The following is a 53219-nucleotide window of genomic DNA, read 5'->3' on the forward strand; positions in this document are numbered from 1 at the left end:
AAGTGTGAGGCGGGTTGTGGTTATCAAACACATGAAAGGGAAAATAAAAGCCCAAAAGTGATGACAAGCATTTTTACCAGAGCCTGATGGAACAAGAGAAGATACAGGCAATGTGATGTGCATTTGGAACAGCACTCCCAATTACACAGGCCACACTTGCTACCAGGGTCCTGCTTATGCCACTCGCTAGCTACAAATATAAAATACTCCATGGTATAAAAAGGCTTTGTGCCAATAAATTTATTTTGAGGCTCATAGAGCAGTTGTTCACCAATGCTCTCAGCAGCCACCAAGTCAACAGGTAAGTACTGAGTCAGCCATAAAAAAGGGAGCAGCTTAATCTCAGAACGTATCACAAGATAAAACTGGAGCAGCCAAACATTACTGTCAACAGAGAGGATTAGGAGAAGACTGACTGCTTACCACCAGCAGCATACTGCACTCTTGCAGGAGGAACCTGAGTCAGAGAATTGCTACCAACGGGCACCTGAGCTGCTCCTGGGAAACTGCAGTGTGCTGCCAGGAAAGATCAAAAAGGGCCCTGAAAACATCAGGTGAGATTATGCAAGGCCCATGTGGCCATAGGTCTACATTTGGACCCCATGTACTGAGTGCAAAAAAGAATCAGTAATCACCACAAACTCAGTTCGCCTGCAGACAGTGGAGTAGGAGGGTAGCACAACATCTGGGCACCAATTAAGTCCCATGTGTAGTTTTGAAACTAAAGATGATCCTCTAAAACACTAAGAAATATAAATAAAAGGGTCACCAAAAGAGAGCAGTGTGAAAACTGGGCTGTATGATAAAGGATGATTGGACGACTGAAAGGAAGGTTTAAAAAAAGGGAAGAAGAAGATATATAAAGAAGGGAACTTCATAACCATATGGGTACAGGAACTCAAGTATCATGAAAAGGATCATATATTAAAATCGGTTTGGAAAACAAAAAGTCTTTCTTTGCCCAAATAAACTTTGTGAGAAAACATACCCAAGGAGGAAGATTCGTGAGAAACAGCCAGAATAATGCAGGGCCAGTTCCTACAGTTGAGAATAAACGTACTCAGTGTTCCCAAAAGTGAGATGGCAATGATCTCAATGATAAGACACTACCAATGGTAACTGAGCTTTATACAGTTCTGGTCTTTCTGCTTTCATATTATACTATTAAACCCATTAAACTTGTGAACAAGATGATCATATACTGTTCTGGAAATCTCTCAACACTGACTTTATTAGGCAACTTTCAAATTATCACCATCTTTTATGCCATATTATCCACAAACCATGATTATGGTCATATCTAGCCCTTTTTGTAGGCTTTAATTAACAGTGGTGATCACTTGTGCCTTTTAATTAGGCACAAAAAAAAAAAAAGTGCAGGTTTCTGAGCCTTTGATATGACCATCTGAAGTAGGTTCCACAACTACACATGTCTTGGCAGAAGAGCCACATGCTCCAGATAAGATGGATATCCATCCTACAGCAACTTCTTAAGCTTTCCTCACATGGAAATTGTGCCATCACATGGGTGGCAGCTGGGGTAACCTGCACCAGGGAAAGTCACAAATGCTGCAGCAGGTATCATAGAAGAGAGAACCTGGAAGAGAGCAGCAATAGAACAGACCGACCTCACTTGGCTTTGCAGGTAAACTATCTTGGTTGGAAAAAAAAACTGATTTTAGTTCGGAAGATGGGCTGATGTGGACAAACTATTAATTCTGAACTATGAAACAGGATTCCCAAGAGCTGGTTTGGACAGATTGGGCTGCTTAAACACTGCAAGCAAAATTATTACTACAAGGACAGGACGGAAAGTCCAGCATGACCCATCAGGCCTAAGATACACAACAAAAATCAGGACTGTGGACAAGACCAACATTGGGTATCTACGGAACGGCACTGCAGCAGCACAGCCAGGCGCTGGGCACCAGAGGAGGATCCCCTTGCTGACTTTATACAGGCATATCATAGACATGTCGAATATCTCGAGTTGGAAGGGACCCACAAGAATCATTGAGTCCAACTCCCCACTCCACACAAGAGCACTCGGGATTCAAACTTGATGTCCAAGAGCGCTGTCCAAACGCTCCCTGAGCTCCGGCACTGGGGGTCGTGCCCCCTGCCCTGTGCATCCTGCTCCATGCCCACCGCCCTGTGGTGCAGACCCTGTCCCTAACCCCCAGCTGCCCCTCCCCTGACACAGCTCCATGCCGTTCCCTCGGGCCCTGTCGCTGTCACACAGAGCAGAGCTCAGCGCTGCCCCTCCGCTCCCTGTGAGAGCTGCAGCCGCCATCAGGCCTCCCCTCAGCTGCTCTGCTCTGGGCTGAGCACACCAGGGGCCTCAGCTGCTCCTGATGTGCTTTGCCCTCCAGATCCTTCACCATCTTTGTATAGTAGTCCTTCCAATCTGGTACATTCCAATTCTGTGATTCTACCACTGGATCTCTCCTTGGCTAGAGCTTTAGAAGAAAATTAAATATTTTCAGTAACAGCCAGGAGAGAAACCGCACAGAAACTTCACTCTACCTAAAAATCACCAAGGTTTTCATTGCAGTAACCGCAGCAATGGAGTACAAAGGTAGATCATTCCCACTGGTGCTGCCAGATTTAATTAATGTATAAACCGTTATTAGGCAAGAAAAGAAAAAGAACCAGTTTCAACAAAGGTTCCCAGCACCTCCTAGCTGAATGACAATCTTGTTCCTTCAGTCATGTCAGATCGCCAGCAAGGATTTTGCAGCCTCCTCACTGTCTTCTTGGACTGCACAAAATGCTCCCATTGTGTTACTGCAGTGCATTATCTGTGTAAAGCAGTCCAAGAACAGGCAACTGTGGCTTCATCCGGAAAGTATGTACTGTTGTGCTATTGGAAAAATAAGTGAGAGACCTGATGTTAAAACACATCAGAAATGCAAAGGAAGGTTTTCACAATGGTTTAAATTACAGAGATTTCTTAATGTCTTCTTCTGGAAAAAAATCTGTCCTCAGGCCAGCACAGAGTTGATGGACTCCTATGGAGGCTTTGGCCAGTGCACAGTACCCATCACCTAGGTTTAAGCTAAACACAATGAACATCCCATCTGGGGCAAATTTACAGCTTTATTTTCATAGAACCTTAAAAAAAAATGTATTATTAAAAAAACTGTATTATTTCAGGAAGTGAAAATGCTGAGAGATGTGCAAACCCATGGAGAATTTCTCTGCGTATAACGTAAGGAAATAAGTCATGCAGTTTTCCTGCAAATGATAAAACCCCAAGTGGTCTGATATATGGCTAAACAGACCTCTGAATTTTGTGGAAACAACGCCCTCAGCAAAACTCTCCTCTAGATACGCTCTGTTGCTGTGTTCTGAGAATGGCAGATGCTTTTCCTCACAGCCCCTAGGACATCAATCCAGGGTTTGATGAGCAAATCCCTGCTGGTGGGGTCACAGCCAGCCAAGGCTTCTCTTGCTGGAAGCTCCTCAGAGTGACAGAATATCCCAAGGCTTCTGCCTTTCTGTTCACTTTGATTTGCAGTAATCCATACCCATGTGCGCTCACAAGAAGCCAATGGCACAAAGCAGAGGACCCCACTGGCAGCACAACCGTGTGCAGGATCTATGGAAGGGCAGCAGGTGAGCTCATGGCCCAAGCAGGCACAGCCACTTACCCTCTGTTAAAAAGGACCACATCAATTTGTGAAAGTTCTCCTCAGGACTGGTAGGCTATCGAAAACAAAAGACCATTTTGTCTTCCTACTGTCACTCTACTCGCTGTGCTGAAGCCTTCCAGGCTCCTACACACACTCCTGTTCTCCGTGCCTCTGTTCCTACTAGCTCACCACAGCTGCTAGCTGCACACTGTTCCTAACAGCGTCAAATCAAAGGCTTTGATATGACCACATTGCTCTCTGCTTCCAGTAAGAAGCAGTGAGATTGTAAAATACATAGAACAAGGAAATGAATAAATAACAAAGAATACAGTGCAATAAAGAAATGGTTTAAAAAAGACGTATAGGTGTAATGATTAAAAATAATACAGGGCTTTAAAATAGGTGGTCATGTTAAAAACAAGTCACGTGATGAATTCTTCCAAAATGCCTCATATTTTACTATAGAACAATTGCTTGAACCAGCTTCTTCAGCTGGTAATCAAACAGAATACATATTTGGCAATGGCTGGAGCAGCTCTGCAGCTTTCTGGGATGGGTAGTGTTACAAGTCCTCGTAACATACCAGGTGCAATCTAGCACAGGAAGTCTATTGCATTTGAGGAAAAAATAATAATGGGATAAAGGAGTAACAGGAATTTGAAAGCAATTAAACCAATTAATTTAACGGAATCGGGATTCATATCTAACAAGCAATTTGCTGACAAGTTGCTCCCCAGAAGGGATTCTTCAGCACCCTATTAGCAGACCAATTGCACGGGCCTATCAGCAGTTCCCTGCAAATTATCAGCTAAATACCTTGGATGTAGTTAGTGATGGATTGTTGTAGGAAACTAAGAGGAAAAAGAGAAAAAATGAAAAGGGAGAGAGGATAGAGAAGACAAGAATGAAGAGCAAAAATCAAGGGAGAAGAAAAAGTCCTTCTTGCAGGACTAAGACATAGGGGTCTGTATCCTGAAAAGCCAATTCAGACCCTGAGAGCAAATCCTTTAAGAACTCCCGTGACATCCTCCTGCCTCTGGAAAGAGGTGGAATCTGCCCTGGGCAGCCCCAGGCAGGGGGAGCACTGCCAAACACTAACACAGCATTTATCCTTCACGGGGCACAGTGACCCTGAGATTTCTGGTGGGTCCAAATTTTCAACAAGCAGTTCCCTACACACGAAAAGTTGCACCAATTTAATGCCATCTTGTTTAGCTTGCAAGGAAAACTCATGAAAAAAATCAATTCAAACTGTCCTAAATTCATTTACAATCTAGGATATAAAATCCTCAGTGTGATAATTTGAACTAATTCATACATACTCTTTGGAATTAACTGACTTAAGCCACAGCAACATTTCTGATACAACATAGGCCAAAATCAAAGGAAACTCGAACTGGGATAGCTGAGGCTGGAAGGGAGCTCAGGAGCCCTCTGGTCTGATCTCCAGCAGATAGAGAGGGATTAATTGAGCATAGGGTACAAATTCTTGGAAGAGGAAAGCCAACTCAACCTCTAGCAAGCTTGACATCCTAATGCTTTCCAGTTATTGCATTTATCAACTAATAATTTTGTGTGCTTCAAATCCCAAGCAAATGTCAGCTAGAACACATTTCTCTCCAAGGCCTGACCCATAGCTGTAACCCCACGTGGGAAGCAGTGCTCCAAGGTGAGCTCTGCCTTGCACCTGACCCAAAGAGGGGCTCCCCCTGCACACCACTGGTCTGGCACTGACCTGTGCCTTTCCAAGGCTTCGTCCCAGACAGAAAACCATTCCTTGAAACAAGGGAGTCTGCAGCGAGCAGTCACCCACACAAAACTGTAGGAGGGTACACATTATTTCTCTCCCATTTACTCCCACAGCTTATTTTACCAGGGCAGTGGTTTCAGAATGCGTAGATGTATTCTACCACTAGAGTACCACAAAGGATTGCAGAGTTTAGTACCTTGCTCATTAAAATCTTTTATTCATAAGCAAATAATAAAAATGGAAGCAAATCTTTCAAGTCACAATCAGGTTTTAAAATATCTCAGAATCAACACAAGCAATGTGAGCTAATTAGTTATGACAATGCCATGTGCTCATAACGAAACAAGCTCGATCTTGAGAGTAACTAGAACCTACTATAGCCCAAAATACAAAAAAAGTACATAATATGAGGAAATCACTCCCATAATTAATTCACTATTGCTTAAAAGGGCACCAACTGTGTTGACCTCCCCAACTTTAGATGGTTACTGAGGACTGCACCAGTCACTGTGGCGATAAAAAGCAATAGAAGAAACTTGACAATTTTAATTCTATTTTGGAATAAAATAGAGTTCACAAATCCTCCTCTCTCTCCACAAATTATAAATTAATGTAGCACAATCTCTACATCATGCCCTCCATTCCACACTTCACAGACTGATGTGCCCTTGGCTCACCACACGCATAATGGAACACAACTTATCTCAGGTCTTGTTTGTTGTGATTTACAGTAAGTGATGGTGTGATCCTGCAGACATTTCTGCTGTTCAGCACCGTAACTAATTGAGCTGCAGTAACATGTTTTTGTGTCTGTGCATTCTGTAAAGAACAAGACATGAAATGTCTCTGAGATGAGCATTAGCAAAATGAGCGCTGAACGTTTCAGAATGTGTGCTGTATCAGAAGTCACATGACCAGCTGGCACAAACTCACAAATGCTGAACTCAAACAGTGTGGGTGCAATGTGCTGTTACAGGTTATTCTTATTATCCGCATAATAATTATGCCTCAAGGTGCCAGCAAAGTTCAAAATCCAACTGTATTACATGGTATGTACGTTTGTAAGACTACTTTGATGTGGGCTGAAGCACACCACTGCAGCTGCTGCAGACACTTCCAGGCGTACACCCCACTCTTACACAGACACTGTGCCTTCTACTGTAAGGAGGACAGCAGTAAGGCTTAAGTGCTGCATTTAAGTCACTGCACCTTCCCCTCTGCAGCACAGCAAAGTATCAGATACCTGGGGTCCACAGCAGAGTCCTAAGTAAACAATCATTGCTGTTCTGATAATGTACAAGGAACACAGAGGTGAATTCCCTTCCCAAAGAGAATTACACTGTCTCCCAAAATAGCTTTAATTACATTACTTTATTTCTCATAGGCAAGTCTTAGAATAGAGCATGCCTATTCAGCAATGCCTACTGACAGCACCAACCACCTGACTCAAATTCAGGCAAAGCCATGGGGTATCAAGTGCATTGTCTGAAGAACTAAGTATCTGGTCAGTCTTACTGAACCAGGGGGAGGGGATGAGGAGAGATCTATTTACTCACATTCAGTTCACCACGTTAGTACAGAAGTGCCAAAGCGGGGAAAGGAGGAGTAATCACAGAATGGCTTAGGTTGGAAGGGACTTGAAAGATCACTGAGTTCCAACCCCCTGCTACAGGCAGGGCTACCACCCACCAGATCAGGCTGCACAGGGTCCCGTCCAACCTGGTCTTGAATGCTTCCAGAGATAATAATTCTTCCCCCTGCATTGTGGAATGGTTACGTTACAGAGCTAATCTGAAGTGACCCTTAGTGCTGCTGAGGTCTCAGGTCACTGGCCAAAAGAACTACTATCTGCTTAGCACAACCTCCTATCTGCAGTCAGTGCTTTACAAATTAACCTCACTGCCACTGATTGGCAATGAGGGCTCGTTTTCTCCAGTGACAAACAACTGATGTTTGCCAATTTCAGATGCCTGCATAAGCAAATATTGTTCAAGTGCTGAATTTCAAAGCAAGCTGAAAAATGCATTACTTAAAATATGATTGCGTTCCAGCATTGCACAGTATTAATATTGCTAAAGCTACTTAATGCTTCCACATCCAATGCATATATATAATAATCTGATACAGTTTTAACTGAACTTCCAGTAACTGTTTCCAGTTATTCATTAATTATGTCATGACAAATTTGGACCAAACATTTCATTGGTCTTTACACTTGTGCATATCACTGCTTGAACATTTGGTCTTCTCAGCACAACCAAAAATTTCCAGGTTTTATGAAGAACTGCTCTTTGTTTGGTCTGTCCTCTTAGATGAGGAACTCCTCAGTTAGATTTCATTTGTTTTTTCAGTTTGGCAAGAAGAGTGAGACATTCATCTCTCCATTCCCTTCTGGCATCCAGGTGTTTTGGAACAGCTGGAACTTTTCTAGACATCGCCTGAAATAGAAAATTTAAGAGATAATTAGAACTTGCTTTGTGAATAATAAGCAGTTTTCCTGCTTTTTGGAATCATCAGATCAAGTAACCTTCAACACAAGGTGCAATTTAATCTATCACAAGCCATAGGTTGCTGATTCTTCATGTCTGACTGGAAACTAGCCAACAGGTATGAGAAAAGTGCTCCCACTTGGAGAAGGTTGATCTGAATGTTGCAGTGAAGGTGCCTACAGAAACATCACTCCATCAGCTTCTTTTCTCAGTTTACCCCACGCAGTCACTGTCTCATCTTTTTGACAACAATCTTTTATTAACTAGGAAGGAGGCCACCTGGCCTTTTATGTGGCTAAATACCTGCTCTAAGCCAAATTCATTACGTGTGTTTAACGCTGTGGCTTCTCTTCTAGCTCCTAATAAATGTAACAAGGACTATCACATTTGTGGCAAACATTCATTTTAGAAGTGCCAGTAGCAATTTAAGTGGCAGGGAAAGAGTTGTAACAAACCTAGAATTGTGATTTTTGCTGTTAATTGGAAATGGAGGGAGAGAAATTAGAGCACTATTTCAGGATCCAAACATAAAAGCCTGAAAAAACCAATGGGTAAAAATGTTTGTAGCTAGATGGGTAAAAAAAAACCCACCCTGTTTCTGAGTACATAAACAAAGCCACCAAGATATACCTGTTATATGCATCACTGAAAGAAGAACAACAGGCATTACATTGAGGCCAGCCAGAACATTAGTAACAGATTTTATTTCAAAGAAAAAAAAGCTGTTTCTGAGAATGGAGATTGAGAACATAAGGACATTTTGGCCGAAATAGCAACTAAGGTCTTACATGTAAAAGCCAAATATTGGGAAACGGAAGAAAACCTGGTGCTGTAACCAATGCCTGGCAAGCTGCTGTCAGTCCAGGAAAAAACAGTGGGAGCGTAAGATAAGAGATGCTTAATGTTTTACTGCTATGAGAAGATTCTTGCAAACCCATCTTTGGTTCTGATGACTTTACCTAATAGACACAGGAACAAATGCTGATAGACAAAAAGACAGACACTAATCTGGAATCTTGTATTCCATAAAGAAATCCAAACTGTTTCATTACAATCAAAAGCTTCTACCAGTGAGTAACTCTACAGTTGTTACTGATTGCTGTTACAAGTTTTCAACACTGTTTGAGCACAAAAAAAAATAAAGATAAGGGGAGAAAAAAAGCTTGGAGTTACACATGTAACAGCAGAGAACATAGACAGACACAATAAAAAACAGTGTGAGGGATTTAATGTCAGTAACTCACAGCTGTTTCACGTTGATTCCTGTGGGTAGTAATAATGTTACTCACCTGATCATATTCCTTTGATGTATTTCAAAGTGCTTTGAAAAGGGACTTAGATAGTCACACACTTTGTACTGATCTTTTTGCTCAAGGTGCACATTCAAACAGGAAACAGTACAGATACCTCTAACAGTAAACTGAAATTATACACATGTATAAGCTAACATCCTTTGTTGCGAATGTCACTGCACCTATTGGCTCTATATTTACCTGACTGATCTTCTGCTCAGTTTCACCTGAAAATTCTGGAACCGGTCCAAAGGTATTCAGAACGAGTTTCATACCTTCACGGTATCTTTCACAATAATTTGAAATACCTAAAAATGAGAGCGAAGGGTTACATTTGATCAGAACTTCCTACTCTAAGTTCAGTAACACGACCCATGCTTAAGCCTTAATTTAGAATCCAGCCAAGGTGCGCTCTGATCGGTAAGACACCTCATTACCACCAAGGGAAAACAGGTTCTGTCTGCTGCATTTTCATTAAGGTTCATGGAAAAATCATTTAGGACACATCTTCACTGCAAAGCCAATAAATGTTACACACCAGCAGGCAATGCTGGTGAGGGATGCAGTACCCAACCCCAGTTATACTTGTGCTTCATTCCCTTAGACCACAAAGCTTCCCCAGACAGTGTATGCAGGGAGTGCTCTAACCTCTCCTCTTCTCCTGCTTGGTTTGTGTTGTATCACTTGAAGCATCTCATGGGTTTTATTTATTGACCTTGTTACAAAGCTCCAGGGGAAAGAGTCAAAGGCAAGGAGATCACCAAATGGTGATCCTCTAGTGAAGGAACAAGGAGGAATAGACAGATTCTTGCAGATCAGTACTCTGTTGTGCAACTGTGGATAACCACAGGGATTTGGCCTTTATGATCACAGGACTACCTCTGAAGGTTGAGCAGTGCTGGGGAAAAAACAGGATTCACCTGACAGAGTAGAGCAAATATATTTTGCCATAAAGCTGGCTAATCTGGTGAGGAAAGCCTTATATTAGGAACACCTAACCTAAATACCTTCTCTTAATTTAAAGCTATTCCATTTGTCCTATCACCATCAGACTGTAAAAAAGTTGGTCCCCCTGCTATTCATAACCTCTCTTCAAGTACTGGACAGCTGCAATGAGGTCTGCCCAGAGCCTGCTTTTCTCCAGGCTGAACAAGCCCTGCTCTCTCAATCCATCTTCACAGAGAGGTGCTTCAGCTCTCTGAGCATATTCATGGCCCTCCTCCAGACCCAATCCAACAGCTCTGCATCCTTCTTGTGCTCAGGGCCCTCAGGCTTGGACATGGAGGGAGGCCCTATGGAGCCTCACATGGGCAAAGCAAATGGGGACAATCCCCTCCCACTCTCTGATGGCCACCTCTCTCCTCATGTAGCCCAGGATACTGTTGGCCTTCTGGGCTGCAAGCAAACTGCTGACTTATGCCCAGCTTTTCATCCACCAGGACCCCCTTGTCTTTCTCCACAGAGCTGCTCTCAAAAAGAGTTATTCTCCCAGTCTGTACATATATCTGTGATTGCTCTGACCAAAGTGCTGACCACTTTGCACTTGGCCTTGTTGAATTTCATTAGGTTCAGGAAGACCCAATTTTCAAGCTTTTCCAGGTCCCTCTGCATGGCGTCCCTTTCTTCTGTTGTATCAACTCCATTACTCAGCTCAGTGTAGTTTGCAAATCTCCAATTTAGAGATGAGGATGTGGTGTGGAACCACTAACCCAACAAATACACTAAACTTGAGAAGGGAAGCTCTGAATATCCTTTAGAACCTTGTGACAATCCTCCTTTTCAGAGAACCTCAGAGATGGAAGAATTTTTACCCTTCTCTCTCATTGTTAACTACCACAGCAAAGAGAAGGCTTCTGAAGACAAAGACAAGTAGTAATGGTTTACCAACTCTTTTATGAGTGTTCAGGAGTTGGTATACACTGAGAAGCATGAGCTTGAACTCACCATGGTCTTATCCAACCACAAAACACAAGAAAAAATAAGTGAGGTGCCCTGACTACTACATGAAAAAATGTATCCTAGGCCAAGTCATTGAATAGCCTCTTTCCTGAACAACTTGCAAACAGTTCCCTGGAATGCAATCCTGTGTGATATCAATACCATAGAAGTCATACCTGCCTAACCCTAAATGGTTGAGCTTGAAGGTGGATGAAGGAACAGAAACTTCCAATTACTGGCAACCATGAATCACAAACTATAATGCTAGTGCTCAGCATACCTCATAGCCTGAAATTGATGAAGTATGCACATTACAAAAGGCTTCTGAGGTCAGGAAGATTATGGATAACACTTGTTTCAGGACCAGTGGTGGAAGAACTTTCAAAAGACAGACAATTTCATTAGGAAATGGGCACTGACATTATGATGACCATCATATAAACAGCTGAAAGGACAGGCTGGGACAACACATCCGTTGCCTGGGAGTAACCTGGAAAGACCTGAGAGTACTGAACCCCTCTTCAAAGAATGGATTAGAAACATTCTCCAGTGTCAGAAGGAAACAGAAAAAGAGCAGCGCTGTTAAGTAGCTTGAACTCATGCCTTGTGCCAAGAGCATTCCAGTCAGCACTTCCTCAATCAGTTTCCTCATGTTATCCACCCAAGGAACACATTTGTTCCTAGAATATGCTCTGGCATGTTCTGGGTTTCTCTTATCAGAAAAAAAAATAAATAAAGAGGCTATCTAGTCATACAGGTGCATCAGTGCACTAGTTATCTGGAAACTTTGTATTTTGTTCAATTATCTTGATTGACACACAGCCAAAAACATTCAAGTTGTCTAGTGGGCTCCAAAATATCACTGACAGGAAGCGTCAAAAAGATTCGGAAGAGAAGTGTTAATTGCAGGACTGTTGTGATGCAATTCTCTCCCTTCCATTGAGAGAATAAGCAGAGATCATCCCCCTTCCTAAAAACTCTGCAAAGGACCACTGGTTCTTGGAATACTGGCTATATTGTGCCACTAGTATAAAGGGCTGCTCTGTTACCTCCTAACAACTGGGCTCACAGACTGGCACCTGCAGCCAACCTGGAATCACCTATAGGGACATTCTAGATGATGCTCATGCACCAACCACAAGAAGGTAGTATCTACATTCAACCTTGTTCATGTGAGCTTTGTCTTCTAATTTTGAAGAGTTTGAGCAAAACACTTGCCCCCACATCATACAATATCGTAGAAAATTCCCAGATACAGAAGTAGCAATGACTGAGGATGGAGGGCAGAACTATGTGGACAGCTTGCTAGCTCACTAATTGCCAGCTGGACAATCCCAAAAGCAGAAATGGTTATTCAGTCAAATACGTCAAATCAAGCAACTCCACACAAGCAATTACTAACTGAAGGAATGGTAAACAAAGCAGTGTCAATTACCACTTATTCTGGTGCTCTAACAGCTGACACAGGTACATGACATCTAGATCAGTGCTGAAAAGTTTGGGATTGGAAATTTTCCTCAAGCCAATAGGATCAAACCTCTTGACCACTTGGTAAGCCTGTGCAATAACACCATACATTCGAGAAGTTCTGATTCTTGTGTAGTCAGGAGAAGGTAGGTGAGAAGTCTCTGTGCCATGAATGTATTTCAGGAGCCTCAGTCTAAAGATATAACCTTAGTACCTTAGGTAGAGGAATGCTTGGACTTGGTTGTTTCATTTACCAAGTAGATGTGAACTCCTGAGCTAGAGATGGCTTTCAAAAGTTCAATCAGCCAGCTAGTCCTACAAATCGAGCTCCTACTGGCAACTCACAGCTTGAATGAATCACAACAGCTTCTGGGCAGGTGTTGCACCAAGGCAACAGAGACATGCCAAATGTAGGTTGGTTAATACAATTCACTCATTGCATGCAGTGTATGAATGAAAAGAAGCCTTATGCAAAGTCATCAAAAAAATTAAATGTATAAAACCCAAATGTTACAGATGTAGAAAAGAGCAGCAGTACTACAGTTCATCTCAACACTGTGGGCGAAGGTGACAACATCCAGGCATGTACACTGTATGCCAAGCAGTGGCTCTGTGCAAGCACCTTCCAGCCTTACTTAGGTGAAAAGGTGAAAGAAACATGTTGAAAGTTAGAATACATTCATGGCTTCAAGAGGCAAAAAAAAAAAAAAAATCAGTTCAAAATAGCTAACTTGGGAGAGCACTCCCAGCGTGAAATCTCAGTAGAAAAATGCAATCCTTGACTTGATACAAGTAAAGATCAGCCCTACACTACTAGCTAAGAACCACTCAAACAACGGACAATACCGCTGGAAAAATCACTTTGCTTTTCAACAGCAAACTCAAAAAGATAAATATTTGACTCCAGGCCTTCAGGCGTAGGGGTTTCTTCATTCAAAGGTCAGGGCTATAACAAAGGTGGATGTGAAAAGCACTTGACTGGAGCATAGAGACAAGAAGATGGAAAACAAGCATTACAGAATCCCTTTAATCCTTGCTGATACTCCCCAGGAAGCACCTTAAGCTTGATGAATTAGACTCAGTAGACAGTATGAGACCAAAACAGGGCAGTACCTGGGAGCTGGAAAAACAGGAAGAAGATGACACATGAAGCTAACAAAAACACCATCTTTCCATGCATCTAGTCCTGTGCCCCACTATCTCCAGCCAGGAAAAAATAAATAGATAGCACCTCCATCAAAAAGGGAAACAACTTACAGCATAGGAATAGCAATACTTTCCACTTGCCCACATGATTTGCCATTCCTCTGTCTAAGCCTCTGTCTTCCTTTCACACTCACCTCATCCATGAGGGAGAAAGTGGGATGGCAGAAAAGGCACACATTTTGCAGCAGACACCTGAGAACCATAATCACAGAAAAGAAATACCCCTGTGGAGGGCAGGAGTTCCCTGCATGTTCATCTCACTACGTGTGGGAACTATGGTGAAGAGCAGAAGAAGAGGAATGAGTAACGAAGTGTCCTAAGGGAGCAAAAGGCACGGATTAAAGAGCTGAAAAGGGGTACATCCCCGTCCCACCCCAACATTTTTTGACTGGAACAGCGTAGTTACAAGAACAGGTTATCACAAGCTAGAAGAGATCATTCATTCTCAGTTGCCCATATCTACCCTGCCCAAGAGGAAATGCAAGGCTCTTTGTATACAAAGGAAGAATAAGCTACACTGCTGCTTTGCAGGACCTCACCTGAAGGACTTCCACTGATGTGGTGCAAATATGGGTATTAGTGAAATGCCTCTAGTTGCATCATCAAGATGAACAGGGCACTCAAAAATGAAAGGGAACTCTCAACATTTAGTTTAGAAGAATGCTAAAACACACTTTGCTGCCTTTAGAAGTCCTCTTCAGAGGTGGAGTCCTAAACACCAAGTCAATGGAATAAATAGGAAAAAAAGAAGGTCATACATGATAATATAAAAGGTAGATTTATTCAGGCATTACTGTATGTAAATATCTTCCAGTACCAGCTTATTGTATGCTAAGTCTTCTTCATAAGAAAGAAAACAGAGACGAAGGCTGAAGGATACAAGCAAATGAAGTTGGTAAACCAGTCTGGCAAGGACATTACACATGGGGCAAAACGAGGAAGGCACTGAAATATCTGTGGGAGAAAAAAAGAGACAGGAGCATGAACTTGACTACTCTCAACCTGAACAACACAGTCAGAAGATGCATAATGACTCAAAAAGAGAAGGAAACATAGTCAAGTCACTGATGCAACAGCATCAACGATTTGAAAACACTGGGGTGGGGTGACTTTAGCAGGTAAAATTTCAGAAGTGGTTGCAGTTGGTAAGGCTGAAAATGATTACAGATAAGAACAGAAGAGGTGTATTTCAGGAATAACATGGAGGAGTTTGTCATGATGAGGGTGTGTCCAAGTAAGTTCTAATATCTCTGTTTTGCTAAAAGAGAGATTATGTTTCTAGTCAGTCCTCCTTTTCTTTGATTTGACTACCTTAACTTGGAGAATTTCACACCTCCTGTTTACTTGCTTGTAGCAAAAAAGCTCCTGAAATGGATTAAAGCTTGGTTTGTTCCAGAGGATATGACAATGAAAACAATCCATGCTTTAGAACTAGCCAGCACATATGTCTACAGTGATCATTAAGATAAACGTTTGACTATGTTTAGCAGAGTCAGGGGAGAAAAATTGCTTGCTTTGAATTATGACATATGATTCTCCCTCTTTTGATTTGATGCTTTATGCTTTTTGCACAAAAGACCTGCACTTTTAAGGATTGTGCACATCCATGCCTACTTCCATACTCTTCATTTTCTAGACAACTGCACAAATTTCACAGTGAGCGCTGGGGAGAATATGAACCTGGAATGGTGTTTTAATAAATGCAAGATAGAAAACAGCAACAAAGATCCTTCAGCTTCCCCCATCCAGATCTTGTGCTAGTATTAGCAGGTTTAGACCAAGATTAAATTGCAATTATAGCTCACTAAAAAGCAAACTAATGCAGTAACAAAAGTAACTGAATTTTGTGAAGATTGTGTGACAAATGCAGATGAATGTATATTTTAATTAGACTGGCACACATGCAGAAGGACATTGTGTCTGCTAACATAATCCCACAATAAGTAAACAAGTCGAGTGACACTACTCAATTCTGAGGCTGTTGCTTGTAAAGGAAGTTACCAGCATTTGTTGTGATACTGCCATCTGAAACCACAAGATGACAAACACAAAAGACAGTTCACTGAAAATTAACACTCAATTTACAGAAATAGACAATCAATATTACGATGTTAAGGCCTGTCCTCATCACTATTGCCATTCAGTTCTCCAGTTGCTGCTTCTGCTTCTTTTAGCAACTTGATATTGTCACTTTATTCCATGGGGTATTCCATGAAGACTGCTGGCTCACATCTATGTATTCAAAATTCCTATTACTCATGCAGGGACTAACTGGTAATCTAAGGTGGCCTAGATGATAGCTTTTGATAAGACTACTTATGAGTATGCAGGAAAGGACATTAACATGAAGGAAGCCCAGCATTAGCACACAGGTGGTTCACGGGAAGACTCTGATGCATGGCATCTCACATGAACATGACTTCAGAATAAATAAATCAATCCTTGGAATATTATAATTTATCTAAAACCAAACAAAAATATCACACAACACATAAGAAAGTCTTCCTCACTTTCCAGGATCTGGAAACAATGGGAAAGGACACTGATGTGCTGATGGACAGTCAGCTGATTATAGGCCAGTAGTGTGCTCAGGGGGGCAAGAAGACCAATGGTGTCCTGGCCTGTATTAGGAATGGCATGGTGAGCAGGACAAGGGAAGTCATCCTCCCCCTGCACTCAGCACTGGTAAGGCTCCACCTCAAGTACTATGTTCAGATTTGGGCACCTCAATACAGAAAGGACACTGAGGTAATGGAGCAGGTCCAAACAAGGACAACAAGGCTTGTGGAGGGCTTGGAGAATATGTCCTGTGAGGAACAACTGAAGGAACTGGGACTGCTTAGTCTGGGGAAGAGGACGCTGTGAACCTTACTTGTTCCCTTCAAATACCCGAAAGGTGACTGCAGTGAGAGCAGAGTTGGCCTTAGTTATCACAATTAATCAGAAAGGGTTGTCCTGGGCAACCGAGGTCCACTATTCTATACTGTGGAAGAAATACTGGACAAAGAAGTTGGCAATGGTACAGAACTATGACCATAAGCCACTGTATGTCCTGACATCAGCAATGTTGACAATTCTGAATGACTCTGATGAGAGCAACAGCTTGAGTCAAGCTGCCAGCACATAAACAGGAGCAGCTCTAGACTCAGAGACTATGCAGCTGCTAGACTGGGAATGAAGCAGTACTTTTCAGGATCAAAGTTACTGAGTATACACAAAAAAGTGCCTTGTCAGTAGCTGTACTAGTAATTTCAGAGTCATTTTTAATTGAAGGAATCACAGAATGGCTTGGGTTGCAAGAAACCTATCAAAGATCGAGTTCCGATCCCCTGCCACGGGCAAGGTTGCCACTCATTAGATCAGGCTGCCTAGAGTCCCATCCAACCTGGCTTTGATCACCTCCAGGGATGGGGCATCCACAGCTTCTCCAGGCAGCCTGTGGCAGTGCCTCACCAGCAACACAGTAAAAATTTTCCCCTACATCTAATCTTAATCTCCTCTCTTTAAGTTTTAAACCATTTCCCCTTGTCCTGTCACCAACAGACAGAGTAAAATGCCTGCCTCCTTCCTGATTAAAATCTACTTTTAAGTACCAGAAAGTTGCAATGAGGTCTTTGCAATGAGGTTTCCTCATAGCCTTTTTTTCTCCAGGCCAAACAAGCCCAGCTCCTTCACCCTGTCTTCATAGGAGAGGTACTCCAACCCTCTGAGCATCTTCATGGCCCTCCTCCAGATTGCAGTCCAATAGTGCCATGTTTTTCTAGTGCTTGGCATTCCCAGCCTGGACACAGTACTCCAGCTGGGGCCTCAGGAGGGCAGTGCAGAGGCAGCTCTCCCTGCTGCCACCCCTCTTTTGATGAAGCCCAGGGTGCTGTTAGCCTTTCAGACTGCAACAACACACTGCTGGTTCATGCTCAGCTTGTTGTCTACCAGGACCCACAGGTCCTCCTCCCCAGGGCTGCTCTGAAGGTGATATTCTCCCGGCCTATACACATATCTGGGGTCCCTGTGACTCAACAGCAACACCTTGCACTTGACTTGGTTGAACTTCATTATGTTCACGAGGATCCACTCCTCAAAAACTTTTCCAGCACAAGTATCAACTGTACCACTCAGCTTGGCATCATCAGCAAACTTACTGGGGTAACTCTCACTCCCACTGCCTATGTCATTGATAAAGAAATGGAAGAACAGCAGTCACAAGATGGACTCCCCGGGGGACACCATTCGTCACCAGCCTCTACTCAGACAGAAAGTCATTGACCACAACTCTCAGGTGGCAACCATCCAATCAATTATTTTATGCACCAAATAAAATATAAAATAAAATATGATAAAGGATTCCCAAGAATGATTCAACCTCTAAAACGGATTTAAAATTTTCTGGTATTTGCATTTTTTTTTCTTATGTTTTTATGTTTTAGTTGAGGCAGTTTAACAAGTCACTATGACAGAAACACCTGTCATAACATATTGCAGCAGTGCATAAAAGATCCAGCAGTGGAGCATGGTCCCTATGGTCATATCAGGGACCAGAGGGAAACAGGAAAAAGATAGAGCACAATGTAAAAGACAAAAAATATTTCAGTTGTGAAGTAAAGATCATTCATGCTTTATTAATTTGTATCACAAACCTGTAATTTTGATTACATTTTAACTAGTCCACTTTTTCTTTAGTCTGAATTCATATATACAATTCAAAAAACATACAAAATCAGTTTTTATTATGCAAGATAGACATTGGACTACTACTTCATTGCTTCAACTAAATCAGTTTTGCATTCAGTTTTCTGTGGACTGAAGTAGTTTCACTCCATACTAGCCTGCTTAAAGCAAGCCAGCTCCAGCTGTATTCACACTGGGACTTAACATAAAAATTCTGCAAAACTATGAAGTCATCTACAGAAAGCAAGTTTCACTCACACTGCCTTCCTAACTAATCCAGAGGTGCTCCCCCTACTCAGGGTCTATTGCTCCACAATCCTTCTGGAGAATACAAGCCTGGATGCTCATCTCCCTGGCCAAGAAATTAAGTTTTCCCTCCTGCACGACCACCTCTGACATGCTCCTTTCTATCATACAGCAGTCAGAAAGTTGCTATTTACACTGGACTACCAGATTAAATACTCTCTTTCCCTGATAAGACAGTTCTGAATTGTGTGTACAGCAATGTTGGCAAAGCACGGGGAGAAATCTTGGAAAAATAAAGAACATAGCTGGCGTTTCAATTAGATGTCAATTTTCATCCAATTGCTTACAAAAGAATAGCCAATACTCATTTCCTTCCTTCTGACCTTAAATTTTAGACAAGTGTTCCTCTTTTAAGAATTCATATTTGCAGCAAGCCTAACCCAGTTTGTTGTATGACTTTTCCAGGGTCTTGCACAATGTAAGCCTTTCCCCTGTTCATCTCATTTTAATCCACCTACCTTCTGCATTAAGATGCATGGTTTCCAGAGGTCCAATAAATGCGTATCGCATTCCCAGTCCATCAGTCATCACAATGTCTAGATCAGTGGGAGATATTACTCCTTCCTAAGTAGCAGGAGTAGAACAGGAAAACTTGTGAATGTTGAGCCTTAACACAAAACTGGCTACTTCTTGTATATAATTTAAAACTAATTTTTAAAGGAGTAATAAAAACTGAGGCTAGAAGTGTTTGCCAGAGATGTGCACCTGTTATACAAGTTGTCTTATAGTTCAAGATAAACATTAATTCACCTTTTAAAATACACTGTTAAGATCACGGTACTTCATAACCCAAATAGTTGTTTGGTTTTTTTTAAATGTATTGTAGACACTTTGTATTTATAAGATCAACTGCCTGTACATACCAGTTTGCCTAATACTACTTACAAAAGCTCATCCATTAAATACCTTTTTCTTAGATACTGAGAATCAGAGGGCAATATAGCACGTGACCATATGGAGTTTATACCAAAATCTAAGTACTCTATCTGCACTTTCATATACAGTAGTTTTGGCTAAATCTTGCTCCTCCCTTTGTGTTTTCCTACCTCAGGACTTTTGTACAGACCCAAAATTAGCTGAACGGGGCTGTAGCATCAGTACTACCCTGAGGCCTCCTGATAAAAGGCTGGGACCAAACACGCAAGTAAAGCAGCTGCCACTCCCTCCCAAAAAACTCACTGAACATTCAGCCTGCCCAGCCTTAACCTGCCCAGGTTCTTGGGTTCATTGTCAGACTCAAATCTTGGAGCTGGCAGGACAGGGACTATGTAAAATTTCTCCTTTTAAAAACGGAGCTCCATTGCTCCACCCACACCGTGTCATGGACAGGAAAGCCAACGCCACCATCAGGTTAGGGCAAGCAACATGACAGCTTATAAAAAACATGTTGCTGTTTCACTGCTTTGCAGCACTACTTAAGAATATCTATCGTATGAAGTTGACTCTCCACCTGCTGGAAAGATCTGAACAAACTAAGACCCATTCTAACTTCTTGAAACTAAGCTTTATCTGATGTAAGAACTCAGCCTCTCTATTCCCAAGTACACAGAAGCATTTCCTTCTGCTTGTTAAGGTGACAGATGTTGAACAGCTTCTGCTTTGTCTTTCTAACCTTCCTAGAGGTGTTTCCCCTGCTCAGGGCCTCTTGATCCCTTCAGAGCTGCAGAATACAAGTACACTAATCTGCTTGGCCAAGACAGGACGTTTTCTGTTAACTTCCCCACCTGCAGGACCACATCTGACATGCTCCTTTGCAACACACAGCGATCAGCTAGAGTCCTGACCTGCTGCAGACTCTGACATCTGAGATAGACATCTAGGCTCCTTGTGATCTCTAGGGAGAGAAATTAAATCATCATTCTAAAGCATGTATCTAAAATAGGTCAGATGAGTTGTGTTCCAGAAGCATCTAATTGTCCTCCCCCACTGAAAAATGAGTAAGGAGCTCGGAACTCAGTTAACATCGACACTGTAGAAATCATCTTAAGTGAGTTGAACTTCATCCACACAGTCTTCCTTTGTTTATCAACCACATCATTTACTGCTACTTTAAAAGAAAAGAACCAACTTAACTTCTGCAGCTGGTCAAAGAAATCAAGTTGTACCACCTCAAGTTGAAATACAGCCTTTTATAAAACTCAATCCCAAGTCTCAATCTGTAGTAGGCACTGCTTCTAACAAAACTAACCCTGGCTGAATCACTGTCACAGGTGACTTTTGAAATCTATCTTGAAAACAAAAAGGTAACATAATTATTACAATCAACCCACTATATTTGCAACATACAGCTCTGGTAACAATTTAATCAGGCACACAACAGCAGAGATAAGGAAGTATTATTTTCTCCAACTCAAAAATAAGACACAGGTATAGTAATGTAACCTCTTTAGATGAAAATAAGGTCTGTGTAAAGACAGGACTAAGTGCAAGCCTCAGCATTCAAATTATAGAACCAGTGTTCATTTCACAAACATAAAACTTTCACAGAACACATGGTATCCTTCTCCTGAAACACAACTTCTCTGAAGATAACAAAGGTAACAAAAGCAGTCTTCTGCTCAGAGTGCTTCATCCAAACCGTGAGTTATGCTGGTAAAGTTGTTCTTGACAAATGATTTTTTTCTTTGTCATGAATTCAGAGACAAGATAAACCATAAGTTCCAGACAAGCACTGAACCACAAAAGCAGTTAGTATAATGATTACAGGGTTTTTTGTTGTTGTTGTTGTTTGTTTTTGTTGTGTTTTGTGTGTGTGTGTGTGGTTTTGGTTTTTCTTTACGTTAACAGGGTCAAAACGAACAAAGTAAATTAGTTTTCAAATGAAAAAAATCTCTTTTTCTGATAACAGTCTTCAGCTTCAGTACCAACATCTGAAGACCAGGTGCCCAGCAATCCACAGGTGCCCACTGAGTGAGTGCTTGCCTCGTAGCCTTTTGCCTACAGCTACAGTTTTATGGCTACAGCTACTAAAAGGCAAAAATCAGCACTAACATAAGTGAGACAGAACCCTCCAGTTAAGGTCTCCCATTATTCTTACAAGTGAGGTCACTTCCCCCCCACCGCTCCCCACATAGATCCTCTTTAAGAAAAGTCTTTTACTTTTCTGTTCAGAAATGAAAAACACAAATGAGAAACAAGTTTGACTGTCTTTCCCTAGGGGATAACTACTCCCACTAATGTTCAAGAGATCACAAGTTGGTGGAATGATTCAGCAGGGTGGGTGCAAGGTCAGCAAGGTGTCTTCCACAAGAACTGGTGCTTATGCTAAGAAGTAAACAAGAAAGTCTTCCAACCCTGTTTCAGTAAATCTAGGTGTGAAACAATCCTCCTGAGGGGATTTTTCATTCTCTGAACCATTCTTGCAAGCCTTTTAAGCACTGCTCAAAGGGAGGAGGAAGTACACTAAAACTAAAACCTTGTTCACCAAAAGCTTTCACAGCTACAGAATTAAAGGACTTAATTTAAAACAAAATCATCAGCAATTCTAACCACAACACCAGTCAAATGCCAGGATCCAGACTATATCAGGATAACTTCAGGCTGCTTATGACACCACTTATATTCCACAATCCTTCATTTCTGGAGATTTTAATCTACTGTGATGCTACAGTATTATCCTGCAGTATTTTGCTAGTGCTCCTCACGAGGCAGGGACCCCGTTCTCCTTTCCAGGTGGTTCTGCAGTCTCCACCTCACCTTTGGGCCTTGACCAACCTGCTTGGTCTTAAACAACAACCTTAATATCTGTGAGTCACACGTGCATCTCAACTTCTGACACTGTCCTGGCGTGCAATCACGTAAAACATGACATGGACAAAAAATATTCTTTTTTTTTTTCTTCTGCTATTACCAATTCACCAAGTTCTCCAAGTAACTGCAGCATGTTTGTTGAGTTATCCTGGACTCTGCTGTCCACAGTTTTTGTCTCCAGATCTGTCATTTTATCCTCTGAATCTCTGAGATGCAGTCCTTGCTCTCTGCTTGCTACTAATACATTTGCTCTCTCTCAGAATCACCTGTTACACCCTTTTCTTCCCTATCATTTCAATCAAATCCCTTTGATCCACACCCTGATCAGATCTTTGTCCAGTCCTGTTGTTCTGAGCATATGACTTCTCTCCTAGATCCCTCTATCAGGTCTCTCCTTCTATTTCATCATGGATGAGGAATCTGCTGTCCTGCACATCACATCTCCTTACCTTGTTTGCCCTATGATCTTTCATGACACTCAACACACTGCACCCTGTAAGAACCCCCTATGATCAACACTATTTTTCTCCCAGGGCCTTGTAACTTCCTTTTATGATATCTCCTTTTTATGGAACATCATAACTACATCTTTAAACACCTACCTTACATATGATTTCTGTAAAGTTCTTCTGGGCAACATTAATGTAACTAATAATAAAAAAATTTAGAACTCTGAAATTTAGAACATTCAATTTTTGCCAGTATTTAAGGACTGCCAAGCTAGTCACCTGAGAAGGAAGTACTTAAATTAGGCACTGAAGCCAACACACATTCTTGCTGTGAAAATGAACAGAAATGGACACACAGCCAAACTGTGACTACCTATTTTCCAAAAGAGAAAAGCCTTACATAGCAGTACTGTTTTTTCTTATTGTCTATAGTCTCTGCTATTACAGCTTAAAACTTCCTCCATAAAGTTCTCAGACACAAGAGCTTAAACAGACAGACATGAAAACAGATGAACTGAAGTCTTCCTAATATCTGCATTTTCAGGGAATAAATGTGAAGCATGAGACAAGTAATCAATGCAAAGAGTTTCTGCCAAATACACTGGCACTATCTAAGTGTTTGTAACTTGGGAGTCAAAACAATGTTCAGTAAGACATCTTTTCACACAGAAGCCCAACAGAGATCCAAAATGAAACACCTCATTGCAGCATTCTTGCTTCAAAGGAGAACATTTGCTTGAATTCCCAACTTTTAGGCCTAAAAATGAATCTAAGGCTTTTGTTATTAAGTTCCTGTAAAGTTAAACTTACGTATCCTTAAAACCACTTTTCAAACTATCTACCTGGCCACAGTTCTCAGCATTCAATTGTATTCTTTTTATGCCTCCGAATCCATCTTCATTCTTTTACTCTCCTGCAATTGGTATCCAAACTTCCAGGTCTTCTAATTTCTCTCTGTTTTAGCTCAGTACTTCCCATTCCCACATTTGTCCACATCCTGCATTCTCAGCACTTGATTTGGGCCCAAGTTCAAAATCTCAGCCTGTACATGCTCTTGGGGATCTCAACACCTTTGGCAAAGACAAACTGTATCTTAATATCCAAGTTTTTCATTGCTAATTTAATAGAAATCACCAAGGTTGGAAAAGACATCTCAGATCATCCAGTCCAACTGTCCACCTATCACCAATATTTCTCATTAAACCACGTTCCTCAGTACAACATCTAAATGCTTCTTGAACACCTCCAGGGACAGTGACTTCACCAGCTCCATGAGCAGCCCACTCCAGCACTTGAACACTCTCTCAGAGAAGTATTTCCTGATGTCCAACCTGAATCTCCCTGGTACAACTTGAGGCCATTCCCTCTCATCCTATCACTAGTTACATGGGAGCAGTGGCCGACTCCCCACTCACCACAACCTCCCCTCTGGCAGTTGTAGAGAACGATAACATCACCCCTGAGCCTCCTCTTCTCCTGACTGAACAATCCCAGCTCTTTCAGCTGCTCCTCATACCATCTGCACTCCATACCAATTCACCAGCTTCATCACCCTTCTCTGGATGCACTCCAGAGCTTCAGTGCCTTGTAGTGAGAAACCTTGCCCTAACTTATTCTGTGCTCTCTGCTCCAGCATCCGTGACCTTGTGCAATTTGATCACCATGCAGAGGCTGAGACCGATCCCAACCTGCTGATAGGGCTCCCTCAGATCTTAGGCCTACATGGCAGAAGTTGGTGAGTTCAATGCACAATCCAGCAAGCAGTTGTATTTACTGCACGAATTCAGAGTAGGCAGTAAAGGCTTTAGAGCTGTACAGAAAGCAAGCACTGCAGCCCTGCATTCAAACGGGCCTCACCAAGCAACACAATTGTAGCTTTGTATTAGAGCCTTTCTCCTGTCGTGTGACTCCTGTCCCATGCCTTCCTCACACATCTCATCACAATACTGCTGAAGGACAGAAGGACTGGCTAGCTGTCAGTACCAAGCTACAGTTAAGAACTAAAACATACCCTGCAAGCTGTTCAGTACATTACTGATAAAGATTTCCAGATAAATGCTATTAGCACAGCTGTACTTGCATGTCTATCACCAGTACTCTTTTAGCAGGGTATAAATATGCTACCAGAAGTTTCAACTAGTTCCTAGATGAAGCAAGATCAGCTGACTAAAAAATAAAAAGGAGAAAAGGACTGTGTGAAAGCAAATCTGTGTGCACATGTGTTAAGACTGCTCCCCCTGCTATTGCTGCAAATATTTGAGTGAGGACCCAGATGAGATCTTTCAAGTTCATGTTTCCAAGTCCTCACAGACAGGTGTTGACATAAACAAGTTGATTTAAGATCACTTCAAGTAGCTTCAAAACACTTAAAGCCACTGCTGTGTTTCTCTCCTGGTTCATACACAGCATTTATTTCCAGACTTACATCCTTGTTATGTAACAGTAAATTGATACAGAACAGCACAAATATAACAGTTCTCCAACAACAATGTGTATTTTCCCCCAAATACTCACCATATGAAAAATAGATTCTAAGACTTCAAACAGAAATACAAACACTGATCAGTTTATGAAAAGTAACTGTAGGCACACAGATACTCAGACAATTCACAACTAGTAACAAAACAAGAATGCTTAAAGTTATTTTATGGTTCTGTTTCATTGTTCTTTTACAACAGTCAAAAGCAGCTTACAAGTAATTGCTTATGAAAGTATTAAAATCCCAAGGCTATCTCTCATAAGAATGTCTTTGTTCTGCACTCAAAACATCTCGGATTGCCAAACCTAATACACACGATTCACCTATCTAACCACAAAAGGATTAATAATAGGGTCATTTCCGACAAGCACTGTTTATTATAATTACTACTGATAAGATTTGTAAATTAACTTCCACCCACAGTTATTAAACTAGGAAAAACTTCTGCTACTATAAAGAATCAGTGTGGACTTCTACAAGCAAAAAATCAAAACACCGAGTAAAATTTTACTTTTAGGAGCATATCAAAGGTTGTAAAAGGCTGATGTTTTCATGATATTTTAACCTCCAACAATAAGGACTAAAAAGCAACTCAGAAGTCCAAACACAGAAGTGTATTTTTCTTCGCACCAAAAGCAGAAAAAAACAAAAGAACACAACTTAAAATGAAAATGACTAAGTTGGCAGCGGAACAGTAGGAACATGAACTGCTCCAGGCCTGCATCTCTCACCTATCTAGGGTGGCTCCCCTCCATCAAAGGGGCTCTTTAGCCTCAAGTCACACAGCTGAAACTATACACCTTTGGTATCTGTTTTCTCTCTAGACTTCCGTCATGAAAATGAAACTAAAACTGTTTCAGTTGTAATGGGTTATTTGCTTGAAACGCAATAAAATCAAACAAAAACAGAACAACTTGGAAACACTTAAGATGACTATCACTACCTGTCAGTGCTTGAAGTACTAATCCGTTACTATTAACAATACCACCCACACAAAATCATCCATACAGGTTTGTACCAAAGGCACAAGTTCATACTAAACGCCCACCTCAAGTCAGTACACCCTCTTTCCTGACAATAGCCCATGAAAGCGTGCTTACCTTTCTATAATCAAAGAGCAAATACAGTGACACTTTCAGCCATAAACTCTGAATGTTAATATTACCTCAGTTTTAAGATCTCAATCTTTCAAACAGCTTGAAAATAAGTAAACAGAAACACTTTAACAAAAAAGCCAGCCACGCTTATGCCAGTTCGATCTCTTCCCAACAGCATACCAGTGTCATAATTCAGCTACTTTTGATGAAAGATCAAACTCTGAAGCACAAAACATGCAATGTGGGAAAAGATGAAGTGACACAAATAGATGTTACTCAGCTAGAAGTCAGAACGAAAGGAGGAGAAATAGATTTTTACCTACCACTGAACCTAAGAGAGTGCAGTTCTTTAAAGACCAAAGAGAAAACCATGTAAAATATTTCATAATCCCTGTAAAATAAGCCAGCAACATTCAGAAAATAACAGGAAGTAATGAGACAACTGAGAAAAAATGAAAATCAGTATTTTGACTTTCAACTCTGTTCTTTTGATTGTCCCGAAAATCATTTTAAAAAGAAAGTAGGATGAAGGACAGATGTTAAGATCTTATGAAAAACAAAGTGATGTGCTTTGTTATTTATTACCAACATCATTTCTTACTGTTTTTAATTTATATGCTAATTTTCATTTTCATGTACATAAGGAACAGGTTGAAAAAAGACAAACTGATAGGAAATTTTAATTTACAACCCCACCTGTCTCTACAAAAATAAGTGTACGTAGAAATTGGAAAAAATATATACATACACCCACAAGTCTCCAGGCTTCACTTATCACTGCATACTGGAGTCGATTCAGAACAAACCCCTCAATTTCTCTGTTTAATCTGACTGGTGATTGTCCAATCATCCTCATCAGACCATACGTTCTCTCTGTAACAGAAGGACTTGTTTCTGGATGTGGAACAATTTCAACCAATGGGACAAAGTAAGGTGGATTTACCTAAAGAAGAAACACAAAAGAAGAACGTCAGCAATCAACAGACTAAGACAGCAAGTTAATATAAAGCATCTTTAAAGCTATCTCTTAATCTACATATTTTCCAATAAACAGGGCAAGTCTAACCTTTAGAAATGGAAAGAATTCACCAATTCAGTTAAAAATATAATAATAAAACTAAATTGATCTTCTATAAGTAAATCTAACAAAGTTTATGGAGCTACAGTAAGAATAAGAGCATCCAAACAGCACTAGAAGACTTTATATTGACTTGAACTGATAGATTTTTTCCCAGTATTTTTTTGTTGTTGTGAAGCAACCACCACCTGCCTTCCCAAAAGAAGCAGGGTGTTTCCCTTTAGATTCAAGAAACTTAAAACTATACCTATAAACCCGTGTGATTCCACACTTAAGCTGTAGGCAGCCCAACCTCATGAATATATGCCAACTACATTAATAGATATCACATAAAATTTACTTTCCAAAAAAAGCCACAGAATAGGTTACCTTCAAACACCACACCTGTTATTAAAAAAAAAAAAAGCAAAATACCAAGCACTATCCCTTCCATGACTCTTCCCAAATTTAATTTCTCATTAGGTCAAGACCTGCATGTAATATATTTCTGAAGTTATAAACAAAATTTCCAAATAATGCTCTAGGAAAACCTTTAAGTTCTTCAGATCTGTATTACAGGAGGTAGACAATGCTCCTTTCAGAGCCAGCAGTCCTTACACCGCCACCAGAAAGCCTTAAATACATTCATTTCCAAATAACAGACAGATGTAACTTCTGATTAAGAGACCACCAGAAGTAACATTCACTTTTGAAGGAGAGCAATTAAGCACTGATTATTTCACCATGCTCCTATATGGACCACTGCTCTCAACTGTGCTTATGTAAATACAAATACAGGACTTAATCACAGCATCATGTGAGCAGTCCTTCTTCTGGGTTTTTGGCTTTATTTTCTCTCCTCTTTTCAGTATTTACAAGTTTCCTTTATAGTCTGATTGATGCATGGCTGCTGTATGGTCACATCTGCCCTAACCAACATACATTCCTCATTCTCTTTAGCAATGCCACCACAAAGCTACGTGGTGTGACAGATGTCATTGCAGACAGAGGTGCCAATCAATTCAGTAAGGCCTGAAGCACTACAAGCACCAAGAAGCTCTCTGAAAGCTTTTCTAACCCTTAGGTAAATCACAGTGTCTTCATCAGAAGGAAGATGGGTTACTTGTTAAGCAAGACTGAGGCTAATACAATTCTCTTCCAAGATTACTTCTGACAGAGATCTCATTGAAATATTCTATTTCCTGGACTTGGCACAGTGAATGCATGGGCGTGTTAACAAGCATGCTGAGGAGACTGAGGAAGTCAATTCTTATAAGAGTAGATAGTAGATGTTGGTAAAAAACAGACGTGGTGAAACAGACGAAACTTATAGGGGAGGGAGAAAAAGGTTTCTAAAAATTCGGAGGGGATTCCAGAATTCAAAAATTCTAAAGGGAGCAGGAGAGTTTACCTTACTCAGCCTAACAAAATGAAAGCTAAGGAAGGATATGGCAAAGTAACACACAGTTAGACAAGAAAAGCGGCACAACTACACAGCCTATAGGAACAACAAATGAATTTTAACGGACTGTTAATAAGACCAAAATATAAGAGAAAAACAACTTCAGCTAGAAGCAATTGAGTAAAATAATAATAATAAAGAACGTAACAGGGAGAACTTAAGATATTAAGGCCAACTGATACAGTTTCCCTTACAGCAAGGAACTTGACTCAACAGCTCAGTCTCCTCCAGCTCCATGTTTCTAGTTAAGTGACCAAGCAGACTTACAAAGTACTCAAGAAATAAATGCTGTGAAAAGAATGAGAATGACTGCAGACCACAGCTGTGCCTGTAAGGACTGTGTACATTTCTACCATACAGCCCTAACTTTTTTTTTCTCCTAATTCTCAAGTCTATTATAAGCAAAGTGATGAGCTCCTCCTGCCCTCAGGGCCTTTCATTTCATTTCTCCTAACAATCTCACCTGTGCCAGAGCCTTTACAACTTAAGGTTTTTATTTTTTAGATATCAGATTCCCCACTGTTTGTTTTCACAGCATCTTTCTGAGCTGCTAACTTCCTTCAGTCATCATTCCCCACATCCTACTGTAGTGCCTCAGGATATCACCAAGGCCACAATTAAAACAAAACCACCAAAACCCAACTACAAAGCAAGTATTTTTCCTGATGTAGCAAACAGAGAAATGCCCCTGGAATTACATACTGGCTCCCAGCTCCCACTATATACTCTGCTTGGAGTGAAGCTGAGGCTACCAAGAAATTGGTCTCAGTCAGACTGGAAAGCCATTTCAGAACAATTAAGAATTTTAAGGCACTCCAAAATATTTGCTTTGGAAAATACATATACCCTTACAACAGCAATCTAAAAAAGTGTTCATGCAGAGACTAATGGCTTTGGCAGATCTGATCAAAGATGGTTTCAGAAGTAGTTCCTACGAAGAATGCAGCTCCAACTAATTAGACCATCCAAAAGAAACCAACCTGGGATGATAATTAAAAAAAAGAGTTAACTAAAAATGCAAGGTTGACAGACTAGACATCATAAGCCTAGGAAACAGTAATAAATAAACTCAGTTATCATTCTTCTATATAGTAGTCTAAAAGAAAAGATTTTGTTTTCTCCTACACTTCAGGAAGTTACAATTCTGGAAATATGAAGTGAGGAACTCCTGATTTTTTTCTATTTATTTATTTTTTTACATAGGCACACATCCAAACACTTGATCTTCAATGGGAAACATCACTTCCAATTACAAGAAAGGGAGGAAGGAGGACACGGTCAGTGAACCTTATCTCTGTGCCTAGGACAATCATGGAACAGATCCTCCTGGAAGATAAGTTAAGGCACATGATAGATGAGCAAGTGATCTGAGACAGCCAGCATGGCTTCACCACTGAAGATCATGCCTGACCAATCTGGTGGCCTTCTACAATGGAGCGAAGAAGGCATTGGTCAACAAAGAGAAGTCAACAGATGCCATCTACCTGGACTTCTGCAAGGCCTTTGATATGGTCCCCCATCACATTTTACCTCTAAACTGGAGAGACATAGGTTTGAAGGGTGGACTATTCAATGGATAAGGAATTGGTTGGATGGTCACAGCCAGAAAGTTGTTGTCAACAGTCCTATGTCCAGGTGGAGGCCAGTCATAAGAGGTGTTCACCAGGGATCTGTCTTGGAACCAATACTCTTCAACATCTTTACGAAAGACAAATTATGGGATCAAGTCCACCCCCAGCAAGTTTGCTGATGACACCAAGCTTAGTGTTACAGTTGACACGATAGAAGGAAGAGACACAATCCAGAGGATCCTTCATAAACTCTAGAAGTAGGCCCTGGTAAACCTAATGAGGTTCAACAAAGCAAAGTGCAAGGTCTTACACTTGGGTCAAGGTAATCCCATAAACATATACAATTTGCGAAAACAACTCCTTGAGAGTAGCCCTGCTGAGGAGGATTTAGAGGTTCTGGTTGATGAAAACGTAACATAAGCTAGCAGTGTGCACTAGCAGCCTGGAAGGCCAATGGTATCCTGGGTTCCATAAGAAAAGGAATGGCCAGTAGGGCAAAGAAGGTGACTGTCCCCTCTATTCTGCCCTCGTGAAGCTCCAGATGGCATATTGCATCCAAGTCTGGGGCCCCCCCAACACAGGAAGGATGTGGAGCTTTTGGAGAGGGTCCAGAGAAGGGCCAGGAGGATGATCCAAGGCCTACAGCACCTCTCCTATGAAGGCAGGCTGAAGGAACAGCCCTAGTTCAGCCTGGAAAAGAAAAGACTGTAGGGACACCTCACTGCAGCCTTCCAGTATTTAAAGGGAGTTTATAAACAAGAGGGAAATCAACTTTTTACATGGGTAGATAGTGACAGGTCAAGAGGGAATGGTTTTAAACTAAAGAAAGGGAAATTTAGATTAGGTGTCAGGGGAAAGTTCTTTAATGAGGAAGTGGTGAGGCGCTGGAATAGGTTGCCTGAAGAGGCTGTGGATTCCCTCTCCCTGGAAGTGTTTAAAGACAGGCTGGATGAGGCCTTAAGCAATCTGATCTAGTACTTGGTCTAGCAGCCTTGCCTGAGGCAGGAGGGTTAGAACTTGATGATCTTTGAGGTCCCTTCCAACCAAAGCCATTCTATGACCTTTGTCTTTTTTTTTTTCCCCAGTAAATTATACAGATAGAAACCAATCCTGCACAGAAAACCCAAGGCACAATGGCAGTGGTGGAGAGGTGTCAGAAAGGAACAGCCCAAATGTTTTGACACTGCAGCATTAGGCTGCAGGTTGCTCTAAAGATATCACAGTAAAGCAATGCTGTAAAAAGAGCACAGGGAATTTTATAGGTTGGTCAACAAAACACAGACTCCCTGTATCCTAAGAGCCCGTAGTTGGAATAATACAGCAATATCAGCTGTACGGAAGTTATCTTCAGCTAGCAGTACAAAACATGCACACATTCTCAATTTAGTACATGCTGTTGCTCACAGAATGATGAAACTAAAGCATTTCTGAAAATCTGGGTCCTGTACATTGACGATGGCATAAAAGCACTCAAAATATCCTTCAGTCTCTCTCAGTCTGCAGAAAATAACTTAAGATGCTATTATATTAAATACCTATAATACCACTATAAAAAACAATACACTCCATCATACTTACAGGATGTGACACAATGCACTGCTTAACATGTTTAAGGCCAGTGAACAATTTGCTGGGTAAGAGACAAGAGGTTGAGCTGCTCAAGATAACATAGTCATCAACAATAAGATCTAACTGACTGAAAATCTTCTTTTTCAGCTCCAGGTTCTCCGGAGTACATTCCTGAAATAAGAACACAAAAAACAGTATCAACAGACTCCCATTAATAGCACTCATCCATGCCTTTCAGGCTTCAGTAATTCAATCTCAAAATATAAGATCTCCATACAAACCATCAACTCAGCATGGGTACTCCAATAAGCCATGACACAAAAGTACCTTCCTACATACAAAGAAAGGGAAAGTCCAAGAGGGTATCTACAGCAGAAGAGAGATGACCACACACCATTGGAGACTGAACATAAAACAGATTGTTCTGGTTTGCATATAGCATAGACTTCTACCGATGCACAGATGTAACACAGAGAGGAATAAGAACATCAAATGAAGTAAATCAGTATTCTTTTTCAGACAAGATGAAAACTAACATATGTAGCTCAAAAGAAGACAAACCTACACTTTCCAGAACTACAGCCGAGAATACCAGCTGGAGGAGTCTGCACTAAAATACCTGCCATACTCAAAAAACTATTCAACCTATTTCAGCCCAGAGAGAGATTTCTGAAATAAAATGCATAGTATCAAAACTTCCCCCAAAACTACTGAACATGCCTAGCTCTGCAGAATTGCACTGTAAAATTTCACATGTATGAGGCAACAGCCAGAATCTACTATCTCTAGAATGTTAAAAGCTATCCCCAGGAGTTGCCTGAAAGGGCAGATGCAGAAATCTGGGAGCAACAAGGGTATGGGAAAACAGAGGAGCCTAGAATCAACAGGAAGTACTTCAGTCTGAGCAGGACAAGGCCAGCCTGCTTAGTTTCTTTGGTTTTGTTGGGTTGGCTTTTCACCCCCTAAAAGGGTCTCAAAAAATCCAAACAGAATTCCAAACTTCCAAGACTTCAGCTTTCCCATTAAAACACATGTACAATACCTACATTTTTTCCTACCTATCAGCCTTCCTATTATGCTGAACCAGGTAGGAATGCTCAGGGACAGTTTCCATCAGGCCAGACATAAATGAGTTAAACTGATTTTAAGCCCTATTAGGGTACAAGCAAGTTGCATGGGACAGTACTAAAAGTTCCACGATGCAGAAAAGATAAACAGGGTCGTTCAAGAATTCTAGATAGAGCCCAAAGTAATAGATGGCCTTATCAAAACAAAGTGATACTCTGCTCCTAATTCCAGGATCCCTGCTTGTTAGTTAAGTTTAAATAGTTTCTTTTAGTGAAGCCAAAGATGAAGAGAATTCTGCAGATACTGTTCAGGCTAATAAAAGGGTCACACTGAATAGGCTTATTGAGAACTTGAAACTCTAAGCCTCCTCTCACATCAGATGATAATCAAAAAGGCAAACTCAAATCTGCTGGAAACTCAAACCTGCCATGATTACGCAAGGTTTCTGAATGGGCCATTTGCTTGAAGTTTCTCAAATAGCATCACAGTTGTATTCATGTTGTTGGACCTCTGCAAAGAGGTTTCTATCCTCATCAAGCATGCAATTATTTTCTCAGAGAAACCAACTCCCTTAAGAACAGAGGGAAAATGAAGCTCTAAACAACCTATTAAACAGGAACCTCACTCACTGTCAGTTTTGGAGCCCAGAGAGGCCTGAAGCTATTCTATTTACCCAGAGAAAAAGAAGATCAAACAAAGATAAGATACGGTTTTAAAGCCACCACAGTCTCTCAAAGAATCAGTGCTAAGAAGGTTAGCACACACCTCAATGCATTTTAAGCGACACTGAATATTTCTGTGCCCTTTTTGTAGGCAGGATGGCACTTCTCATGTGCAGCAAACAGTGCACCTTTATTCTGAGGCTTGAGCACCTGAACAAGGCTGCTACTAACCTGACTTTGACTTTATCGGACATCTTTAACAGCCTGATCAGAACACAACAGCCATTAATTTTTAAAAACACACCTCCTGGAATTGTTGTGTTGTATTAATGACTTAAAGACAACAGGTATTAAGCTGTCTAACTACATGTTCAGCAAACACTCAGCAGCTGCTTGACCACCCTATGAACTCTGAAGGCACTGCACAAAGAAAAGCATACACCAGACCACATCCACTCATACCCAGACGGAGTCTAGCCGCTGCTAAAGAGAATCTGCCCTCATATGACACAACCCCTTGAATGAATGCCAGTACATATAAAGCTTAAAAGTTTTATCTGTTTAAGTCAAGTGGTTTTGTGCAGGCTCTTCCCACCATGCCATCTGTACTCCCACACACACCCATGCTCATCTGAGCACAGTAACTTCATTTACTTCCACTAAATGCTGGCATCTTCCCAGGTTCTTCCCATCCACTCTTGGACATGCCAAGGAAGCAATCCACCTCCCTCTAGGAAACACTCCCCAAAATACTTCCTTGCAGAACATCTTCCTTCTCCTTGCACTGGCAATTAGAATTGCTGCCAAGCCTATGTGTTTACCAGCCCTGTGCGGTTAAGAAGCAAAGTGTTGCCTGAAGCAAAGCACTGCAACACAATGGTACCTAAATGTACCAAATGCAACACAATGGTACTAAAATAGTAGCATAATTGTAACGGCATGAGCTGAAATCCCAAGATTTAATCTGGCATGAAGAAGGTCAAATAATGTCAACCATTTAGAACATGTGAGCCACCCTTTTACAATTTCACAACACTGTCGCTGGGAGCAGCACTGAGCCACATGACAGCTATGAAGTCCAACAGCCCAAGCCATGACTAAGGTATAAAATTACTCTCTGGATTTCTGCATCTTCTCAATCTCCACTGAACTCAACAGGGCTTCAACAGCAGGTGAACTGCTTAGGGGCCATATCCACTCTGACTGCTACAAACATGCTCTTCATCTTGAACACTAACATGAGGATCTCCAAATGACCACAAACTCTGGCCCCATTCCTGTATTTATATGCATCACTTACAGCACTGTAAGTGCTCTCAGTGCTGTGATGTAGCTGTTGACTTTGAGGCACTTCACAAAACACTCTCCAGGGCCATACGACAGCAATCCTTGAACATGGACATCACAAGAAACCTTCAGGGCACTGAGCTGTCCCACAGGCCAGACCCAACCAGCACTCCTGGGACACAAAGAATACCCACTGGGACAGACTGTCAGCTTCTGGGAATAGGAACATCTTCTCAGGATTAAGAAACAAAGAGCAGAGAGACTTCTATGTCTCAGAAAGCTGCTTTTCAGTGCCTAATCCCTTTATGCAAATAACTTCATTATAATCCACTAAAAAGAAGACACAGAAAAGACTTTAGGCATAGTTATTTTATTTCCAACCTATCAAATCACTATAAAAGGATGTATTTTTAACACAAAGGCTGATTTGCATAAAGAAAGGATGAAGTTATATGGATAAAGCTAAATACTGAATAAGGACAGAAGTTGAAAGAGATACAAACAAGATATGAACAGGAGATCTTGAAATGCAGTTAAATGAAACAGATCTTAGAGCTGTTTTTAACTATAAGTGCCTGTACAGTCAAATGCCATTATTCCATATTATTTAACAAATCTAAATAATAACAATGAAAATAATATAAATAATAAAAAGCAACCACTGACTTCAGAAAGAAGCTTAAAATATGAATGATCTAAAATTTTGGAGGGTAATATCCTCCCTACACCAAATAACATGAATACATCTCAGAAACATGAATTCTGTCTAATTACTATAGGAATTCTCTAGGTAACCTACTCTAAGGAACCTGCTTTAGCAGAAGGCTGGACAAGATGATCTCCAGTAGTCCCTTTCCAGGCCCTATGATTCTGAGAACCCATTGATATGAACAAAACCACAACTTCCTGTGGCAGGAAACTTGAGCAATTCACTACCCACAATGTAAAGTGGTGCTTTCTTTGAAGGAGTTCCAGCCCCTCAATCATTTCAGCTGCTCTCCTCTGCACCTTCTCCAGTTCCCATCCACCCATGTTGATATGAGTACTCTCTGCAGGTTTAGCTCCTACGAGATGAAGGTACATCAACATTTTATATATAAGTAAAATAGTAACCTCCCACTCACTGCTCATCCCATCCCAACTGACACTCAATATTCTATGATTTTTTTGTTTTTATTTTTGCTGCAAATGCATACTGCACTGATGATGTGGGAGAACTGTTGGACAATTCTAATTTCTTTCCCAAGCTGAAACTGCTGCTCATAACTTCTGAATCTAGGAATGATTTAAACTGTTTTTCCCCAGCTATGTTCTTTTGCACCTATCTGAATTACCTGTTACTTTATTTCTGCTCAGGCTTAGAAGGGTTATCAGGAATTCCTTAAGACTTGCATTGCACTAGGCCACCCAACAGGACTTACTGTCACCTGCAAACTTGAGCACAGCAGGTTGTTACTGCCATTCCCAGGACACTGATGAAAATATTGAGCAGTTCCAGTAAACACCTTTAAGCTTCTTCAAGGTTTGTTTCCATAAGAAAGCTTAACAGCCTCCTCCACAGTCCTGTTCAGGGCATACTCCTTTATGCTTTGAGGTGAATCAATTCCTCTAGCATGGAACAGAGGGGCAAAAAAAGAGAGCAAGATCATGGAGTTGAAAGAAACTTTTTTGACTCCTGCCCTAGCATTTCCAAAATCAAATTCCCTTCAGATCTGTTCCAGCCCTACTGAAATTCTTACACTGACTTTTCAAAGCATTTGGCCTTACAAATGTGGTTAAAGTAAGTACTGGGATTGCCTACATGTGTTTTGACTTCACAAATCAGCAAAAAGTGGAAGTGGCAGCGGTGACAGGGCATTAACACACTGCTCACAGAACAAGCAGCAGGGAAGAGACAGGACTGCACATGCACTGTTACAGAAGCAAAAAGAACCAAATCATTAGCTCTGTCTTAATCTCTCTGCTTTGAGGATGACAAAAACCAGGAGTGTTCAAGTGCTTCATAGCTTTAGATTTCAAGGTTATTCCATACTTAGCTCTGCTGCCCACAAATAGAGAGAAGTAACCATATGATTAAGTATATTAACTACAACAAGATGTCAAATAAAACAATTTCAAACTGCAAAGATGGTGTAAGGGGAAAACATTTACTTCACTCTCTTTTAAGGAAGTGGTCTTAAGCTCACTTGAGCATAAAGGTAAGGACTGCCATTGAGAGGAGATTCACACACACCATCACTTGGGTTTAGGACACAGTACAAAGAGACACTCACACAGCTGCCACTGAGGGAGGCCTCAGGCTATTGGCCATCTTTCAGCATGGTGTCAGTATTCTCATCAGTTAGAATGAAGAAGATTAAAAAGAAAAACAAACAGATTCTTATAACATTGTTATGTCAGAGCATAACTACAACCTGAACCTACAGCCACTAAGACCACTAGGGAGTACCTAGCTCTGCACAACTGCAAAGGGTGAGATCAAGGAAGACTGACCCTGAAACCTGCAGGGAAGGAGCAGGAAACCAGACAAGTGGGATAGAAGCTTGGGAATAAAACCCCAACAAGCTGTCAGCCCCTATTTCCCCTGCAGTTAAGCATTCCACACACCTGGTACACAACTTCCTCCAATATAGGTTTTAAGCACATGTTCAAACACCAGATCACTAACAAAACATGTCTGGAGACAGAAGACTCCTTAGATATGAAACAGTTCCAGTTACCCTCAAACAAGCCACGCAGTCTGGGCAATCAAGTCATTTTCTTTTTTCCCCCCTTCTCAAGTTTAACACAAACTGGTATCCCATAAGCCCAAAGTAAGAGAAGGTTAAGGACAGCAAGGCTGTAACTGAAGAGCCAACAGGTGAGTCACTTCTGAGGGGCACACACTGCTACCAGGTGAGATACCTATAAAAATGGTAAATAGAACAGAATAGTATGGTTATGAGTGCAAACATCTGGGGCTCCAATCACAGACTCTGGGAGTAAGGGTAGATATGCATTGTAATCAAGCATTTAACATGGAGGAAGGAGAAGAAATCCCATCACAGCATTATTTAAAAACAAGTTAAAACTTTTGTGACAGACAGTTCCAGTATGACTGCTTTGGGACAGTGACTGGACTAAGTAACCTCTGAAGCCCCTCCAGACAGATTTTAGACTAGTAAAGAGCTGGTATGACAGCAAAAGTACAGGTGAATCTTCTATTAAAGGCAAGATCCTCTCATAGGCTCTGCTGTTAAGATACAGAGACTTAGAGCAAGGGCAACCCCTATGCAAGCTTAACTCTGATTCACACTGTTTGGATTTGTTTAAATTTCAGTTCAAAATACAGTTATAAAAACAACTTACAACAAATCTACAAGTGTCTGGCCTTCAGGACTGTAATGAGTTCATATTCAGAAAGGCTTTAACAGAATTTAATGCCATCAACTAAATGGCAGCAGACCAGTAAGCTTGTTACTTAGCAGCTGTAAAAGCCCTGGTTAAAACACGTACATTTCTTGGTTAACCTAACTTTCAAAGCGAATTTGTGGCTGCAACTCACCTCAAATCTAGTAAAATGATAACTTCTTAGGTGTCTTGACTGTATGAGTTCATACTAGGGGGAAATCTGATGCTTCCCAAATCACTAGCTCTTGACTGACACAAAAGACTGTCTGCCACATGATACCGTACAAATAAGTACCACTACAGTGAGGTGAAATCCAGCATTTAGATGGAAACATTTTGTACTTTCCCGCAGTTCAGAATCATGCTCTGTTAAGGAAATGGAGCAGCATAATATCAAGTTACTGCCATTGTATGCTGTTCAAGACAAATGACTGAATTACAAGTGTCTGTTCAACTTTTAGTTAGTACAAAACAGAGAGCAAGAGCTGGGAAAACAGAACTACATTACCCAAATCAGAGTCAAAACGTGAAGTTTTCAAAGCTTTTTTTTTGGGGGGGGGGGAAGAGAGGAGAGGGAGGGAAATTTTGTCTTCAGTTGTTCTTTTTTTTTTTTTTTTTTTTTTTTTTTTTACATGCACACCAGTGAAGACAAGTTTTGCCTCACCTAGTGTCAGATTCACACAACGAAGACAACCACCACTTTCCATGAGGTTGCTGTATCCTCCAAAGCTTTCAAGAGATGGATAGACAAGATGATCAGGCTGCTATAGGAGAGATGAACATCTCTTTTACTCCTTTAGGGAAGGGCAACAAGATCTTAACATAAGATTTATGGTCAATGGACATCCTCCTACCACATCCCATTTCAAAGAATCAGATCACCTTTCTTCTATGGTGATCCTACCCAACCTGAAAAACAGGGAAAGATACAAGGGGAAGAAATCTAGGAAAGGCAACGGAAATGTAGCTCTTGAAAGGAGACCATGGAACACTAAAAGAGAACACATGGAGCAGGGTTAACTACTTGGTAAGATGACAATTATGGCAGTGAAGACTATTTTCAAGTCTGCAATGGTCAATAATGTCAGTTGATACATACATAACCTAGATGGAGTCAATGTTAGAGCTATTTTGAAAAGTCCATTCAGTAAAAGCATCACAGAAGTGACATTAGCAAGCTGCTTACTTACACATTTTGCAGTTCAACTCAAACAAGGACAAGCAAGTATGTTACAGCAGGTCTTTGTGATCAGACTCATTCAACCCCTAAAATCAAGAAGAGTGTTTTCACCGCAACATTCACAGAGATGGCAAGATGGTTAAAACCCCTATAATCAGTTCCCTCAGAAGCTGAAGTGCAAGTTCTGGTGCCTTGAGAACAGTGTTTAAGCTAGATAGGTAAAATCAGGCCTAAGGTTATATTTGCCCAATTACTAGCAAACAGACCGACTTTTTTTTCTTTGTCCAAGCTGACCAGATAGCAGGCCCAAAGAAGCTGTGTTACAGCAATGCTTGCACACTCTGCCATGCAGTAGATTTTAATTTACATAGGTTTTTCATTAATGCAGCTTCCAAACCAAGATTGCCTTCTACCCTACAGGTTCAGGGCAACTGAAAGCATCTCTGCACATAGCTGTTTGCAGATATCTGCTCATCACCAGAAGTAGAAAAGGCTCTTGGAAGCCACCACGAACTATGAAACAGATACTAATGGTAGGAATTGCTATCAAAGATAAATTTATGACAGGAGACATGAGACACCTACTGCCAAGACTCCCAAGTCAACACTGATAGCCTATTCTGAGGCACCTCTAAGCCTTCTGAAAGTTACTTTTGCTTATTTTTAAGGTGGAAACACTGCTTTTCTAACTACCTCTAACTGGAAAGGATAAAATAGCCAGGAAGATATAAGGGGAAACCAGGCTAAAATATCTATTAGTGTTATTGTTCAATATCTGTTCAAAAGAGTTTACCATGTGTAATGGGGAACAAGAGGAGGCCCTCCCTTAAAACAAACCACAAAAAAACCCAAACTTCCTGCATTTGATACAGAGCTCCATTAAAAGATAGAAGGATAAATACCTCATACTGTGAGGATTACAAACCTTTCCACTGGAGTAATCTACATTTAACTTCATCTCTTTGCAGCCTGCTTTGTCCCATGGCTCAAGGAGCAACCCTCTGCAACCCTCCAGCCCCAGCAACGACCCTGACAAGCCATACAGCTCACTGCAAGCACTGCCCTTAGAGCCAAGTCACTCTCCTGTTTGGTGCCAGAGTACACAAAAGCTCAAGTATCAAACACAAGATCTTACCAACAATCAGCCATTTCATCCTCCTGTGAGAGTTAATAAACTTTGGAAGAGCTCAGTAACAGAAAAATAGAGCAAAGTATGAAAAGTTGTACTTTCATTTAAATAGCATTGCAGTAAGAGATTTCCACCCATTTTCTAAATAGTGTAAGAAAACTACTGAGTGAATGCTCATGTTTTAGAGGAAAAAAAAAGATTGATTTCCTTCTGAAGATGATGTAAAGCATACCAAATCATCAAAAACAGTTGCTTCATAAAAACATCCAAGAGAGGGAAGATAAACTAACATACAAAGCATACCTTGTTTCCAGAAAGTCATGATCATGATGGTACTGTTCTGAATTTTCTTCTTAGTCCTTCTAATTATTCCTTGCATCTTTTTCCACTTTCGTATCTTCATTAATGTTACTCAAGAAGTTCCTTATTTTTTAATTTATTTTATAGGGCACTCTATTTGTTTTAACTTATGTACCACAAAAAACAAACAAACAAAAAAAAAAAGTAGAGAAGGCTCTGTATAAGAACTCACTCAATGAGCACAAAGATCAAGGATTTTTTTTTAATTGGGAATGGACTTGCTCTATAAGGCCAAATTTGAAAATAAATTAAGATTTAACCAACTGAGATCTAGTGCAAGGAAATGCAGATCTCATGGAAGTCTTCTGACAAGTTAATCAGTAGGTTTTTATCACCAGACCAGAAAATTAAGCCCTCTACATTCAACTAAGATTAACACAAATGATGTTTTTAAGTAACCAATAAAAAGGTCAATACGCTTGCCCCAAACAAATAAGAAGGTCAATACACTTTGCCAAAGAAAGATGAGAAAAAGGCACAAAAACCCATCAATTCACAGAAGAAACAGTTAAATATGTTTTCCTTGTTCAAGATGCATGGAGACAAGGAATGCATAGGGCTAGAAGAGGATGCGAGTATAGAGACTACCCAGGGAATGCACACAGAACAGTTTCTTTGCTACTTGTGTTCTTCCTTTCTAATCCTTGCAGACACCGAAGCCCTGCTTTGGGGGACTCCCAGGGCCTGTCTCAAATGGGAAGAAGCAGAATAAATCACAGACAAAGGGAGGGGTAACTGAAGAACAAGATACTAGAACATGCTACCCAGTTTTGGTATAGATGCAATACCTAACCCAGTAACAGTGATATACAGTTACTGATTTGAAATAACTGAATATATATGTTTGGGTATCAAAGAGAAGTTAAGTGGCAAAAGCATCACGTCCCTTCTCAGGGAAGATCTGTACACTGAGCCTATAAGGCTTATGTCTCTATTAAGCATTTTTTTAAAAGGGTAGCACTGAATGAGCTTTATATAAATGCAGAAGAGTCAAAGCAGCTTTTTCAAAGGGAAGCCCTTGCTCACAAACCTACTTGAAATCTCTAAAGGAAGCAAGCAGCAGTCATGCAAAGCAGTCATCCAACGTCAGCAGTCATCCAATCAGTGTGCATGTCCAGAAGTCTTGTAATATCAAATAAAGGCTTTTTGGAAGTTAGCTAGTTACATGAGAAATTTAAAAGATCCAGTAACAGACAGTAACTGCTAGTCGCTCTTACTCAGTGAAACATGCTCATCAGTGCTGTTTCACAGAGGTGAAAAGACCTGCAAGATAGCCCACAAAATTAAGTTGATCCTTGTCATTACTACTGCAAACATCTATGTAAGGATTCTATAAGACTCCCTCCCATTCTTCCCCTTCAACTAGCCAGCTTGGTAAAAAAAAAAAATGACTGGAAGTCTGTCCTCTTGATTAAAATTACAATTAAGGATGTGCTGCAGCTGATCAAACTGTGGTATTTACACCCTGAGACAGTATGAACTGCAAACTTGTGGGTGCAGCACACAAATGTGTGGTGACAAATAATGAACACTGGAATAGTACTGGGGAACCCTGTAAGGTAGAGGGTGTCAAGTCCAAGCAAACTAATTCATGCTTTACTTCAGAAATTATCTCTGCTGCATCCACTTATTTAACCATGCCCATGTCAGAGAGCATGGTAGCAGATAAGCAGCATGGACTGCCAGGTCCAGTAATTAAACTTGCTCCTCAGACAAATTTTACTTAGCAGCAAAGATTCAGCTCTGCCCTTGCTTTTAATACCCTAAAGCTGTAGATAGCTGCTTTCAGCTAGTTTCCTCTCTTTGTGCAGGGCTCTTTGCAGCACCTAAGACAAGCTCTTGTGACAGAGATAGTTTTTGCATGAGGGCACAAGCAGGAAGAGGCCTGCATTTCAGCACAGTAGAACAGAAATTACCCTTGGGGATAGCCATATTTCCTGCCTCTCGATACCTAGAAAAGAAACACTTTTTAGTCCTAGCTCTAGTATGCATTACATTGTCCAATAGATATGTTCTCCCCTGAGAATCTCCTGCCCCATATTCCTCTTTCTAACAGGTACAGTTTTTGTTACACACAGGTAAGCAATTCCATCACTGCTTAGCCAGCTGAGATTCTTCCATCACAACCCAGAAGAAACTTGCAAAGATTCTCAAACAGGAGAACCTACAAAGAAACAGTGATCTGTCCTGGCTGGAAATAATTTTAATCATAACGAACACAAACCTCCTTACAGAGTCAGGGTGTTGAACTCTTCACAGACTTCACCGACTGCACAGCAGTTTTTCACCATCTTTGTTGTTCAGCGGGAGTTGTCAAGCACTTGCTTACCTGAATGAAAGCAGCACCCTCTACTGCCGCCTTCAGGTCTGTGTAGACGCTGATGAAGGACAACTGCTTCTCAGCACTCAAAGTTCCTTTCAGGAATCCCGACTCCTCCAGCTCTTTCATTTGTTTGCTAATAGAAATAAAGCACATTTAGCTACACTATCATTTTTAAGCCACTATTATTATTTTTAAATAAAAGCCTCTTAATGACATAGTAATAACACACTATTTGACATGCCACTGTAAATATGTATACTCAAAATTAAAAAGGTTAACTTCAGCCCTTTATCTCAGCTTCTCTATTCCCCCTCGTTCCTTCAACAAGATTTTTCTTCTCTTCAGACACGGCCTACAAGATCTATTCCTAGTGCCAAATTTGTCACCGCCTCATATTTGTTTTTACAAGTGGAGGACCAGAAAGAATTTCTATTTAAATTTAATGTACCTTTTTTTCCTCTAGTATTACAAACAACAGACCTTTTGTTATGACATCTCACTGCAGGATCATTGTTTAACTGTATTAAAATAAAAAATAGGAACAGATACACTCCATGCAGCCAGAAATTGTTTTAAAATGTAAAAATAATCCCCCTAACATAGGTAATGACTACAGGGAGTGCCTGAAAATTCCTGTGGTTACTAAATTGAGTGGCCAGAGTTTCAACTGAACATTTAGGTACACATCACTGCTGCATTTGGACAAGTCACCTGAGAAAGTTTCTACAGCTTGAAACCCTCAGAAACTGAGAGCAAGCAAGCCATTTTCAAAACTGTTCAAGAAAATGAGAAGCGCAATTTCCACAGAAGTTATGTGGGATTAAAATATCTGATCACTATCAATCTGAAGCTCTTTGATACAACCATTACTACATTTAAACTCAACAGTTGCCTCAGTTCAGAACTTTTCTATAGCTTTGTTATTACTCAGCAAAAATTGCTAATCCTAAAGAAAGAAATTCAGCTGATGGGTATCAGTAGGGAAAAAAAAATAAACCCTTTGTTATCCCTACCAAGTTACTACCAAAACTTCGGCTTCTTTTTGGGTGCCTGCTTACACAATAAGTAAACTGCCCCTGGCATGCAGCTGGAGGGTAGAAAAGCCACAGCAAATATGAGCTGTACAGCCTAGGGAAAAAAAAAAAAAGTTATTCTTGTATTACAAAAATCCTACAGCTGAATACAGAAACAACTAGTGATCCACCACATGTTCTCTAAGGTGTTTTTTTTTTTTAAACATCTTCATTAATACCTTTATTGACATTATGATTGTTTCATCCCACAGATGAATTCTTTAAGTTTTCCAAATGCTAAACTCCATATAGATTCCCTTTGGGTCCTACACTGCCACAGAAGTGTAAGCAATGATGGAGCCTCCCCAGTAAATAAAGTGCATCAAACACAATAGGCTGGTTTATGCATGCAGCAGTGCACCACTGACCTCTACTGGATGAGGTTTTACTCACAGCAGCTTCAACTTTGGGGTGATCATCCCCAACAACGAGCACAGACCCTAAGGCCACAGCAGTCACTGTTGTAGGACACACCACATGACTTCACACCACAGCTGTACCGCACACAAGGCTTGAAAAGTTTGACTCAGTAAGGTCTTCAGAGAATTGTCAATTCACATCCAGAAGAAAATATTAATTCTTCTGAGAGCCCACACTTTGACGCTGTCTGTCTCCAGAGCTTCACTGTTGTACTGGATGGCCTGTGTCAACACTATTCTGGGAACTGGATCAGTATTTATTTCAAAATAAGGTACTAAGTCTATAGCAGCACTCAGGGTCCAAACTGCCTGTGGTGCTCTTAGTTACAGTGTCTTCTCTGGAAGGTTAAATTTACAGAAGGGCCTTGGAAGAGATGCCAATAATTAAACAGCCTTTTTCTAAATATTATTACAGAAGGGGAAAGGACTGTAAAGAATAGAAGTAGGCACCACGCCTAAAGGGACTTGGCCCTACAGATTCCAAACAGTTCAGCACAAGCTCAGACCACGCATATGAGTATGTGATCACCCAGACAAGACTGAGCAGACAACTACCAGAGCACCTCTTTGCGCAACCACTCCAGCCTTCACATCTCAGGAAACAAAATAATTCTGAATGCAGAACTTCTGAAAAGCAGAGTTACCAACTCCATTACAGCAGTGACCCAGCTCCAGGCTTCACAGTTCCTTAAAAGAACCTGGAAACTCTTTTCTTCCATAGTGACTGGAAGAAACTGCTGTCTAAGACTGTCCCAGGGGAACGATTAAATCAGCCTCAAACTTCCCATCCACTTTTTTCCATACAGTATTCCTTTTACAGCCTCATTACCTTATTATTAGTGCAGCATTTCCACTGTTTCATCTTTATGATCAGCACAACTATCAGTACGGTAGCACAGTAACCATTTGAAAGAAAGCTACACAGAAATCAATGGGCAGTGGGGTGGTATACACTCCACAGTACATTTTAGGTTTATTTTCAGGAATACTGCACTACTTGTTTTTCTATTTTTCATTATTTTAAAGATTAGCAATCTTGCAACCAAACCAGAATCCCACTAACTCAGAAGAAAAAGTATCACATATGAAAAGTTACACTTTCCAAGGCAGGTTACTACAGGTTTTTTCAGTAGGTCAAGTGGCATGAAGCTGTTCCATCTGTTTGTTTTTTTTTTTTCTCTTTCTCTTCCCCCGGAAAAATAGGTTGTTCCATTAGAGCAGACACCAGTTAATAATGCTACTGATACACCCAGTTCAATCCAGCATGAAGTCACTTTTTGTGTCAACTACCACGTGCACATCAGCAGGTAGGTAGGCCATGAATCCACCACACCAAACTAGGCCTCAGTAAACACACTCTCTTTCCACATCTGGTCTGCTGCTATTGTGATAACCTGTTACACATTTCTACTTGCGTCAGTAGATGCAAATTCCACAGTTTGGTCTCATTTTTGAGCATGCGTTCTGGGAACAGTACAGAGTACATTTCAGAGTTTCCACACAGATATAAGCAGGCTCTCATCTTCAACTGCAGGTCCATTCTAGTCCCCTACCTGTACTCCTGCAGGTCTGTGCACCTGCTGTTTCTGCGAGACCTACATTCACTAGGTTAAGTAAGTGCACTTCTTAAACAGCGTATACAGATTCAAAACAGTGAGTTACAAGTCAGTGTAACAAAAGTGAATCACATAATAGGTCATTTCTGCTCCTTGTAGAAGTACGTGCTGCGTACTACTCAAACTTATTCCTTTTTGAACTAAGGAAAAAGAACCAAGAGCATTCCTTTGCACTCATCAGTTTAATATTTTAAAGTAGCTCCATACTTTAAGTCATGGAATGCCAACTTAAGAACAAAACTCTTTTCAATACTAAATTTAATTAAAAAAACCAACAACAACACCCACACAAAAACAACATACCTGCAACCAAATTTTAAAAATTTATCAGAAAATAAATTCCACAAAGTTCAGAGAAGTAACTACCAACTGCTTTGTCATGCAACTTCACAAGACGTACCCTGCTGCTCTCCTCTAGAAGCCTTCAGGATCTGCTCAGGTTCCAGCTCTTTTATAAAAGTATCATCCCAGTAACACAAAGGGATTTACTGCAGGTTGTGTGCTATGAAATCATTACCAAAATAGTGTTCAAGTTTAACTATATTTTCAGAGATTCAATCATTAAAATATTGGCTGGAAAAAAACCCCAAACTACTGCATAGATTGTGTTCTTGTCACAAAAACTACGTTTTTTCTGGAACTGAACATTTTAACTAAGATGTTAGAACAGAGAAGATACATAAGTTAACTATATGTTAAGAACACCTCATTTAAAGGGCAAAACCTGCTTTGAACTCCCATGGAATAGCACATATGGGCACAGGACAGTACACTGACACACCAAAATAGCTCTCTATCCGGCTATATGCACTAATTCATGTTTCTCTTCTCTGAACTGAAAATCTTAGAAGACTGAAGTCCTCATTCTGCTATTAGACAAGGAAAAAATAGGGACGAGTGTTGGTTTTACTAATGTAGCATACAGAAGTCCTCCCATTCTCAGTAATCTACAGTCTTATTGTGGATACTGCTATGACAGCAATTCAGCAAAAAATGCAAGTGTCATCATATAGGTGCATAGATTCATAGACACATTAGGTTGGAAAGGAACTACAAGATCATCTAGTCCAACCATCCTCCTATCACTATCCCTACCCAACTACTAAATCAAATCCCTTAGCACCTCATCTAAACGCATCTTGAACAGCGCTAGGGATGGTGCCTCAACCACCTCCCTAGGCAGGCCATTCCAGTGCCTGACCATTGTTTCAGAGAAATTTTTTCCTCAAATCTAATCTAAATCTTCCCCGGCACAATTTGTGGCCATTCCCTCTCGTCCTGTCATTAGTTATCTGGGAGAAGAGTCCCACCCCCTCCTCACCACAATTCCCCTTCAGGAAGTGGTAGAGTGCAATAAGGTCTCCTCTGAGCCTCCTTTTCTCCAGACTAAACAATCCCAGCTCCCTCAGCCGCTCCTCATAAGACTTGTGCTCCAGACCCCTCACCAGTTTTGTTGCCCTTCTCTGAACACGCTCCAGGGCCTCAATGTCTCTCTTGTAGTGAGGGGCCCAAAACTGAACACAGTACTCGAGGTGCGGCCATACCAGAGCTGAGTACAGGGGGATGATCACCTCCCTGCTCCTGCTGGCTACACTATTTCTAATACAGGCCAGGATGCCGTTGGCCTTCTTGGCCACTTGGGCACACTGCCAGCTCATGTTAAGCCGAGCATCAACCAACACCCCAGGTCCTTTTCCTCTATGCATTCTTCAAGCCATTCTGCCCCAAGCCTATAGCATTGCATGGGGTTATTGTGGCCAAAGTGCAGTAGCAGATACGTTAGGCTTGACTAACATCTACCTGTAGACTTTTGAAGGAAGAAAAAAACCAAAGACCTCCTTCACTATCAAATCTTCATTAAAAAAAAAAAAATCTCACAAGACAATGGATACTGCTTAACCTCCAAACTCCAAGACTTCACGTCTATACCAGCTGCCACATAGCAGTTAATATTTCATTATATACCAGCAGGAAGGGAGCACTGAAACATTTAGCTTGATACTTACTATGAAACAGCCTGAACTTTAGAATTAAATGCTGATAAAGGCTGTGCGCAGAACCAGTCTATCAATTCATGTCCCCTCTCACACAAGCTATATTTCCAGGGCTAGCAAGAAGAGGGTGAACAGAACCAATCAGTCACTGATCCTTCTAACTTGTGAACTACAGGACAAATAAAGCAGCTGAGGAACTAGGTTCAAAGCAAACAAAAGGGAATAGTTCTTCATGCATGGAGCAGTAAACCTGTATATCACAAAGTCCTTTGGCAAGCAGGTTACAGAAAGATTTACACAAGTTCAAGAAAAGGTGAAGAGAAACACTTGAAAGTAACATGGTTAGGAGTCACTCAGTGCATAAGCAACTTCAAGGCACTGTAGGCTCAGGGTGGGGAAGCAAACTGGCAGGACTTGAACTTATAGTTCTTAGACATTCCCAAAGAACAGGACTTTCACCACAGTGCATCAGGGTTATCAGATAAAAGGGTTGGGATGTACTGCTCTGAAGCACTGACTGTTCTCATGCTCAAGCCCTCAAATGTGCACTTTCTAAGGTGCTTCCAAACCTCTACCGTAACTGGTCAGTAGTTGTGTCTTCAGTAGAACTAGATACCTCTTCTCTTAGGACTCCAAAAAAGTTACCTCAAAAAAAGACCCTCAGCTGGTGGGTGGCAGCCCTGCCCACGACAAGGGGTTGCATGTGGATGGGCTTTAGGGTCCTTCCAACCTAAGTGATTCTATGATAGCAAGTCAGGTGACCTACCGGATGTTTTCCAGTGCAGTTGTTAATTGTTGTTGTGCAATATCATAAAGTTTCACTTTGAAGCCTCTAGAAGCAAACACCATGGCCCAGCTGCGACCGATGAGTCCACTGAAAAGGAAATAAATATTAACTTATTAATAAATAAGTATTTTCTTCTTGGGTCCATTGAGCACTCCAAGAACTAAACTAGAGTTTGGAAACTCCAGCATTTAATCTTAATATCAGTTACATATTAATAAGAATCTAATCTCTCTCTGTAGGAAAGAAATATCCTTCGCTAGTTGTATAGAAGCTTACGAGAGCAGGGAGAAAGATAACAAGAAATTAAAAATAGAAAAAAGACAGCAGAATTTGTAAGGAGTAGGAATCACTACTTTGGGACACTAGATAAAAATGTCAATAGTTTTATCAGCTGTAACTCTTACCTAGGAGCTGGTGTGAAGAACCACATTACTTGTGGTCCACTACTGAGAAAGAAAATCTGAAGTAACTAACAATTGTACCATATCAAAGCAACACTTGCTTTAACTTAAGTAGTTTTATTACCAGGTATTAGCTTCTTCAGATAGATGCACTGAGACACAGTGCAGTAAGATTAAGTAACTTCAGATCACATTAAAAAAGCAGTAATCACCCCAGCAATGAAAACACCACAGCCATGACTGTCACAGTGACAGCACTGATCATTACATGTTTTTTCTGCCACTTCCTACATTGCTGTCCCTGTAACACTAAACTTAAACAACCTCTGACATTTGGGAAAATGAAATGCCAGAAGGGGAACAGTAGAGAACAGTGGGGGGTGTAAAAAACAAAGATAAGGCAGGAGACCAGATGCAAAAAGAAGGAAGAGAAAAAAAAGGAACATGTTCAGGCTTTATCTAAAGAAGAACAAAAAGAGAATAAAACAGGAAACTTCAGGGAAAAAAGTAGGCGTCAGAGGAAATAACTAAGGCAAAAAAAAAAAAAGTGAAACTTTACCTTCAGTATTGTTGAAAGAGAACCTACTACCCACTTAAAGTATACAGTTTAAACTATAAAACAAACACACGCCATAGAAACCCAGAGGCTGACATCTCTCAAGCAAGCTGCAAAGTACACTTACAGAAAAGTCAGGTACAGGCCACAGCTTGCAGCTACAGCAGCTCCCAGCCAACAAGCACTTAACTAAAAGCACTGGAGTAGCTGAACCCTAAACAAGCATACACAGGCTACCAGAACCTTTAGAAACTAGTCTCACCTTGCTGAACTGCACTTTCAATAAGGATTATTTAAATCAACATTTAACAACAGCAAAAAAAAAAAAAAAAAAAACAACAACAACAAAAAGTTGTACCTTTATTCATATACAGTTTTAGAATGGCAAAATTTGCTTCCTCTACAAGTTCGGAGCACACAGTGCTGCTCAGTGGCAGGCACCAGCCTCGCACTACTCCTGCACCGTACACGACAGCAGCACCACGACGTGGTGCTGACGCGTGTGACCCCAGGGCTGTCCTCCTGGACACGAAGCGCAGTCATCCCGGGTCCCCACCTGCTCGCCTTCGAGGCGTGCAGCACGCAGCGGTGCCAGCGGGCCGTGCTGTCACATGGCAGCGCCGGACACGTGCTGCTCGGCTCTGGCCGCGCGGCTGCGGTCAAGTACTAGGACGTCAGTTTCAGCTCAGCGAGAGGGTGAAGCAACGCGCTTGGAAGTCAGAGACACCGCCGTACGTTGCGAGAAGCATCGCAGGAGCCTAACAGGGAACCCTAGCAGCTCGATGACGCTCCGGGTTCTTAACACTGCTCTCAGCCTCCCCCACCGGCGCTCCATTTGTGCAGAAATGGGACGGAACACAGCGGCCGGCGCCTCCGCAGTCCCGCAGGAGGCCGGCTGCGGGCGTCCGTTTGGTACGGAAGCGGCGCCAGCTGTCCCGGGGCGCACACGGGCCTCCCGGCCTCTGGCAGCGCCCGCCCGCAGCCCGCCGGGCCACAGCCGGCAGCCGCGCTCCCCCGGCGCCGCTCGCAGCCGCTGCCATCCTATGTGGTGCACTGCGCTGCGGCGGCCGCCCCTCACCGCGACGCCCGGCGACCCCGGGCCGCACCGCTCCGCGCGCAGCGCCCCCACGCGGGCGGACAGCCCTCACCTGCCGATGATCGCCACCTGCGTGGGCTCCATGCTTAGGCAACGCACAGCCACCTCCACCGCGCGACCAGGGGCGCCGCCACCGCCGCCTTAAAATACGCCCGCTCCCCACCCACGGCTCCCGCCATGTCACGGCCGCCCCCATTGGCTCCTGCTACGAGCGCTGCCATTGGCCGCGCCCCTCAGCGGCCGCTCCTCGAGCCCGCTCACCCTCGCTCCTCCGACGGGAGGGAGTCTGCCCTGAGCCGCGGCACAGGGCGGCCCGAGGGAGCGTGCCCACGACGTATTCCTTCGCGTCGTGAGAGCGGTCCTGCCCGGACAGTTATCCGTAGTAGCCTACGTGAGGCAGCAGACGGGGGCCTCACCTGCAGGACGAGAGTAGCTTTTGCCAGGATGAATCCTGCCCGGCCTTCCTCCGAGCAAGTGTGATATACCACGGCCAACGCTTTGCTCAGTGTTACCATAATGGTGAAAAGTATCAGGGCCACGGCTTCAGAGGTGTTCAGGTTCTGCATCAGCTCCCACTGAAACTCAAACAGCTGTGAGAGTCACGGCCTCAGGATCTGCAGCCTTCTCCAAGGGAGCAACAACCCCTTCCCATCATGCTGGGCTGCAGAAAGCACTGGATTCCAAGGTGACGTGCAAATGTAAGGCTAACTCCACGCTTTATTTATTTATTAGGAAGGCACCGTGATCGTTTGAAAAAAAGAACTTGAATTCTGATCACGCATTTTTGTTGACCTTGTTTCTTGCATAAGAACTTTTCTATATTCTGAAAGAATGTGACTTTACAATCTCAACATAATTGACAGTGCTATAATTTCTGCTGGAGTGCTGCATTACCCATTTAGTCAAATTCTCTGTAGTTGACGTTCATCTGTATATTGCTCTGTAATTACGCTGGATATTCCTGGAAAGAAATAAGATTGTAAGTGTTAACTTGCTACCAAAGATCTGTATTCTTAACATAGCTGAGACCCAAATCATGTTGAAAATAACTTTTTTACCCCCAGAATAAGCATTTCATAATTACTTAAAGTCAGTGAATCAATTTGACTGTCATTTCTTCTTGTTTCCAAGGAAAAAATAAACAATTGCATAATCATTTTCAATATTCATCCCCCTCATTAGCACTTCATTAATTCCAGCCACACTGAACAAGGAGGCAGGTACCTCAGAAGTATGAATTCCTAAAGGTGATGACCACCCATGGGACAGCAGATAGAAAGAAAACCAAACTACTCTCCCTCTGAACTCAGTACCTCAACACTGCATCTGTAACATGGCAGCTACCTGTAGGTGGGAAATGGAGGAGCCAAGTGGAGGGCACTGGTCCTGATGATTGTAGGAAGTGGGGCAGCAACATGCAGGAAACCTGGCCTTGCCAGTTTATGGCTCAGAGGCATTATTCTATTATAGCAATTACCCCTTTGAAGACTAACTTGAAATTGCATGACTTGTCACATATTACAAAGAACTTTGTCTGGACAAAGTGTAATTGAAACTTTGTATAGTTACGTTGTGTACACAAGTTTTTACTTAAAGAAAAAAAAAGTTCCCTGATAAAAGAGATGTATTTTGGACTTTGGAAACATAGTTTTGAGAACAAGATCCTTATCACTCCCACTTGGAAGTACTTAGATTA

At 41.4% G+C, this 53219-nt stretch overlaps 1 protein-coding gene across 1 annotated transcript; it reads right to left on the bottom strand.

The window, feature by feature from the left end:
- Window positions 1-5579: 5579 nt before the first annotated feature.
- Window positions 5580-51704, bottom strand: CRYL1 (crystallin lambda 1). The gene is made up of 8 exons (XM_065730111.1): window positions 51576-51704; window positions 49450-49557; window positions 43588-43714; window positions 32192-32353; window positions 27272-27466; window positions 19207-19312; window positions 9368-9474; window positions 5580-7823 (listed from the first exon to the last, which is right to left on the bottom strand). The coding sequence occupies exons 1-8, from the start codon at window positions 51605-51607 to the stop codon at window positions 7710-7712; spliced, it is 951 nt and encodes a 316-aa protein (XP_065586183.1). The 5' UTR covers window positions 51608-51704; the 3' UTR covers window positions 5580-7709.
- Between the last annotated feature and the right edge of the window lie 1515 nt (window positions 51705-53219).

Source organism: Cyrtonyx montezumae, unplaced genomic scaffold (genome assembly GCF_038088225.1).
Source record: "Cyrtonyx montezumae isolate F1298 unplaced genomic scaffold, pur_monq_1.0 scaffold_12, whole genome shotgun sequence".
NCBI classification, from domain to species: domain Eukaryota; kingdom Metazoa; phylum Chordata; class Aves; order Galliformes; family Odontophoridae; genus Cyrtonyx; species Cyrtonyx montezumae.

Excerpts from the sequence above, each read along its gene's own strand:
- CRYL1 (XM_065730111.1), bottom strand. The coding sequence starts at position 51,607 with ATGGAGCCCACGCAGGTGGCGATCATCGGCAG. Across the intron at positions 49,558-51,575 it reads CAGGTGGCGATCATCGGCAG|TGGACTCATCGGTCGCAGCT; the intron begins GTGAGGGCTGTC and ends TTTCCTTTTCAG. Across the intron at positions 19,313-27,271 it reads AAGCCTGGAGACTTGTGGGT|GAAGGAGTAATATCTCCCAC; the intron begins GTATGTATATAT and ends CCTGCTACTTAG.